A 53242-nucleotide genomic window follows, 5' to 3' on the forward strand; every position below is an offset into this window, starting at 1 on the left:
TTCTATTGACTTCAATGAAACGATGAAGCCAATGGTTTCTGAATGCACCCCCCTATAAATGTTTGATTTGTGAGTTAGTGTTATTTCTTTGTTCTCAGTGTTTGTTCTTTTTTTTTCTTATAAATGTCTGATTTGTGACTTAGTGTTGCTTAAATTAACATGTATTTTCCTTTAAATAAAGTAATAACAATTTTTATTCAATCTAAGTAGAATACTTTATTATGCAATATTAAAACTTATAAATATAAACATGGAATAAAAATTTGCCAAGCTCAGGCCTTCGGCCTTTCGTCCAGTTATTTCATTCATAGTTTTGAGTTTGTCCCGGATTATGCCCAAGAAATTATGGTAAGTCTAGCTATAAGGAGAAATTTTTAACTTAGGGAGGAATATATCGTGTTGAAAGGAATTGGGAAGAAATGCAAATCAAATGTAAATTTATCCAAATAATCTATTAAGTAAATATTCTATTAAGTCATAGCCCAACTGAAAGTGGTAGCCCACTGAAACTTCTGCAGATCTGTTTTTAGTATTTTTTTTGTAAATTATTGTGGGGAGAAAGTGACAATAGTTGTGCCTTTCAAAGGAGGAATACGGCATTAATGTTGAGAACCACTGTAACTACAAATTGGTCAATAAAGTTCAGGAGCACGCATCTCATTGATGCACGGTATAATCTGTTTTGAAATATTTTCTGCTGTTTTTTTTTGGTTTTTAATCCTATTTTGCAGTTTTTTCTTGCATAAACAATTAATGGGCCACAAGAATTTTTGTGTAACGAAAATGGGCCACGAAAGAAAAAAAGGTTGAGAACCACTGCTCTAGAGACTCTAGAAGTCTCTAGAACTATGAGATTCTAGAAGTCTAGATTGTATCTGTGGTTTTTCTGTTGATTGAATTTTTGTTTACCACTCTGTTACCCTTCAAGATTGTAACAATGGTTCGTCGAAGAGAAAAACTGAAATGGGTGAATGGATGGGTTTCATCAATATTAAGAATGCTATAGAAGAGGTGAAAAGCAAGAAGTTGTCTTTGAGAGAAGCGGCTAAACAGTACCAAATCAGGCAAAAATGAAATGTCCCGCTTTGCCCCACGGCTGGGGCAAAGCGGGACATTCAAAAAAAAAATATTTTTTTATTTGTAGCCTACTGTAACAGAAGAAAGATTCCGCTTGATCTTCCAACCAAACATGCTGACCAACTAACCCTTTCGATTAAAAAAAAATTAACTTAATCCAACCATCACTGTTGCTGAAATCACGTTTTTACGAAAAGTGTCCCGTTTTGCCCCGTCTTCCCTAAGACTAGACCATTTTGTCAAAAATTGACTTTGATTTTTGTTTCAGAAACACCAATCTAAGGGAGTCAATATAGTCTTGTAAGTTGTTACTTTGATTTTACAAAGTAGGCTATAATGCACTATAGCCTGCATATCCATGGTCGTCTGTTACAAAATAATTTCAAATTCAAGCTATAGCCTGCGTCCCTACCTATAGTGAATTTAGGGGGGCACGTGGGCTAGCCTATTATATTTGGCTAAATTTTTCCGGTGGCTTAATCCTATCTTATTAAACCCAACAGGTGGCATTGGAAATGATGGTTTTAGCAGTGAAGAACGTTCAACAAAATATTGAAAAAAATATTCAGTAGGCTACGTAACTTTAGTCCGCCGCCTAATGTTACTCGGCAGCAGATTTCTTCACTTTAGTCCGCCGCGTTAGCTCAATGGTTGCGCGCCATACAAGATCAAGCTGCGTTGGTTCCGCTCTTGGTGTATACGCTTGAGCAACAGGACTGCTCTCCATTTGGCGGGCTCTCCACGGAATAATTCCACGCCAACAACACTGCGATAGCTATTGAGAACTTCGTTCTATCAATCTCAGTGACCGGACCTGCGTCAGTGGTTCAAAGCCTCTACAAGTAGGCTATGCGAAATTGACATGATTAAGCTTTCAAACAAACTTTAAGCTACTGGTCTGAGGATGGAGTTCAAATCAATCAATTTCAAACCAAAACTTGTTACTCAAACTTTTAGAATCCAGTTTGGATTTGATGAATTTAGCCAATCATTACTACAAGATGTGGGTCTGGTTAAAAAAGATATTATTGCTGAGCCGAAAATGCATAAAAAGCCATCAAAACGAAGTTAAAGTTTTCTTACCGTATTACAATAGTTGCTATTTCGGACCTAAACTTTCCATTGTTTATGTTATTAGAGTTCTGCGTGATTCGGTCTATGACGTAGGCTATTATGGTTTGCATCGTCATGACGTGAGCTGTTTTGTTAGCACTCATTTATCATCTTCGCTCCACAGCGGTTGACAACAGCAGTAGCCGTCTACTGGTCAGAGGTGGGCACCCGCTACTTTTAAAGTAGCTCGCTACCCGCTACCGCTATTTGGTAGCGGGTAGCGTGATGGTTAAAAGCAAGACTCCTTTATACGCCTTAAACTCTTCCTGGAGAATGTCTAAAGCCTGGCAAATAGGCTTCATCACACGGAGATATTCGCCGAAGAAGTTGACGTCAGCTAAAAAAGACCGAAACTTTGCAACGAAACTGATTATATAGCTACTTGACCACGCCAGTATTGCCAAAAAAACAAGCATTTTTTTCAATTTAAATTAAAAAGTAGTGGGTAGCGGGAGTGCGACTGAAAAAAAGTAGCGCCTTTCCCACTACCGCTACTTTGGAAAAAAAATAGCGCCGTTATTGCAGCCGCTATTCCAACTAAAAAGTAGCGCAGCTGTAGCAATCCATTATTTCGTCATATAGGCTAAGTTTCCCTTTTTTTTACTTTAACCTAAATTTATTTCCTATGTTTCTGTAATTTTCCATGTAAACTGCTCCCGAAGTAAATAGAAAAAAAGGGAACAAAAAATAAAATGAATTGTTCGCATTTGGCGAGAAGACAGTTAGACCAGCTCAGCTTAGCTGAGAAAACATTAAATTGATTGTTTAGTTAAAATGTAATAATTCGTGATAATGTTTCACTGTCCTGTAGTTTCACTATTGTGTAATGTTTAATTTCAATGTTTAATTTAAACCTACAATATTATATGAACACCTTCTGATAACTAAAAATTATAATTTGAATAAGTTACCGGTAATAATTGTGTGGAAAAAGGTAATGGAGTCAGGTAGAATTTTCATTAGGTAGGCTACTGTAATCAGACCTGGTCAGACAGCCTTAATATCAATTCAAATATAAACAAACATAAGACCTTAAATAAATTAAATAAATGTTACCACACCGCTACTTTTACCAAAAAAGTAGCCCGCTACTGCCCACCTCTGCTACTGGTGCAGAGTAGGCTACTTAAATCAGTGGTTCACAACTGGGGGGGGGGGGGGGGAATTCCCCACAAGAAGGAAATTTTGCGAGGGGAAATTTGGTTTTAGGATTGTAAAGCTTTTTCAGCCTAGTAAGTTGGCCTAGACTAGAGCATGCTCAAATCATTTTTGAATTAGCATGTTTTTACACACAGAAAATAACTATTTTCCATTTGATGTTTTCGTCCTGAAAATAGGAGCATGGCAAGTGGGTTACTTTTTGCCGTTCATAACCAGTGAAGGTTAATCCTGTTTTTGCTGATTGAGGTTGTAATTGTTTGAACCGACCTTAATGCTTATGACACGTTGTTGTTTATCGGTACCCGAAACAATGTTTAAAAATCGTAGTTCACAATGTCTAGTCATTGTGGCAGAAAAACATAATTTTTAAATGGAAACTTCGTAAAAATATTTTCTAGAAGGGTAACGCCTAGATAAGGTCGCTTCTAAAAGATTTTATAGTAGGTTACAATTAAAAAGTTGTGTGGCCCGATAACTCATGTGTAATTGACAAAGTGGCCCGCGACCGCAAAAAGGTTTGTCACCCCTGGCCTAGAACATCACGCAACTAAGGAGAAAGAGCCATTGAGTCCTGTCTTTGTCATGAGTTAATAAGGGGGTGGGGGGGGACTTATATACCAGTCCCAGGTAGCCTATACAAGTTCTCTCATTTTCGCAAACTATCATTTTTCCCGATTAGTTTTCTTTTTTCAATTTCTCTTTCGCCTGAGTTGTGTAATGGTCTAGGTTTTTCCTTCTAGAACTGTAGAAGGGCCAAGCGGAAGTCAAGCAGTGTTGCCAATTGGTGCTCTGGAGTACCAAAAAGTAAAACAAATTGATACCATTTTGGTTGCATTGGTAGGCTACCTTAAAAATGATTTGATACTTTGCGTAAACTTTGGTCTATTTGCTACCATTTTTAATTTTTGGTTTTTATCATTTGTATTGTACTATTATTCAATATCGGAAAAGTTTGACAACCTGACAATGAACAAAGCGCTGGGTTGACATTTGGTCTTTTTTGTCTTTGGTCTTTATTTTTTGTTTGGTATTGGGATTTTGGTAATGGTATTTGGTCGACCACCGTCATTCTGGCAGAATAATTTTGCGCGATCCGCCTAAAAAAATGATCCGTAAAAATTTGCGCGATAAACAATGCGATGAAAGTAGCAACACTCGGAAGCTGATAAAATCACTTCTCCTTATCACATCAAAGCAAATGTTATATTTTTTCCATAGCCAAATGAATAGTGAACACAGAAATTTCAATAAAAAGTTCGACTTGTCAAAGATAAAGCAACTATGTGATATGGCAAGAAAAGTAAGCATCACAAAAACGACTATAAAAATACTTTCCGGAAATATTTTTCGGAATTTTATTTTTGAATCGTGTTTAGAATTAAATTTCCTTTCCAGGGGTGTCAATTTCGTGGTGGGGCAGACGAAGAAAACGCGAGCAGAATGGTTTAAAAATGGGGTAAATGTCTTACGTATTACGTAATGTCTTATTACGTAATGTCGTATTACGTAATGTCTTACGTATTGAATTGTATCGTCTATAAACGTATTACGTATTGATATTGTATCGTCTATAAACGTTAAAATCTTTATTTATTTTTAAATACGTAAGACATTTACCCCATTTTTAAACCATTTTGCTCGCGTTTTCTTCGTCTGCCCCACCACGAAATTGACACCCCTGGAAAGGAAATTGAATTCTGAACACGATTCAAAAATAAAATTCCGAAAAATATTTCGGAAAAATATTTTTATAGACGCTTAATTGAAGGCGTCTAAAACATTAAAATCTCTATTTATTTTTAAATAAGTAAGACATTTACCCCATTTTTAAACCATTCTGCTCGCGTTTCCTTCGTCTGCCCTACCACGAAATTGACACCCCTGGAAAGGAAATTTAATTCTGAACACGATTCAAAAATAAAATTCCGAAAAATATTTCCGGGAAGTATTTTTATAGACGCTTAATTGAAGGCGTGTATAAACGTTAAAATCTCTATTTAGTTTTGAATACGTAAGACATTTCCCCATTTATAAACCATTCTGCTTGCGTTTCCTTCGTCTTCCCCACCACAAGCTTGCCACCCCTGGAAAAGAAATTTAATTCTAAACACGATTCAAAAATAAAATTCCGAAAAATATTTCCGGAAAGTATTTTTATAGTCGTTTTTGTGATGCTTACTTTTCTTGCCATATCACCAGAGATGGGCAAGATCACCAGTATTGGTGATCTTGAAGATCAAGATCACCAAGAATAGGTGATCTTGAAGATCAAGATCACCAAACTAAGTGATCTTGAAGATCAAGATCAAGATCACTTTCAAGATCACTTTTGTGTACTTGAAAAAAAAATGAAGTTTTTGATCAATGATGTTGCAAAAATTAGTTACTACTGTATAAGCAACCTGGGTAAAGATGTATAGTTGGTATTGCTAACTTTTACTTTTAACTACTCGATCGCTGGCCTAAGAATTGTAGGCTAATGAGTTAGTGACTGTTGCAATTAGGCCTATCAATTGTTGACGTAGTTTGCGTAGAATTGCAACGTCACACCCAAGGCCGAGGTTAATTTCATATTTATAATAAATAAATAATAATAAAGTTTGAACTGCATCATTTTTTTACCAAGTTTTTGTCTGGTTTATGTGGGAGTTTTTATTCGTGTTACTAAGTTGTTTTAACTTTCACTGTATTATGTCAATGTTTATTGCAACATTTACCCATCTGGCAACGTTGATACTGTTGTCTGCTATCAAAAAAGTTCCAGAGGTTTGCGGTCAAACAAACCGCTCCATACTCAGCCCTAAACAAGTCTTGGTTTGGTTGATTTGCTGCAATAAACCACTTTACATGACCAAAGTCGGCTAGAGTCCAGATTTTTTAACACCGCCATTTTAGACTTTTGAAACATCTAAAATTGGGTCAAAGAAAGCAAACATTTCTTTAAAATTTACACATGGAAATTGTGAACAAAGTTAAATCATTTTTTATTATACGTCAACCAGCGCTTCCACTTTTGTGGTAATTACCACAATTGTGGAATTTTCATCATGCTTGTGGTAAAAATGTGGTAATGAAAAATTTGTGGTAAAAATGTGGTAGGCTAATATGGAAATTTTGTGTGGAAATGATCCCAAAATGTGGAAATTATAAATATTGAAAATTTGACATAAAGTACTATCAATAAATAAGAGCATTTAAACTGTTGTCCTCCAAAACCGAACAGATATGCAAAAAACTATTTATAACAGCATGTGACTAGCATGTTCCGCTGTTTTTGGTTTGATTTTGGAATGCGTCCTGACTTTTGACTTTGACGGTAGGGTGACCATGTGATCATATTCATAGTCAAGATGTCTTTCAGATTCTAGCTGCGGTGTCAAGTACAGTACTTTGCAGTGGCGTAGCCAGGGGGCGGGGTACAAACCCCTTTGGCATGCGTGTGACGTTACGATATTGAGAATGATGCTTTCAGTCTCTATGTCTCTAAAACAAAGTTTGCCTAATTTTAAACGAAACTGCATTAAAAGAGCGAGTTTTGCGAATACTAAACATTCAAATATCTCAGCCAGGAATTAGCAACAAGAAAACATAGACTTAGCTTTATTACCGAAAAATGCCCAAGAAAACATGATCTTATTCTTTTGCTATGCCACCAGACAGCACCATTTTACAGGACTATTTATACCCACATTTTTGTTGAAAATGCTCTCAGAATGCACCAAATTTAAAGTAATTTTTCAAAATTTTCTGGGGAGGCCCCCCAGACCCCCTGCCGCTGGGTGTCGCCTTTGGAGAAGAGGCCGGCGGGCGAAGCCCGGCGGCCGTCAAAACCCCCCTCTTTCAAAATTCCTGGCTAAGCTACTGGTACTTTGCTTTCTTATTTCGGACGTTCTGTTAATAAACTGAGTAGTTGTTTTAGGCCTTATTTTACACTATATAGTGTAAATATAACCAAATAATAGCGTTGCCGGATAAGGAATTCTGTCGTAATTTGAGAAAAGTTTAAAGCTGTTGAAAACAAAAACTTGCATTTTTGAAAAAATTTTAGTTCTGGGTAAAGATCAAAACCCTAACCTTATTCCTAAGTCTTACCTTAACTCTTACTAACTTTAATCCTAACTCTGACAACACCTGATAGTAACTATGGCAAGAAGTGGGTAAAAATAGCCACAGTGTTAATGTTAAAGTAAGTCGAAACACGGTTAAGATCGGGTAAAAAATGTGGTAATCTGAGGACAAATGTGGTAATACAAGTGGTAATCTAGCTTTGTAAAAGTGGAAGCACTGACGTCAACATAAAGTACAAGGAAGTTGGCTTCTTTATACGAGCTTCCTACGAGTTGGCTTCCAACGAGATATAACACAATGAGTTGAAACTCACTCTTCTCTTAGTGTTTCTCTTTTATCTCTCTCGTTTCTCTACGTAGTTCGTTTCATGGTTCACTGCTTGCACATGGAAGCTTGTTTTCGTTTGTAAATTAACTTGTTGGAATACTCAAATCAACATCAAACATGAACAATAAACATAGAAAAATTTATATCAACAACAAAACATTCTTTTAAACTCATCCGGTTCAGTGTTCCCTCTGAGGCGAGAGAAATGCAAAATTGCTTGGGCATTTTCACACTGCTCAATATAAAGTGAGAAGCCATACAATGCTGGGCATGTTTAGGTTAAAAATTTAGGGCATTTGCTCAGCCACCATTTTATAGAGGGGATCCTGATGCGGTTTGTTTGTTTGTTTGTTTATCTTTATCCTGCATTGCGGGAAAGCGGACTTGAGCGCTATGCATCGGTGTACGCCTTCCGACATACACCTGACCCACGCTGCAGCCGACGGCAATGTCTGTTTCCGGTTGTCTAGTCTACTTATGACTTAAATTTGGTACTACCCATTACTCGAAATCGATCACTAGGTAGAGGCAATTATCGTTAAGTTTCTTGCCCAGAGAAACAACAGCAAGTGCGGGTGGCTGGAGTCGAACATGCAGGCTCTCGACTGCGAGCCCAACGCGCTAACCACTCGGCCACGGCTGCCGACTTTGCCACGGCTGCCTAACCACTCTGCCACGGCTGCCTAACCGTTCTAGTTTAAAAATACCTTAGTGCCAGTCTGGTTGTTTTTGGGACAGCTTTTTTGCCTGTGGTAAATGCTTCAGCAGACTTTGTGGTAATGTGCGTGAATATGTTATCATTGGGCTGAGCATTTTGACATCGAATGCATACCTTGTATGCTTCTATTGCACTTAATAACTGAGAAATAGTACAGTTTCTGGCACTTAGTGCAGAAGTGGCAGTGAGGGGGACAGCCCACCCAAAAAATGTAACACCTATTTTCAAATTTTCATTTACAGTAACGGTGTACTTCGTTTGGTCACAGGGTGCTTCCTTGTAAGTAAAAATAATGTATTTCTCATCATCATCGGCGACAAACTGCCATGGTTGCCGCAAGTGTTGGTTTGCTTGTTTCATTAAGTCTTTCAAATTTGTTGCATAAGTTCTTTCTAAGAGAGGCCGTTTCTTAGGTGAAGGTCTGACTTTGGCTACAGCTTTAGGAATTGACTTCTGTGGCAGCTTTAAAGTTGGCAGGGCACCAATCACTAGCTCTTTACGACTTCCCTCTGAAAGAACATAACATAGAGTGAATGCATTCACTTACAAGTTCTAATGTAAAATGTAGAGACTGGTCTTTACCGACCGACAATTGAATATTTGACCAACATTTCAAAAACTTATATTTGAAACAAGAGCAGTCAAGTTCACAAAATTTCTGCTTAGTTTGTTACATTAATCTGAGCGGGATATAAATGCTATCATTATTATTATTATTATAATTTCACGATTCAACTAGCAACAGTGCAAGACTATAACCTAAGGTTTTAAAAACATTGTAAGACTTACGACGCTAGTCTAGACGGCTTATTAGAAATTCAGGTCCTTCAAAATTGATTAAGTTGCTGACAGGCTAACAGTAGCCTGGCTGGGTTAACTTTAGGGCTGCACTAGAGTTTAATTTTAGGCTTCTGACAATAACATAATGTTAAATAATAGGTTGAAAATAGCCTAACATGTGGATAGCACGTTACCCATGGTACAAAACTATATTACTAATTAGCCAAGCACCTTAGGAGGTGAGATAGCTCAGTGGTAGAGCTCAACGCACATAAAATCGAAGGAACATCCCATCTAAAACTCTTGTGATGTCCGTTTAATCTACTGCGCAAGTGTCTGTAGTGAAGCGTGACGGCCGACACGTAAAACGGAGCAAAAAGAGGAGTTTCAACTCATTGTGTTATATCTCGTTGTTATGACCAACACAGAAAACTTTTTCAATTTTGAAATGGCAACACTGACCAGATTAGATGGAGATTTTAAATCGTCTTTTGTTTGACACATACCATATTAACAGTGGCTTAATGTAGTCGCCACTAACTACAGTATTTTGTACAGTACGAGTTTCAAAAAATGCCTTCATCTAGGAAGGAAACTTTAATTTTAAAATGATCTTATTGTTCTTCAAGATCACACAAAAAAAGTGATCTTAGATCAAGATCAAGATCACCAAAAAAGAAGTGATCTTCAAGATCAAGATCACGCCCATCTCTGCATATCACATATAGTAGTCTTAATAGATACGATTTTATGTCTAACTTTTCGCAATTGCCGTTGCTTTATCCTTGACAAGTCGAGTTTCTTATTTAAATGTCTGTGTTCACTGCTCATTTGGTTACAGAAAAAACATAACATTTGCTTTGATGTGGTAAGGAGAAGTGATTTTATCAGCTTCCGAATGTTGCTGCTTTCATCGCATTGTTTACCGCGCAATTTTTTACGGATTATTTTTTTAGGCGGATCGCGCAAAATTATTCTGCAGACCAGGTCATCTTGTGCCTCAGCGTCACCACCGTCATTCTGGCAGAATAATTCTGCGCGATCCGCCTAAAAAAATGATCCGGAAAAATTTGCGCGATAAACAATGCGATGAAAGTAGCAACACTCGGAAGCTGATAAAATCACTTCTCCTTATGACATCAAAGCAAATGTTATATTTTTTCCATAGCCAAATGAATAGTGAACACAGAAATTTCAATAAAAAGTTCGACTTGTCAAAGATAAAGCAACTATGTGATATGGCAAGAAAAGTAAGCATCACAAAAACGACTATAAAAATACTTTCCGGAAATATTTTTCGGAATTTTATTTTTGAATCGTGTTCAGAATTAAATTTCCTTTCCAGGGGTGTCAATTTCGTGGTGGGGCAGACGAAGGAAACGCGAGCAGAATGGTTTAAAAATGGGGTAAATGTCTTACGTATTTTAAAATAAATAGAGATTTTAACGTTTGTAGACGCCTTCAATTAAGCGTCTATAAAAATATTTTCCCGAAATATTTTTCGAAAATTTTATTTTTAAATCGTGTTCAGAATTAAATTTCCTTTCCAGGGGTGGCAATTTCGTGGTGGGGCAGACGAAGAAAACGCGAGCAGAATGGTTTAAAAATGGGGTACCCTAAATGTCTTTCGTATTCAAAAATAAATAGAGATTTTAACGTTTATAGACACCTTCAATTATGCGTCTATAAAAATATTTTTCCAAAATATTTTTCGGAATTTTATTTTTGAATCGTGTTCAGAATTAAATTTCCTTTCCAGGGGTGTCAATTTCGTGGTGGGGCAGACGAAGGAAACGCGAGCAGAATGGTTTAAAAATGGGGTAAATGTCTTACGTATTACGTAATGTCTTATTACGTAATGTCTTATTACGTATAATGTCTTATTACGTAATGTCGTATTACGTAATGTCTTACGTATTGAAGGCGTCTATAAACGTTAAATTTTCTATTTATTTTCAAATACGTAAGACATTTCATCAATTTTTAAACCATTCTGCTCGCGTTTCCTTCGTCTGCCCCAGCACGAGCTTGCCACCCTTGGAAAGGAAATTTAATTCTGAACACGATTCAAAAATAAAATTCCAAAAAATATTTCGGGAAAATGTTTTTATAGGCGCCTAATTGAAAGCGTCTATAAACGTTAAAATCTCTATTTATTTTTAAATACGTAAGACATTTTCCCCATTTTTAAACCATTCTGCTCGCGTTTCCTTCGTCTGCCCCACCACGAGCTTGCCACCCTTGGAAAGAAAATTTAATTCTGAACACGATTCAAAAATAAAATTCCGAAAAATATTTTGGGAAAATATTTTTATAGACGCCTAATTGAAGGCGTCTATAAACGTTAAAATCTCTAATTATTTTTAAATAAGTAAGACATTTACCCCATTTTTAAACCATTCTGCTCGCGTTTCCTTCGTCTGCCCCACCACGAGCTTGCCACCCTTGGAAAGGAAATTTAATTCTGAACACGATTCAAAAATAAAATTCCGAAAAATATTTCGGAAAAATATTTTTATAGACGCTTAATTGAAGGCGTCTATAAACGTTAAAATCTCTATTTATTTTTAAATACGTAAGACATTTCCCCAATTTTTAAACCATTCTGCTTGCGTTTCCTTCGTCTGCCCCACCACGAGCTTGCCATCCCTTGGAAAGGAAATTTAATTCTGAACACGATTCAAAAATAAAATTCCGAAAAATATTTCCGGAAAATATTTTTATAGACGCCTAATTGAAGGCGTCTATAAACGTTAAAATCTCTAATTATTTTTAAATACGTAAGACATTTTCCCCATTTTTAAACCATTCTGCTCGCGTTTCTTTCGTCTGCCCCACCACGAGCTTGCCATCCCTGGAAAGGAAATTTAATTTTGAACACGATTCAAAAATAAAATTCCGAAAAATATTTCGGGAAAGTATTTTTATGGTCGTTTTTGTGATGCTTACTTTTCTTGCCATATCACATATAACAGTCTTAATAGATACGCCTAATTTCCCCAATTTTTAAACCATTCTGCTCGCGTTTCCTTCGTCTGCCCCACCACGAGCTTGCCATCCCTGGAAAGGAAATTTAATTCTGAACACGATTCAAAAATAAAATTCCGAAAAATATTTCGGAAAAATATTTTTATAGACGCCTAATTGAAGGCGTCTATAAACGTTAAAATCTCTATTTATTTTTAAATTTGTAAAACATTTACCCCATTTTTAAACCATTCTGCTCGCGTTTCCTTCGTCTGCCCCACCACGAAATTGACACCCCTGGAAAGGAAATTTAATTCTGAACACGATTCAAAAATAAAATTCCGAAAAATATTTCGGGAAAATATTTTTATCGTCGTTTTTGTGATGCTTACTTTTCTTGCCATATCACATATAACAGTCTTAATAGATACGCCTAATTTCCCCAATTTTTAAACCATTCTGCTCGCGTTTCCTTCGTCTGCCCTACCACGAAATTGACACCCCTGGAAAGGAAATTTAATTCTGAACACGATTCAAAAATAAAATTCCGAAAAATATTTCGGGAAAATATTTTTATAGTCGTTTTTGTGATGCTTACTTTTCTTGTCATATTACATATCGCAGTCTTAATAGATACGATTTTATGTCTAACTTTTCGCAATTGCAGTTGCTTTATCTTTGACAAGTTGAGTTTTTTATATAAATTTCTGTGTTCACTGTTCATTTGGCTATGAAAAAAATATAACATTTGCTTTGATGTGGTAAGGAGAAGTGATTTTATCAGCTTCCGAATGTTGCTGCTTTCATCGCATTGTTAACCGCGCAATTTTTTACGGATTATTTTTTTAGGCGGATCGCGCAAAATTGGTCTCAGCGACGGACGGACGTCATTTTTTCGTCTCGTAAAAAATTCTTTTTTGGAAAAATGTAGCTGCCAGACGAGGGTTTAAGGGAAGGAATGGGTGCTGATTGGTAGTTGGTACCGTAATTTGACAGTGAAGGTTGCAGGGAAGTACGGATTTGCTGAAGAGAAGTTACATGGTAATATTGAAGTTGGTAAGAGTTGAAGGTTTTTGCTGAGGTGAAAGGGGGACCTATTGACGTGTTGGTATTGGTACCGTACTTGGTAGCCTATTAAAGTAGGTGATTGGATGGGTGCAACCAAATTTGTATCCTGAACAATTTGTAACCTTACTTTGTACCCTGAAAAGATCAAGAGAAAAAATAGCACAAAGCCGAAGTCGCTGATCACAGTTTTCGCAAAAATTTTAAAATCAGTGTTAGGGTTAAGCGGAAACTCGAGTCCGTGTGCTATTTTGGCTTTTTTTAAATTCTTTTTCAAGTTTTTCAGGGTACAAAATGAGAATACGAATGGTTCAGGGTACGAATTAGGTTGCATTCCTCAATTAGGTACGTAGATAACAGAAGTCGGAATTGTGAATTAATTGAAGTTGCTTTTGCAGAGCTTGTTGCTTTAGCTGTTTATCTTTTTCAGATCATTGCTGTGGTTTACCATTTGGGTAGGTTACCGTACCATAGATTTTTTAACAAAAACTCTGTGCTTATTTTGATTTTTTTGTTTGTTTCAGACTTTTTATATTATCTTACCAAATCTTACCATACAGAATGTTTCGTATGTTTGAAGATGATCCATTTTTTCGGTGAGTGTTGCTCTGGAAATGTGCTTCATAATTTTTAACAAGGGATAAAAATGTACACAGAGCTGTTATATGCAGATGCTGTTATATATATATCTATATGGCAGCACCTATGTAACTGCACCTAAATGTCCAGAACCCTAATACAAATCTGACAGGCCTGTCTCTAAGCTCCCAGCAGCCAAAAAAGTCTCCAAAGTTACTTGGCCAGTTGGCCATGCTTAGTCGCTGGTTTCTACAAGCCAATATATTTCCACTCCTTTGTATTTGATTTTTTTTCTCCACTTGCGTTTATGTTACACTTTTTTTCACCCGTGTTTGTACGTTTTTTCACTTCACTTGCAGTCGCAACCATTTTTCGCATACAAGGCAAAGTATCTACGAAGACACTGACGAGAAATATCGCCGATAAAAGTTTTGTAAAAAGTTGAAGTGGTGACCTATAAAAACTGGAAGACCAACTCTACATCTAATAGGAAGCAGTGCATTTGTCCAGACAACAAAATTATCATTTTCACATTGATTTATGATGTACTACATGGAGGCCAAGACAACGTATAATGAGATTGTTAAAACTGAGGTAGATGGTGGAGTGCAACTTATTCCGTCCCATGAACACTTCTTCCCCTGAAAAGATCGAGAAAAAAAACTACAACAGAGCCGAAATCGCTGATCGGAGTTGCCGCAAACATTTCAAAATACAGATGCGCTGAAGTCTCTTATTGGAGTTGTCGAAAGAGACCACACTAAGTATCTTGAAGTGATATATAGATGATAAACCGAACCTCACTTTCGGGTTAGGGTTATCGAATTGGTGTTAGAGTTAAAGATTGCATCCCAGATGGCAACATCATATTCATAATAGGCTGTCATTGTCTTTAATGTAATTGCTCTACAGATGCTTTTATTTTACTGTGTAAAATAAATTTTAAGTTAGAACTTTAAACTTGGTAGGAAAGCAATTTATCGGTATACCGGCACTATATATATTAGTAAGGATGTGCCGATTAATCGGCATCTGAATCGGCAGGTATCGGCAATTTTTGGAGAATTGGCATCGGAAAAAAATTGCCGATTCTTTATCAAAGTTTCCTAATCGAAAGTAGCGCGAGCGCGTGGAAATACCGATCAAAGTACGGCTTCTTCAACAACCGCATCAGCATCAACTGGCATTTGGAGAGCGGTAGTCTAAATTATGACGATTGTCCGCCATTTTGTAAACTCTTGTTTAGTAGGCACGAGATCAAAATACTTTCTTTCTTTGAAATGATGAAAATCGTTCAAAGAGAAAATCAGACCAGATAAAATATAAAAGTTGAATGATTACACAACGGTTGGAAGTTAAAGGAGAAATGGATTATTACGTAAGTTATTAGCTTGCAGTATGCGAGGCGCTAAAAGCAAGAAGAGAAAAACCGAGGGAGTATAAACTGCAAAGAAAATGAGAGCAACTGTCTGAAAGATTCAAAACTCTTTTAGAAAAAAACAAAGGGCGTCAATGGAAAACAACGTGTGAAGTTGCAAGTTATATCTTTTCAGACGCTGAATTGCAGTGAATTAATCTTGTCACTTAGTAAACACGTGAAAAAAGATTACCTCGTTTGCACAATAATCACTCGATTGTTTGTTCAACCCATGAAACGGACTATGTTACAGCCAAATGCTGTCCCAGCTTTAGTCGGCATTCGGCAAAATTAGGGAGTTTTTTTTGATCTGTAGAATATACCTTAATGCAGACATTTTTAGTTGATGTTATTGCATTTTAATTTACGTGCCTTTAATTTTGAATATTAAAAAGCGGAAATGTTCTTTGTAATTATTGTTTAATCGTTGTAAAATTCGTAGTCACTGAAAGTTGCTTAATGTTAATTTACTAAGCAGAGAGAAGTGAACTCCAAGTATAGGCTGATTACGCTTAATGCGTTCAACAAACAATCGTGTGATTGCGCAAACGTAATCAAACCAGCTACCAGGTAATCTTTACGTGTTTGCTAAGCAACAAGATTGTCTGCAACTCTGCGCTCGAAAACAATAGTAGTTTCTTCACAAGATGTTTTTCTTTTTTCGCCTATTCATGCACTTTGAATGCAAGGCTGGTGTGTTACTTTTTTTTAAAGGTTTTTGTATATTCAATACTGCTGCGTTCATTTTCTTTTACACTCTAATCTTTTTCTCTTCTTGTTTCTGGCACCTTCTTGATTCTTGAATTCTGCGAGAAAAATACTGCAAACCGCAGAAGATAATATTTTGCACACTGCATTAAGCTACGTTTATTTTGCACTCTGTGAGCAATGGCAATTTTTCTCTTTTCACTGATTTCCGCGACAAATAAAACGCGTGTCTATCACCACTTTGTAGCGCGCAAGAAGTAAACAACTACCGTAAAAATCACGCTGTTTAGAGCAGGCGACAAAGTGAACGCTTTTAGACACTTCAAAGGCAGCGCCTTGTAACAAAATCGCAACCACTTGTAAAGCGCAGTCTTCGAAATTAGCATATTTTTACTTCGGCAAAAACGTTGCCGAGGCCAAACGGCAAAATTTGAAATTGCCTCGGCAATTGCTGTGAACGTTTATTACGAAAAAATTGTAGGCTACCACAACATGTAAAACGAGAAGCGAAAAATATAATAGAGTAGTCTATCAAGACCGCATTGTTTGATTTGTTGTGATGTAATAATACCAAAAGTAGCGATAAAGCGAGCAACGCGATACCCACGCTGACGCTGTTACAATAATTCATGTTAAATAACTCGCGGGGGGGGTGGGGGTGGGGAAGTATGTTGATTTTGGGTTGATTCAATGTTCTAGTCAGCACAAATCAATTTAATTTTCCCGACCGGTTGTATTGCCTAACAACAATGCCCAATAAGAAATGACGACGACGACGTCATTTCTTAAGACGCTTGAGCTTGAAGACGCAAAACTGCCGTTCATGAACGCGCGATGTCATATGATCGGAAGCATTACTTTTCTTTACTGCCGAAATACCATTTATCCAATTTTGTACTACTTTTTTTAACTGGGCCCCGTAGCTGTTCTAATTCCGATTTGTTTCCGTCATATAATTCTTTACAAATTTTGCAAAATACTACACTAACTTTTCCTTCTGTCCCCTCTGTTTCATAACTTATAGCAGGTAAATTCCACTTTTTAACTGTATCTTCCTTTACCATGATTTATATTGGCAATGACACTGGTAAAGAACAAGCATTCGATGAAAGAATGACTTATTGCGTAACAATTAAGCCAGTATTTATAAGGTTGCAAACTTTTTTTATAGTTCACATGAGCATTGTCAGCGCATAAAATTGCACCTGTTGTTGTTACGCAACCAGACATCTATCACAAACCGCAATTAACAAAGCTCACTCTAAAGGTTAACGCGTTAACCTATTACTTACATATATTCGACGTTTGTTGATGTTGTGTGGTTCGTTGTGAAAGCGACACGATGGTTTCTGATACAGCTGGACGAGATAACGGAAGGCGAAGCGCGATAAGGAGTAAATGCTTACAATAATTTGACGTCTACTGGCGTTGAATCAATGCAAATAGGGTGATATTTCTATAAAAGATTCAATTCTCCCAGCTGGGCACGTGTCTAAGCACCGGCGAAGTAGAAAGTAACCCAAATAAAAACATCAAGCCATAGTAAGATTGAATCAACCTCCTAGTCTGGTGTGGTCTAAGAAAATTAGGGTTATTTTTGTAATCTTGTGGTCATTACAAGCGCTCGTGTGGCTTCGGCATTTTTATTGCCGAGGCTAATGTGCCATTCATGCATCTGCCTCAGCAATCACCTCGGCAATTGTCGATTGCCGAGGCTAATTTCGAAGACTGAAAGCGCCAACTAAAATCAGCTTTAATCGTTTAACTAAAGAATCGGTATCGGCAAATATTTAAGAATCGGCATCGGCAAAAATTCTGTAATCGGCACATCCCTATATATTAGCATAAGGATGATGTAGACCGATATTTAAAACAGAAAAAGCCTACTTTAATTTTTTTTACACTTTATAAAATGTTTTTTATTTGCTTTGAAATCCAAGCAATTTTATTTTGTTGTGCGGTCAAAACAAAAGTGAAAGACGTGAGAATCTCAGAATATATAATAATGACCTGCCTACCTAAGTTTGACACAACACATCTTGTGCTTAGGGTCCATGTGCAATTGTGCATATTTGCAACCATCAATTGATGTAATTTGCATCCACTTTACAAATTTGTAGATATTTTGCAATTGAAAATAATTTTACAAAAAAAAGTGTAGGCCTAACAGTTTATTTATCAATATTGTTATCACAACTTGTGTAAGTTTTATCTTTTTAAGCCGACTAGATGTGACTTGTTTTTTTGGTTTTCAACTTATGTGAATTTAGAAAAACTTCGAATTTCAAATTTCGAATTTCTTCTTGCGTCGAATTTCAACTTTCAGTACCGGTAGGCGACCACTCCATAACATATTAATCTTTTAAAGCTGCGAGCTGCCACAGTTAGTGTTTCAGTGTTACAAAACAAGGTTGCCAGATGTTTTCAAAATTTCCAGCCCAATTGCTACCATGCTGAAAAGTAACCCAATTGTCAGAAATGATGAAACAAGCCCTCAAGTAGCCCAAATTATGACAAGTTTCTGTAAAATATAGTGAAAATAAAATGTAATCAAACAAACCAAAAAAAGTTGCAACTGCCAAAATTTTCCCGCAACTGCTAAAAATTTTCCACCATTTCCAAACAAAACTAGCCCTATTCCATAGGAAAACTATGGAACTGGCAACTTTGGTTATAAATATTAACGTTCAATGCCTGTTCAATTAAAGACATTGGTACTATGACGCCACCATCTGCCCCCAGGACTTTTTGTTTTGGCTGTCAGGTGCGATAATGTGACCGCCGGGAAGAAGCTCTGGTAGGCCATGCTGGGTCGCTTGAAAAATACAGTAGCTTACAGGCCTGGTAGTAGACTATCACATGTCATCTCAAAATGTTTTCATAGCACTGTAGTTTAAAGACAAGGTTAACACTAGCATGAATAAAAGATTCCTTCTAGTACAGTATATTACATGCCTTGATTGATTAATGGAATCTTTATTCTTGGACTGATAAAGCTTCTTTGAGAATGAGACCTTAAAACTTGGCAGTTTCTGATGTAGGGGTTCAAACTACTGATACAGGCCTGGTTAGGGACATTGACAGCAAGTGAAGTTTCCACATTTTGAAGAGTTGTGGTCTGTAAATTATTTTCTCTATTATGTGCTGCTAAATGGAGAGCAGTCCTTGCAATAAGTTGCTCAAGCGCATATCGTGAAAGTTAAACAAGTACCCTTTGATGTTGAAGTTTCATCATCATCATCAACCAATTTTGATTATACAGGCCAAAATTGGTAAAGGTTGGTAATTTGGTAAAGTTTAGCGCTTAACCAACTGAGCCAGGGAAGACGGCGACTTTGACCGCAATTAAAACACCTCATATTTGTAATCAATTATTAAGTGCAAAGTGATATTTTTAATATATATATATACAAGCTTTACAATGTTATATGAGTATTGTCAATATGTCATTCTACACACCTTTTATCTTTTTATTTTAGTGACCCCATGGCAGACTTGCATGAAATGATGGGGATAAGAAGGCCTGGAATGCAACAACAAGCACGTCGACATAGACAAATTGAGGTACCGGTATAGTAAATAGAGCTGTATTATATACTATTAAATGTTCCTAAATATAGAAGACAATCTGATTTTCATCATGTTTTGGGACATCCTAGGCCTCTAAGCTCATCATGGCCATGACCACCGAAAAGTCATTAAATGGCCTCTGAAACTACTGCTCCAATGGGCCATGTTTGGTCGCCGGTTTCCACTAGCCAAAATTTTTCGACTCTGTTGATACCGTATTTGAAACTTTTTTCTCTCCACCTGTGTTCATATTTCAAACTTGTTTCTCCACTCGTGCTTGGACAATGGACAGTCAACCTTTTTTCGCTTTACTCGCATTAGCAACCTTTTTTCACAAACAAGGCAAAGTCCCTCATACACCGCTGAGAAATATTGGTGTTAAAAGTTTCACAAAAAGTTTGACTGAAAGCTCTACTCTACACCTACTTGAGAAGCAGTGTATTTTAAATACAGCCGCTAATATGTTTCAGAGCCTTGAATGTGTTGTTCTTACCTAAGTGATCACCAAAACACGATGTTAATTAGCAAAATTTTAAAACTACTAATTTGTAACAGAACTTTTATTTTGGCTGCCGGGCTCAAGTATTTAACAGCTGGAAAAGAGCATTTGTAGATTGTAGGTCATGCTTGGTTGCCTGAGAAATAATGGAGCTTAGAGGCCTGCACCAGTGCACACTGCACCCCATACACAGACTACAGAGCTATCAGAAATTATGACACCACTTGAGGATTTGCTGTAATCAGCTTTCTAAGACATGTTTGGATTTTCAGGATTTTATGAATTCTGTGCTGTATATGTCAATAAATGCTGTGTGATCAGCAAAACCTATAGCTTACATTTCATAGAATTCCATTGTGCTGCTTGTAAACTAGAGGCTTATAAAAGTGACAAGCCCGAACTTTTTTTCTTCTAATAAACGCTACCACTGACCTTAAATATTTGTCTTCCGTATTACCACAGAAAACAAATATTCTTGTTGCATTATAAAACTTTCTCAACCAATAAAGAGCTAAATTACCATAATAAATAACCTTTTCAGGTGGTAAAAATTTGAGCTCTCACATTTCAAATAGCATTTCACAACAAATAAAGCTAACAAACGGAGCATCAGCAGACTCTTCTTAACATGCTGCTTAATACGTAAACAGTAGTCTTGTGGAGTTTGTAAAATACCAAACATAAAAGAGTGTTTGTAAAAGTAATATACCGGTACGTATAAAAAAGGAATCTAAATTGTCCCATAGTTTTTGACAGCATTGTGCCCAGTTCTTTAAATTGATTGTACTGTCTTTTTTAATAAACCTTTTGTATGCGAAATCATTGAAACATCTGTCTTCAGAATGGCCCGTTTCGGCGAGTCCGATTCGGCGAGTCCAATTCGGCTAGTCCGATTCGGCGAGTTCCCTATTTGGCGATTTTTTTAATTTTTTCTTTAAATTATTGGGTACCGTAGTCTAATTATCATTGCCGTTTTAGGGTTAGGGGTTAGAGGTTAGGGTTGGAGTTAGGGGGTTAAGGGTAAGGCCAGGGGTTAAAGGATAGGAGGTTAAGGGTTAGGGAGTTAACCTTGGGTTAGGGGGTTAAGAGTTAGGAGGTTAAGGGTAAAGGGGTTATTTGAACGTTTAGTAACGTTAAAACGATGTAAAAGCGGCAATGATAATTAGGCTACGGTACCCGATAATTTAAAAAAAAAAATTGAAAAATCGCCGAATAGGGAACTCGCCAAATAGGACACTCGCCGAATCGGCCTCGCCGACTGGTAGCAGACCCTCTGTCTCAAGCTAAATTTGGTTCTATGTGTAAAATTCTTAGGTTGATTAGGGGTAATGATTTGTTGAATATCTATTAACTGCATAGTGAAAAGCAAAATTGGTGCTGCTTTAGCTCTCAGTATGTTTGCTTTAGCAATATACTTAAAAGACTAACAGCATTTAGTAGATGAAATAATTCATAGACAACAACACTTCAACAAGTGTAAACTTAGCTATACCAATCTTAGTAAAGATTCCACAATCAATCAAATACACTTTTACATTGATATTTTACACAATATGTCGAGGTCTTAGAATATGACACTGGAATTTCTCTAATTTTATAGGTACCGTTCATTAAAATCTTAAGATTTGTGATATATGAAGGGTGAAGACGTTTGTCTGGTCATCAGCTGCAATGATTCTTCACTTATTGATGTTCTTAATTTAGCTATCCCTTGTTATAACCTGACTCTACCATTTTGATTGGGGTGTGGTGTACACTGTACAGTTCACTGTAAGTCGGCACTTTAAAAGAATTATTGACTTCTCTTAATTACAGTAGCTTAGCTTCTTTGCTAGGAAGTTTTTTTTTTCTGTTTTAGCCTCATGGCATGGCTATGTCTCCCTTCAACATGATGGGAAGTATGTTTGGAGGTGGAATGATCGGTGGTGGAATGCTAGGTGGCGGAATGTTTGGTGGATTGAGACCCATGATGAGAAATATAGATCAATCCATGGGAATGCTTCAAAGTAACCAAAGCGTAAGTGATTAGTAGTTAGGGATGGGCGTGTGATGGATATTCTCATGATTTTCTGAAGCACTTGTTTAGAAAGTTGTATCAGGCATTCATAGAATTACAGGATGATCAACGAGGCTACAGTATCTGAATCTGACACGTTGGAAAGACGTCATGTAGTTAAGACTAAATGTAATTTGAATCGTTAATTTGGCTCTATTTGAATAAAGTTTCCTTGAAACGAAAGACTTGCCAGTGTAATGGCAAAATGGCACTCTCGCCGGCTCTGCTACTATTCGGCGAGTCCGATTCGGAGAGTTCCCTATTCGGAGATTTTTTGAAATTTTTTTAAAAAATTATTATTAGGCATACGAAGCCGAGCAACGTGATCCAGTTTAACATCTTTAAGTTTATTACATTTACATAAACATAAAACTACGCAACAAATTAAGTATCGAACGTTTTCGACATCACAAGATGTCCTCTTCAGGAATAAAAGGTGAGTCCCATACTTGATACAAGCATCGGGGAACGAGAAGATAATGTTCTCATTAGACTAAGCCTTCGGCACTAACGAGAGTAGGGTGGCCAGTTCCTTTCTCTCGGCCGCCTTTCCTTCAGCAACTATGCCCACCCAATTTGTTACACCCTGGGTAGAGGTGAGCGGTGTTTTTCAACAACCAGCTTAAGCCGGGAGTCGAACCAGGATTGCATGACTGGAAAGCGAGCGCCTTATCCGCTGCGCCATCCCACCTTCAGGAATAATATACATACAAATTAACTACATCAATACAAAATTCTCTAAATAAACAGAAGAATCGGACATACGTCTCTCTGTTATCATTTTTAATGTAAAAATTCCTTTTCGTGGTCCCTTTGTCTGGAACAAATAAAAACTGTGCTGTTGAAATTTCCGATTGTAGTTTTGGTCTAAATCTTATCATCATGATTCAGAGTAAGATGTTTGTTAGGTGATTCACAAGGCTAATTGTTCTGTGGAGTGAGCATTCTGTTGCTCCGATTTTCTTTGGTAAAGTTGTGAATATGGAACGTACCATATCACTAGGGTCTTTCCGGTGTCATAAATATGACTTAAGATCTCAGTGGTTAGGTCTAAACCCCACTCATCTAAAGCTTCGAGAATTTCAACTATAAAAGAAACGATTTTGTGGAATAAAATACAAAATTCTCTACAGTAAATAAACAGAAGGCGTCGTTGGATTTAGAATTTTGTAATAGTTGAGGATTCTAATATATTCTAAGTTTGCATGCAGAAGGCGACGCAGGATACATGTCAATTTTATCTAAGCAAACATTAATAGTTCAAAAATAAATTTGATTCGCTTTTTAGTTTTAAGATCTCCATGGTTAGGTCTAAACCCCACTCATCTAAAGCTTCGATAATTTCAACTATAAAAGAAATGATATTGTGGAATATCCTGGTATGCGTATCCTAATCAGCTAAAGCTCTTTTTTCTACACGACTTCAACGTTTAGCGACGTTAAAACGATGTAGAAACGGCAACTTCTGCTGGTCGGGATAACTAGGCTACGGTATTTCAACGTTTAGCGACGTTAAAACGATAGGCCACACATTTGGTTATCTGTTACTACAATGTAAAAATGAACTGTTAGGCTAACTGGGTTCTTGGAACAAATTTTTACTGGTCGGGATAACTAGGCTACAGTACCCGATAATTTCCTTTCAATCCAAGCTGTAGGCCACACATTTGTTGATCCAAACTACCGGTAATCATTTTAACTACTCAAAAGTACTAACTTATAGACATGATTTTTTTTTTTTTTGTAACATTTTCTTTTTTTTTATTTTCCCTTCATATCTTAAATTTTTCTGAAGGTGTTGCGGCCGTGCCAAATCTCTTTCAACTCAATCACTTACTTCGGTCACAAGCACGTTTTAACGTTCGCGTTTTGTCACTTCTACCTTTTTCTCGACCTTTGCTATATCGACGTGTATTGTTTTTGATATGATGGTCACAAATAAAACAACTCAACTGAACTAACATGACGAATTTTCATTTAATTGTTCAAACATTTTATTTCTATTTTCTCTGCATGATTTCAACGTTTGCGACGTTGAAGCGATGTAAAAACGGCAATGATAAATAGGCTACGATACCCGATAATTTTCTATTTTTTTCTGCACGATTTCAACGTTTAGCGACGTTAAAATGATGTAAAAACGGCAATGATAATTAGGCTACGGCACCTGATAATTTTCAAAAAAAAATTCAAAAAATCTCCGAATAGGGCACTCTTCGAATCGGACTCGCCGAAACGGGCCATTCCGCTCTCACCAGTAGGCCATGAAGATGATCCACTAGGTGAAAGAGCTTAGTCTCATTTTGAATGTTCTGGGGCGATTTATAGTATGGGCATGAGCAAAATCCGTCATTTTTACAACGTTGCAAACGCATGACTATGAATGCGTAGTTTTAGTGACTGAGGAAAACTGATAATAAGTTGTAAAAATACTGTGGAAGAAAACCACTCCAATAAGAAACGTCATAAAACGAGAAGTAAAAAGCTGTATGAAAACACATTGAATGGTAAATCAGTGGGATTTTTGAATGCACCGGATTTGCATTACTGAGTTGATTCTTGACTGACGCATTTAACTGAGCTTTCTGTTAGTATACGCTTACAATATGTCAGGTAGTGTAAACCTGTGACACTGTGTGACAGGACGATATTAGTTCGGTTTTGATATTTCTGTTCTAGCCGAAATGTTCATGTGTCTTTATCAAGACACTACAGATTTTGGAGCATTTAAATTTGATTTTGTAATGTTTTTCGTTTAGATGCCTGGCACAAGCTTTCAATCTTCGTTCACGTCTATTTCTTATGGAAATGGTGAAGGCCAGCCAAAAGTATACAAATCTTCATCATCTACGAAAGTTGGCCCTAATGGGGTGAGGTGGCTTTGCTGCAAAATTTTATTTTGGAAAATCCTCTGCATCGTTTTCTTATTTGCGTCAAGGCTACTACTCAAAAATGTAATCATTTAAACACTAAATAGCTTGTCTATTCTCGTGAATGTTATAATTATGGTTTTGTTATAACATTCACGAGAATAGAGAACATTCACTTCACAATAGAGAACATTCACATTCACGAGAATATAATTATGGTTTTGTTACTTTCATTCTGAAATATTTGATTCATGTTTGAAGTTGATTTTATGTTTTTGACTTGTTTTAATATTATACATTTGACGCCAAGAAAATTGTGTTTTAACACTTTCACATATCAGGCAAAAGAAACTCAGAAAACTGAAGAAAATTCTGAAACCGGTCTAAGAAAAATTGCAATTGGTCATCATATTGGTAAGTTGATTATATTTTTGATGTGCTTCAGTTAACTTGAAAGCTGCATAAAGCGTTGATATCATAAGCAAGAACATGTTAAAAGTTAAGTTGAACCTACAAACAGAAACTGCTTGCTGATAACTTCTGTTTAAACTTTCTGAGAAAGCTCTCAAAGTTGTGCAGTGAACTTTAATAGCTATTGCCGAAATGTGATACAGAAATCGAACTTTCAAGTGTAAGTTGTTCGACTACGCCATTCTAGAACTTTTACTAATTTTGTTTTGCAAAATGCATTATCTTGTATGCTTTTCAAAAGTGGTTTCTAACCTGGAAGCAATCGCATTAACCTTTTAAATCATTTGATGTGAGTAGATTATTTTGCACCCATTTATTTTGAAATGTAATGAATAGTTTCACAGAATTATCAAACTCATCCGCAGCACATTGTTTTTCGAGGTTTAATCGACCGCTTCCAGAGTTATCCCTGATGGCAAAGATTTTTGACCAGAGTAGATAGAAAGGCAATATGTCCCATTGTCGGGTCCACCTTTTGAAGACATCGTTCAAACGTCTTGACTACACAATCTACGTCTGAGGCTACACTGCGACATTGAAGTTGCACTGCTATCTTTTCAGCCTTGATGTAATAGCGCAGTGGACTGTTCTTTCAGATTTGAGACAACTCCGTAGCTGGTCTGTTGATTGTTCAGATGCACGAGTTGACTGCTTTTGTCAAGGCAAACGGCTTAACTAGATCGGTAGTACAGTAGTAAAGAAAAGGATCAGACTTGTCCGTGTAGACTATTTCCAAATGTTAGCGGTGTGAAAACAATCTACGTTTATTCTACTGCGTTCCAGCTCTAGTTTTTGCTACCGTACTGAAGTATACATCGTTTGTATTGTCCCACAGGCGATCGATCACATGTGATTGAGAAGTCTCAAAACACAAAGACTGGAGACAACGAGCAGAGCCAGGAGTTTGTAAACCTGGAAGAAGGTGAGATTGCACTTGTTGCTATGTATGGTGACAACTCGTATTTCAAATTAAGTTGCAACCTTCATTGACCAATGACCATCTATGCACTATGCAATAATATACCAATAACAAGATGTCCGATATGATTTAGTCATAAGTGAATTTACTTCCGTCTTCATGCATTCATATTTTCGCCATTAATATATCCGAAATTAAAAGCAAGTAAGAACGCCAAAATGTCACGTTACGTGTGTGTCTTCATTAAACTATATTTTAAAATCAGCCATTCTGCACTTCACTAAATATTTTTCTGCCCTTTTATCTTAGATGAAGCTCAAAGTTTTGACCACGAATTCAAGCAGCGAATAAACAGCCACGCTCCAACCCACTCTCGGCGAGCCATCTCTGACCGATCTCACAGTCGTCACTCCCCCTACTCCACCAACCATAGACCAGCCTCCATCGAGTACCATCGTCCACGAACCCAGCCAAGTCATGAAACCCACTACCATCCTCAGAGTTTACATAGAAGAAACGTAAATTGATGCTAATGAACCGCGCAGTACTTTTACCTAACCCAGTGTTAGTTGAACCTGGTTTTCTATGTTGATATTGTACGCTGGGGTTTGATGTTAAACTGCGGTCTGAAATTGTCACAGCTTATTTGTAAAAACGATATGTATTTACTTTTGCTTCCATGTAAATTGATCAATCTTGGCTTTTCAATTCATATCGTCTGCCAGGGATGTTTATAGCTTATCCTGAAGCACATAATCTTGATTTGTTTTACCATTATCATTGAGTGGTTTTTAATGTTATAAAAGCCAATTTATTGGGGGAAATAGTAGTGCGGCGTGTCTATATTTTCTGCCTTGAGATGTGTTCGAAATCACCGTAAAAACAGACGTTTTGCGTTGTAGACTAAATTTGATTTTTCTTAATGTTGTACTGAGGTCAAGCGACATTCGAAATCTCTTTCAAACTGTGGTGTTCGGAAGACCCTGCCATGTATCCCAGAAAGAAATTGATGGCTTGACAATGTACTTCCTGATATTGCTTGCACTCATCTCCAAGGGAACATATTGTTGTATTTTGCCGGGATTGTAACTTCGTGGTGAACAGTAAAGTTTTTACCTGGTTTTTGGACGACTCAAACTTTGGATTGGTGAATGGGACGCTAATACGTTTTATATTTCTTCATTTTCGTGGACAATAAGAACCAAAGGACGAAGATCATGTAAACAGGAAAATGACTGCAGTTCTTTTTTTTTTTAGCAAATGAAAGCAGTTGTGGTTCTTCGTCACCACTGTAGCTGGTGGAAGGTCTGTTGAGACAATAATGTCTGCTAGCACTAAAATCAAAAAAAATGATGTTACTTCCGTTATTTTATGTTGTATTTATGTACTGATCTATCGGAATCGCTTGGCATGGTGACGTCAAAAACGATTTCGTCATATTCGTTGCAAAATTTCTGCTTCCATTTTGTTTCTGCATTTATCGTTGATTTTCAACTGTACTTCAACTCTCAAATTTTCAAGTGAATTATTTTAGCATACATGTTTTAACTGTGCTCTTGCCTATAATCATCACCCTTGAAAGTTAAAGGACCACAAATACCCAAGGCGTTTATTTTAAAGGAGTCGTGAATGCATTGATTCTATAAAAATTGGAATATTTAAGAGTAAAAATTTCTTATCATTGTCACTTTTAGAACTTTTAAGTGGACACTGTACGTAGAATAAATACGTTTTCGAGGGATCTTTTGTTTGATGCCTGGATAGTCGGGTATCCTGTTTTCTTACTAATTTTTCTGATCTTCCCCAAATGGCTGATCATTCAAAGTCAGTCTCCTCATTACAAAGTAATTTTCTCTACCCACTGCCTGGGTTGCCGTGACAGTAGAATTTGCCTATAAGGGAAGCGTACTATGTATATCGGATGAAAATTTTAGTTTGAACAGTTTTCTAATATCCTTAATGCAAGGCAACTCGCTTAAGAGCAATAAATATAGGCTACAATTCTTTTGAAAACAAAGGCAATGCAATACACCTCGCATGTAACTGATCTATCCTTCATCGCAAAGAAATTGATTGTTGACAGCATTATTATCATTGTCACAACGGAAGCTTCCATTGATCTGTAAATCTGTTCCTATATTTATTGGAAAAAATACCGTAGGCTGGTAGGTAGGTAGGTAAATATGTTGTTTTAACTTTGAATTGCGAGATATAACATGTAGCGACCCAAGCAGCGTGCTGTGTGACGATGGTCATTTTCTTGCATATCGGATATCGTGTATATCCGATGAAAATCCCTACGAATCCGTCGAGTTCTGCTTCAATTGTTATTGCATGGTGCGATGTTGGTTAGTTGTTTGCAAATTGTTGTTGAGAGCATATGGGGTGACACGTTTCTAACTAAATGTGCATTAAAATTATCTTCATGGTATTGGCAACGTTCTCGAAGTGTAATGTATCAGCTCGGCAGTTAGCAAGCACATGTTTGACTGAAGTGAAAACATATCTTGCTTTTCATTATCCGATGCATCATATTGCAATGAACAGTTGTCTGCCTCAGAGTACACTGCCTCAGAGTACACTGCCTCAGAGATTGTGAGAAACAAATTTTTCAGCAACAGGTGCACACATTGACAAACTTAATACCGTAGTTAAAAATATGCAACACCAACCATCTCACTGAAATTGATTTAAATAAATCCATAAAAGATTGCAATAAATTCAACCGGTGGAAGTGCGAAAACGTAGATTATTATTCTCATTATTTTTTCTCCTTTTATCTAGCTAAGCTTGATAGAAAATGGAAATAACAATCTGAGGAAATGTAATAAAAGCCGTGATGACATCGCAACAAAAAAAACGTTTTTCGTTTCGGAAGTTAACGTTGGAACAGCAAAACTAAACAACTGGATGTCGGCATGAATCAAATTTGGTTAAATTTTGTATTAAATATGCTTTTGTTGAATACTTTTATTGGGGGGGCGCGAGACTACATTGATAGCTCTGAGGGGGTTGCGGTGGAAAAAAGGTTGCAAATCCCTGGTTTAGAGTGTCATTAGGTAAAGTATTACCATAGGTACCTACTATCCATTTCTTTCTAAAATCTTTTCTATCTGCTCCAAATTTAGCAATAAAAATTGTGTTTGTTTCCAAAACCAATTATGCGCCATCATTAGCCATTTTTCTGTTATGTTTATGTTATTTTGCAGTAAATAATTTCAATTTTTCATGTAGGCTATGTATTTTTATTACTTTTTGTGGCTTGGTTTGAAAAAATAGGCTCTTCTCAAGTAGCCTAAACAGTCTTAGGCCTACAGTAACCTACCCTTAATCCGGCCATGCTTGCGCTTGTTTTACTTACCGTAGTTTCTGTCTCCCGTGCAGCTTTTCAACTAACTTAGGTCGGAAATAATTTTAAATCTGCACAAAAGAGAACGGACAAGAAAGGTCACTTGTTGGCAAGTGATTTAATTAAATCTTTACCTTGGTTCTGCATTTGAAAGAAAATATAGCCTATAATCTTGTTTTAAAAAATGGTTTATTTAAAGTTCAAGACAAAGATTTAATTTAATCAAAATACTCGGTCAGGAAAGGATCCAAAATGGAGTTACTAATGCATTGTTTAACTTACAAAATAGTCTTTTCCGCTTTTGTCTTTAGGTTGGTTTGGCGCGCTGGTCTTCTTTTTGACGTCACAAAGTCAAGCAGTCAAGCGTAATCGGAAAAAGAATGAAAATAAACTAGTTTTGCCAAAACAATACGGTAACCGAAAATAATTTGATTTCCTTTGCGTAAGGCTTTAAAATAATTTGAAGCGAAAAGAGTGTAAATTTAGAGATTAGAAACAAGTTTAGATGCTAATTACCTGCTTGTTGTCGGTATATAAGAGTGTGTACTGTGTAGTCTACACATTATTTCGAACACGTTATGCTGATGCAGTGCGCAGGGGTAGGCTAAAACCGCCGCGCTCCCTAACCTTTTTCTCCAGCGGACCGGTTTTAAATTGAAAATAGCCTCGCAGACCGACGATGGAAAAAAAAGTTTGATATCTAAGCTATAATGCCGCTCTAATTTTTTATACCGGTTTGAACGCATTTTAAGCAAGATTCGTAAAATAAAATAGACAATGTAACAGTTGAGGGCGGAAAAGGAAACTAGTTTAGCAAGGTGTCTGAGAGGAATGCTCCAAAGATACTTTTGACTAGGCTATAGCTTCTTGTCCACTTTTAAGCCAAGTATAGGCTATAATGATTCTTTCATCAAGGCACTCGCTCGTGTTTGATCAATATCATCAAATTAAAATTAGATTTCTTTAAAAGTTTGAGTGACAAGTTTTGATTTCAAATTAAAGTTACTTTTAATATTTTTTTTTACGACTACAGAAGGATTTCAATAATTCATTAGTTGAAGGTTTGTATAGCATTGTTTGGACTAGTAAAATGTTTTAAATCCATCTTAGGTGCCCCCACTTTTTATATAAACCCATATCTTATAGAAAGGCAGATTTCAACCCATACCTAAAATAGGTCAATTGAATTATTGGGTAGTTAGTGAACAAGGGGTTTATTTTTGAACATTTCATTATTATTTTGGTTTGTAAGGAGTCCTTAGAACTTTACCGGTGCTATTTTTTAAGTTTACTGCTGAACCATAGGCTAAGTAGGCCTACCCAATACCACCCGTCAGGTTAATGATATGGGGTTGAGCCTGCGAGAAAGTGTTGCAATAATGTAGAAAATTCACGTGTTTTTTCGGCTTTGACCTTTCTTAAATCCGCTTCTGCGTTAATGGATACACAACAGGCATGATGTAATATTCATTTGTACATTTGTACTTTCAAACAACTCGCACTCTTGACGGCCATGTTGGACGTGCGTTCTCGCGCAAGTAGCTGGGGACTCCTTGGCTAAATAAGTCAACTGATACTTCATAAGATTCTATAATAATAGCAGCAGATTTGAAGTAACCTTGTTGATTCTTACGACATTTGTTTACCAAACTTAGTGAAAGTGACAAAGCGCCTGCTTATAAAACATTAAGTACTTTAATAAGTTTAAGGGTGTCAAACTCCGGCCAGCGGGTTAATTACGCTCATGATAGACTTTTGTATGACCAGCACTTGTTATTGCGAATATGCTATTTTTTGGCGCGCAGACACAGGTAAGTCATAACAATAATTCAACTTGCAATTTGTTTTAAAACTAACGATGGCAGCACTTTTAAAACATACAGCAGCCCTGGTACGCTATCTCTTGCCAGCGAATGCAAGAACCACCTGCGGGATTTTGCGTAATTCGAAACAACGTGTTACTTCTCCCTTCTCCTTTCAACGTAGACCCTGATGTGGTTTAAGCTCACTTGCAGCAAGATTATTTTTGTCTTATCCAGGCTTATGCTCGGTAGTAAATTGAGTGAATGGGAAGGCAAAGAAGCCACTCTTTGTGTCCACCTTCAGGCATGCCTTTAAGTGTTTTGCAAAGACATAGCCACATGCTCTTGAGCAATGTTGAACCAACACTCTTTTAAACATTAAACCAGGCTTTCACCAGTCACCACTCAGCTATGCAGCACGAGATAGTTAAGATTCACTGCGACGTCGAGTGTCTCAATCGACGGCAACATCTTCTTCTCGTGCCTCTTTATCTGTTCAGTTCGGTTTGTTTTTATTTCTGGTCATTGCTGACCATTTTATTTTCTGAACTAAAAATAATGTAGGCTACTCTAAACATATCAGAGGTTTAGAAAAGGGGTCAGACAAGGATAAAAACAAATTTGCAAAAAATGCGAACGTTTGCAATGAAAAGTTGTGCATTTTCAGCTCAACATATTTGTGTGAGCAGACGTTCCCGACTATAAACTTAAACAAGAACCGCTTGAGATCAAAACTCAGAGATTCCGGCCTATACATGATGTTTTGTGATTATCCACCGCTGCTTTCGAAGCCAGACCTGACCTGGATATTGACATCAAGACGTCAGTTTCATTCTTCACACTAACACAGCTGTGGCTTATGAAGTACAGTATCGGGATGTTTCAATTTGTACTTAAATGGCAGATAACTTGTAGGCTGTACCTTGTGATGCGTATATCACAAAATGCTTCAATTTGCTGCATGGGCTATATTGTTTCTTGCATAAAACGACAACATTAATAAGCTTGTGCTTGTGTATCTTTGATGCAATATAAGATGGTCAAGGATTGTGGCCTCTCGGACACATTTGCATTATCAAACTTCGTATTTTCGAAAAAAGCTTATTATGAGGATTAACCTCTACTACTGCAATATGTACAGCCACTAAATTAGATTTGTTCGATTTGATGGTTAGAAATCAAGCATCAGTAGTTCACGTCTCTGCCAGGATTGCAGAACGCTCAAGGACAGCACTGCGTTTAGCGGCACTTATTAGTGAATAAAATATCACTGAAGTTTATGGACAGCAATTCTGCAAGGATTGCTATAGGCCAATAAAGCTTGATGATCATGCTTCCACTCCTAGTTTGGAAAAAAAGTCTTACAGTTAGGTTAAACCTACAAAACATGGCAAAAAGGGTTCTTTTTTGTCCGAGGATAAATACTCATAATAATTCTTCTTTTCAGATACGGTAACTTTGTTTGCATTTTCATCAAGGCAAGGTAGGCTACTACTGATTTCTGATCATTTATTGTGCAAAGCTATAAGCGTGCTGAATAAGATACAAACGAAGACTTGAGAAGTTTTGTATTATCGTTCCTCGAGAAAAAAGCCTTACAAGGAAGATGGGTCTTGATACTTCAAAGAAAAACAATTTGATGCAGGTAAAAGGAATAATGCACTTCCTTTCAAATATAATGTAGCCTTTCGGTGATTTTTCATGTGAAATTCAATTGGTGAAAAATCAATGGGCAAGCTATACACTACAGCCAGCTATTTAAATCGCATTTATTTTTTACGATTGTAGAAAAACAACAACAAAAAACGTTGAATTGGAAGCGTAGTGTTTAAGTAAATCTTTTGGTTGTCTCACTTTTCTAACAATTTGTGAAAAGTAAAAGTTGTGGTTTGAAAACAACTGATCGGTCATGGGCAAACCTTTTCAAAAATTTACTTTGACAAAATCTAAAGAACATTGGACAAAGGGTTGAACTAGTCCAATCATTTCACTTGGACAATCAAGCGGGTAAAGTTTTCTGATTCTCAACTAAACGTTGGAAACTGTAAATAAACGTAAAACGCAACAATAAAACTTGTTATTATTTTACCACTTCTTATTGTTAACTTTACGCTTGTTTTATTATGATTAGGCCAAAGAGCCTTTCAACCAAAAGAATACTCCAGTCCTCTATTTCCATTTCTCAGACAACATTCATTGCAATCATGTAACGGATGATACCAAAGGTGTGTACTGTAGGCGTGTGATGTCTTTATCGACCTTAGGCATACATAGGCTAACTAATAACATAATTAAATTTATTACTATAAGTATTCATATTCAGTAAAAGTAATAAGTGGCATTCGAATTATCATCTGACATCCTTTTCTTAACTTTTCCTTTATCAAGACGACTAATAAGCTGATGATTTTTATCATGCTATGCAATACGAGATTTTGACCCTTCTCAAGAGTAAACATGTAACTTAATATTTAAACAGATTTTAAGGTCGGCTGTAACTTACAAAATAACGCACTTTATAAAAAGTTAAATGTCAGAAAAACACTAATAGTTAAATCTGAAATAGGGGATCAGTCTAGAAGTCATAGCATAAACTACTTTTTATTTAATTTCTACTTTTAGTTCGCCAATTAGCCTAACTCAGAACACACTAACTAAACCCAGCTTCCGTGTCTTCAGTGCAAACTAAAGCGGATTATCAGAATTTTGAATCGGAAAAGCAATTATTCTCTGCAACTTTGGCGCCAATCAAACGGAATCACCACCACAGACGGGCCATTAAGCAAGTCACAAACAAACCACAGCCAAAATCAAATCATATTGAGATCAAAAAAGATCTTAAAGAAATGATTAGATGGAAAAGTAAAAGCAAAAATGCAAACAGAGGTAAACCGAATTAAAAAGTCAATTATTTGTCCGTTTAATTCAGCTTCAAAATTCAATAAAACTTGTATCAACTTAGACCTTTGTAGAGGCTACACAAAGCCAAATGTAGGAAGGTTGTTTCTCAACGCAGTTTAAGTAGGTCACACCGGAAGGAGTTAATGTTTCTGAAAGTTTAAACTTATGATATGAAGTTACTTATGGCAATATTGTAATAGTTAGCCCACTGTATTACATTTATTCAGCTACAATTTGAGTAGGTAAGTTTAGTTCATAATATTATTCATAAACTTAGTCTATAATGAAAAAAACAATAATATTTTCTTTGTTTCAAATCCAACAGATTAATCTATTTAAAACTTTTTGAAGGTTTTAAACAAACCTAACAATTTGTTTCCCTTGCGTAAAAGTTCTAGATCCAACTTTAAACCAAAAAGAAACGTCTTCTTATCAATCCTCTGTGGACAAAACATCATCCAACCAACTTCATCTTCATGACTATGAGAGATTCGGACAACAAAACGATCACGAAATAACAAAATCTACATCAACATCTGCGCCACACACAGGTTTAGTGCCAAGTTGCAGCAACAACTCTCTTCTATCACTTGCTACTTCTCCTGTGGCCGCTCTCGCTGAGAAACCAACTCGTCTTGGACTGTACGGTTTACCGGACCCAACTTCACAAGCGGCTGTTGAGGCACTGGCGTCAACTATTGGTGCTGATTCATCACCGAGCAAAAACCGCAAAGAAAACAAACTTTCTATAACCTTGGAAGAGTTGAAGTCTAAACAAGCAGTTCATTCAGAAAGACAAAACAGCCATGTCTTTATTAAATCGTTTAATGCAAACGCTAAAGTGACAACATTTTTCTCAGCACCGAAATTGGCACTGACAAGTGCAGGACAGATTATTGCAACAGATCACAAGGTTCGTAAAATAGGCTTAAAGCTGATATAGACTAACGCTTATTTGCAAGAAAAACTAAAACTTCAAAGTTAAAATAGCCTACATCCTATAGCCTAACATACAATAAGATCGCCAGCGATGACTCATACACCAATTTATTTTTATAGGCCCAGCGTGTTTATACATTTTCTAATAGTGGAATATGTATTGATTTCATCAAAACAAAGCTTAGCAACGGAAAGGCGCTTCATCCGGTCAGCGTTGGGGCGATGAAAAAGAACAAAATTCTTGTGACCTGTCAACAAGGAGTCTATGAGTTTCGCTACAAAAAGAAAATGGCAAAGTTAGTCAAAACAAATCGAAAAGTGTGCAGACTGAGGACTGTCAAGCGCTGTGTTTGCTTCATAAAATAAACATTATAAGCTACCGATGAATAAATTTATGTGTTAATAGTAGCCTAACTGACAATATTCGTAGCCTACTTTGTACAACTTGCTTGCGATAGTGTTTTATTTTAGGAATTTCTTTCATCAGTAGGCCGCTATCCATTTCTGCAATTAGCTATGGGCTATAAACGGATTCTTATGAGTGGACAATTAAAGACAGGTTTTATATAAAATCTGCATTTCAGAAAATTTGGATCTCAACGCTTTCCAAAAAGCTGCGGAATTGCGATCGATGCCAATAATGATAGAGTAATTGTGACCAACATCGCTCAGAGGTTAGTTCCACTACTTATGTAGGAAAAAAGGTTTATAGGATGTGACCTTTATAATACGACATAGGCTAGGCCTAATAGACAAACATAGGATAGGCCTAATATCACAAGCTCCTTTTGTAGTCTACAGCACGTAGCCTGCAGAACGAGCTTGAAATTTCGCTAAAACAATCTAATTTTCAACTCAGTGTTTAATTTATACTTGTTCAAAAACTATATTTCAGAAGTGTTTGTATGCATTCAAGCGACGGCGCTCTGCAACTCATGTTTAGAGGCACCAAAGAAAGCTGCAGTAGACTTGATGCTCACCCGAGAGCGGATCTTCGCTTGCAAACGCCTTACTTTGTTGCAGTAGACCCGAACAGTGGTAATATTCTAGTATCAGACTGGGCAAGCAACTGTGTAAAGGTTGGTTGTAATTTTTTTAACAAGGCCCTTTATCAACTAGCCTACTTTTTATTCAACTTGTTGATGCAAGCTCATAAGATCAGGTTTGAAGAAAGGAAATACTGATCATGACTTTAAACTGATTTTGTAACAGCAGGCTAGATAGTTTTTGGTGATTCTATTCCATCCTACAGTATGTGTATTTTAAAATTATTTATTCAAACACAATCATCCCTTGTAAAATTGATCATAGCTTTTGCAACAGCCTACAGTGGGCTATCTGTAACATTTTTCCTTTTCGAAATTTTAACGTTGAGTTTTGACCAAGATCTTTTGAGCTCGTATGGTAAACTATAAATGAATATGCATTGACAAAAATATCTTTTTGAAATGGCTTTGAGTAGGCTACCGTACTGCTTTTGTAGCTAACATCATCATGAAAGGACATGTTATGAAAATAAAATTGACAAAAAGTTAGATTAAACTTGTCAAGCCAATGCAATGAATGACTGACCATTGACCAACACAACAGGCTGCTTTTTAACTTGACAGTAGTTTAAAATGATCAGCAAAATTGTTTAGATCTTCAATCAACATGGAGTATGTTTGACTTTCATGAGTTGCTGTTCATCCGCACAAGATCAATTCAACAATCCGGCAGGTGTCGCGTATCAGTGGCGGCTCGTGGCCTTTGGTGATGGGGGTGCTGCAAATTGTGATGTTAAGTATGACGTCATAACGTAACACAAAGAGACGAGCGCCGAAGGCGCGAGCTTCCTAGGGGGGTCTGGGGGCATGCCCCCCCAGAAAATTTTGCACTTTTATATGCTCTAAAATGCCATTCCTGGTGTTTTCAGGACAAAAAATATAAATTTTGAGCAGTTGAAAATGTGGACTTTTAGAATGAAATAAAAAAATTGCTTTTTCTTAAAGGTTGGTGCAAAATAGGAAATCTGAAGTAATAGATGGGAACATTTTGCTCATAATATGAATATAATTTATTTTATTTTTCGTCATTAACGCGTCCGAGACCAAAACGACACTACTAACTACAATAGTCGATATAGGCCTACCAGCACGTTAATGAATGGGAAAAGGTGGCAAAACCTTGAAAGGTTTAAAACGTGCCTGAATAGAAAATCATGTAGTAGGCTATGTCTAGTTAGCACGGCCACAAAACCCAAAAAACAAAAAGTAAAAAATAAAACATAAACAAGCACAAATGTAGTAATGAATGACATCGTAATGAAAAGTGTTGAGGATTGAATTTGTCAGTTCCAATATTGATGTGGATGAGCACTAAGCAGTAATCATAATAATAATAAGATGGAGAAAGAAAACCGGACATAAAAGAAACCCATCCTCAGGCAAAAGCTCGTTTCGATGTGGCCCAGGAGAGCAGGTGTTGAGCTCTTTATATGGTCAGACTGCACACCACACAGTAGCCTAAGACGATTGAAGTTTGAGATCCAGTTTAAGTTATTGTTTCTTGTCCTGGGAATGGATGAGCTGGTAAATGATGATGTCCTGATGACGTTGATGAAGCTCTCATCTCCTGTGGTGTCGTGTCAGTTATGGAGTGTTGCGTTTGCTGTTAATATCTACAAACATAAAAGTACAGCACAAGCAGTCAACATTATTGTTAGGTAGGCCTAATCTTTTGTAAATTATTTTGGACTTCCACTAAAATCTTCACAAAAATGCAAGAAAGCCTTTCTACGTTGTCTTTCCATTGCGTGTCCATTTTGTTTGCTTAAATGTTGCTTTAGTTTGTGGACAAAAAGTGACTTTGTATCACTCTTTCTAATTGAAGAAGGAAATTCGTTCCATGTTTTTGCACCTGTGAATTCTATTGAATGCTGAGTTACAAGCGTTTTTGAGAAGTATGGAATGTTTAGAGAATCATTATCATGGTTCTTGTACAGTGTACACAGGTTGTGAACCTCTTTGACATATTTAAAACGGTTAGAGAAGCAATCTGGTAGTAAATTGTTGTAAAATTTAAACACGAAAACACCAATTTCCAGTTTGAACACAATTGCTCAATTGATATCGGGATCTTGCTACAACTATCATTGTTGGGACAAAAAATACGATGAATTCAAAGCAGACTTTTTCTCCTAATTTACAAGTAACAAGGAAGTGTCCAACAAGAGAGTGACAATCTAGCCTATACAATATACATTGGTTAAAATTATTTGCAGTATCATATATATAATATACATATAAGCACTGTTTTGTAAATAGTTACCAGTTTTAACAAATTAAATAGGCTATTAATAGGCGTAACCCGAAACATCAAAAGATTAATTAATCAGTATATACTTAACTTTAGAGGATGTCTTCTGAAGATTTGATGTGTGTCTGTGAATAAAAAAATACAAAACTGTTGCCATTGATTGTCCAGACATTTCTTTTCCCAAATTGGTGTTTTGCATCATTGACAAGTTGAACTCTCTGCTAAGTAGTGAGTTACTCAGTCAAGGCCATGGATGATCCAGCAAAGTTTTTCTTTTGCTGAAATACAATTTTATTATGATGGGTTATTTCATTACTATGAATAACAAATAAACAAAAGACACAAAGTTCCTACAGTGTATGCTGCACATGCACTATGCAGGCTATAACTAGGGTGGATACAACTTAGGTAAACAGTGGGATAAACTACAAAACATAAGTTACTTACAAATAAACTGCTCCATATCAACTGGAACCAAGCTTATTTATAGACAAAATCCATTCTTCTTGTTTTCTTTTGAGCAAAAAGGTAAATGACTTTGTGGTTAATGTCTGGGAGACAAAATTTTTTTTCTCCATTGAAATGACAGCAAGAGCATTTGGTGATTAGAGCCTTTCTTGATTGATGGTACTCCTCAGAAAAGTTTTGATTCTTTTTAACGTTGAAAAGCAGCGTTCAGGCTCTGCTATGGTCATAGGAATGGTCAGGAGGATTTTTACCAGTTTGGAAATTTCACTGAGAGCATCATTTAAATTACTTTTCTGAATAAATGTCAACAATTCAAATAACGCGGAATATTCATGCATGTCCGACCTGCTGAAGAATACTGCAAGTTCAGTTTCAAACTTTTCTTTTTCTATGATGATGGGATATGCTTTAACAGTTACTGCCACTTCATCTATGGGCAGTTTATTCTTAAAGCTATTGAAGCTTCTCTTGTTGAACAATTTTGCAGCTACTAATTGTTTGGTGAAGGAATATCTAGCCATTATGTCAACACATATGCAGTCACACACCTCCTTCGCTTCAGCCATAAGTGTTTTTGAAGAATTTTCACAGTACTTTTGAGTTTCTTATCACAGAAATTGCACTTTTGAAATTGCTTATATATTCATGTACTTTCAACACATCAATATCTCGAGATTGCATTTGGTTGAAAATCACTTCAACATGAGGCATTATTTGATGAAACAGCTGCAACCAACAGACCAATTTTTCGTTGGTAAGTTAATGCAAAATACCTGTTGCTTCTGAAATGGTATGATCAGTAGTTGATGTAGACTGTATTTCATCAAGGCAGAATTTTAAGGGTTCCAAATGTTCATGAACTTTATTAACTGTTCGTATATGAAAGTTCACATTGACAGCACCACGTTGCAGCCTCCCATGTCATAATCTATCCTTCTACCAGTCTACAGCTTGCTGCACAAGTAGACTAGCACTTATCAATCATCAACACACAGCCTGAAAATAACAATGCGATGTGGAATTAATGTAAATATGGCAGAGCCTGCTCAGCAAAATGCTGATAAAAAATCTAGCCAATTAAGAAGTTGCGTTATTCTTACAGTTACACCCCTAGATGTTTGAACTTACCACAAATCATGGTCTTCCAGTCAATTTTATCTTTGTCTTTTCATGCAGAGGCAACCGATTAAAGTTTATGCTTAGTAGATGCTTAACTGAATTATCCATTGATACTTACAGTCCAAAACTCTGTATCAAATTTTTTAAAAGGTTAAGTGCTGCTTTCTAAGGTACCCTTAGGGAAGCATTAAAAACATTATGCCTATCAAGAAGTTTTCAAATATCCAAAGCTCACAAATCTCAGTAACTACATCACCTCCTAATTAACATACAAGTCAAATACACTCTACCAGTAAGTTACCATATAACTATACCCTACTACCAAAACCATCTAGTTTTTCTTTTTCTAACGCTCAGCAAGACATGGCTAGCCTACCTGTTTTTCATTAGCCTAAAAGTAAACCGGAAAAATGACACATTCGAATTCAGCCGAGTCACTTTCAGAGTCCGCCACAACCTAGAACCAGCAAAGGTGTGAAACAGCAAAATGGTCTGCCAGCCCAGTGACTCAGCAAGTTTTAACAGAAAGCAAGTAAAGTAGCTGGGGATTTCCCATATGTCGTCATAAAAAAAGTAACATTCAGAGTTGGGCTGCAGCCCTTCAGAGTGTTTCCAATAAAAATTCAATAATAAAATAAGAAAATCAGTCAAGAAAGGAAAACGGAGCCAAAAAAACAAGAAAAAAGTAGGGATGGCATGGTTAATATGACACAGTAGCTAAAATTTAAATGTTTTTAAAGTTAGGACAAGTTTTTTCAGTTAAAATTTTAGGATTTGGATATAAAAAAAAGTTGAAAAAAAAACTTTTTCTTTCACAACTCAGGGGGGGCTGCAGCCCCGCAGCCCCTCCGCACGAGCCGCCACTGTCGCGTATGATAAGGAAAGCAACATTTTTGTGGCAGATCACGGAAAACATCGTGTGGCCAAGTTCAACAGCAACTGGGAATTTGAAAGGTTATTTAACTAACTGGACTAACCCTCTGCATCTACACCTTTCCAATAATAAAGTTACACAACTTACTGTGCATGTCAACATGTATAAAAGCAGAGGCTAACGCTGACCTATAGTAGTCTATGGCAAATTTTCGAAAGTAGTTCAATTGCACTAGGCTTGGGGTCTTCAAATAGTGGGTCGCAATACAGTTTAAACTTATTATAAACATACCTTGTTGGCAAAAATAAATACAATGTATCCTACTCTTTGATGTGCCAAGTAAGTAAGCAGGAACATAAAATTGATATTAAATTGTAAAGTATTCTGAGCAAAATTATATGTTTCGAAACGTTTGGATCGCGAAGATTTAGAATGATTTTTTTTGGGTCGTACGAACAAGTATTTGCGGACCCCTGCACTAGGCTACTGTTTTTGATGACAATTCTTTTAGAAACCTGACTTTTTGTGCTATAGGTTTGTCGCCACTGAAGAAGACGGAATGCAAAATCCGTGGTCGGTGGTAGCAAATGCGGGCAACCAGCTATTTGTGTCTGAATACTGGAGTAGAACAATCAAAGTTTTCATATACTGAAGAAAATAATTGCTAGCTTCGCATGGAAGGGCCGAATGATCATGACTGTAACAATATTTCCTCTTCTCAACAGTCTACTAAGCTATAAAGTTCAGGCGGAACTACTGTAGCCTACTTCGCGAGCGTACACAAAAGCGGTGATCAGTACTTCAATGACCAAAACTATTTTGCGTGATAACATGTGATCTCATAAATGTGTGATGTGATTGACTGCTCTACCAAAAATTAAGCCCATCGTTTAGCGCAGTTATTATTTATTATATTCGACGTTTTGGGTCAGCGCTGCATTGTGCTGTCCAATTTATTGGTTGGTGTGTGACTGTGTGGTTCAATTGCTGACTCAAAAAAAGAAAAGATGGACATCTGGAGGGTCATCGTATTATGACAAAAACTAGTGCAACTACAGCTTGAGGTTTACCGCCATATGTCGCATACCAGTTACAGCGTAATTGACCGGTCCACAAGTGTACTAAGTGTGTATTGCCAAAATAAATGTATGGAAATACGTGATATCATGTTTATTTAGCACTTATTCAGGTCAATAGTCATGATAAGGCAGCGGTAGACTTCACGCCACAGCGGTAACAGTAGGTAGCCTCGCAGTTTTTTCCTCGCTCCACATTTCAAGCAAAATATAGTATTTCATTTGATGAGAATGAATTTACGTAAAAGAAAAGTTTTCGCAGTTCTGTCAATTTTTGAAATTTGCAGTGATCCTCCAGCTGTCCATACAGAGGGAAAAAATCAGTTAACTAAGTCGTCCCTAGGTTCACACAAGAATCAATAGTCGGAACTCGGAAGCATGACACTTTGTATACTTGTCACAATGAGAACGAAATGCAAAGACTTTAAAACTATGAATGTTGAAAGAGCTGGTATTCATTCAGATTATTTTATTTTTTGTCATAAACGCGTCAAGAACGAAAGATAGCCTACTAACTAGGCCTACTAGCTACAATAGTCGATATACCAACACGTCAATGAGCAGAAAAAGATGGCAAAGCCTTCAAATTGTTCAACAAATAGTTTGAAAGCGATAAAACTACAATCAACTGACGCAGGACACAATTCGACCGGTGTTTCGAACACCCTTGCACTTTTCTATTGTTGCCACCGCGCCTTGGTGGCAGCGCTTCCATGGAGACACGTGCTTCAGCCTTGTGTACGTTAATCATTTGATGTCGCCACTTTTTTACGATCAACTGCAAAGAAATATAAGTTATAACCATTACCGATGGTTCACGCTCTCGCGATCGTGTCACTATTTTACGCAGGAACACAATCGGTAGGTTATCATTTCAAATTCTTTGGTAAGAAATCAATCGCAATCGAACCAAGCACCCAAGGCGAATCAGAAGTTGAGGCGACAATGGTCAAATTTTGCGTCATAGGAAAAGTGTGTAGTACTTTAACAACTTCTTACGACATATATTCAATTATTTATACATTAAAGTTGATTGCATTGATTAATAGTAGTGATTTTGATGCTTTCGTTGTCATTTACCAGATGACTGTCGTTGTGAATTTTTTTACAATTCTTCGCAAGACTACTGGCCTCTTAGATACCAGAATAGGGATTATACGTGAACATAAATCCATTGGTCTGATGAAAATACAGAATAAACAATAGACCTCTCCAATCCCCGGACTTTCTTTTGTTGTTTTTCTATATTGTGATATTTCTGCAAAAATCTCCTTTAAAACCCCTTTACTTTTTACCTAGTATGCTGATATCTAAATTATCTGAAAGCACTTCTTCAGCTGAAAAAGTAAAAAAAAAAATTATTAAAATTGAACAATCGGTACCAGAGTTATGACCGTTTAAGTACAGATTGTCCAATTTTTATAATTTTTTTGTTTACTGTTTCAGCTGAAGAAGTGCTTTCAGATAATCTCGATATCAGCATACTAGGTAAAAAGTAAAGGAGTTTTAAAGAATATTTTTGTAATTTTTATGAAAAGTTGTTGCTAAGCAACGGCAAATAACTTTCAAGATGTTGATCGAAAAAATGTTTTATGCATATGTTGAAATCAGCATTGAAGGGGTACTAAAAGAAAAACCTGACTTGGCGATTTTCCACGTTCTTTGTGTTTAACATGCTACCATAAAACGATTTTCAATAAAATTTTGCCCAATTGCGGTCTGACCATCATTGCGCGCGTGCTTTTGTCAGAGCTTTCAAAACCAAAATGGGCCTGAGCAGTGAAGCGTGCGACTGTACAGTCTACGTAACAAAAGACGAGCAATCAGCTGGTCACGCAACACTCGCAACAGTTGTTATTGCCGGCGATTTAACTGTAGGCTATGTATGTATGTACATCAAAACATCAGATTTCAACGTCAAAACATCAGACAGTTTGCTCAAAACCTCAGATGTTGTAAAGTGGCTTTTGTTATTGCTGTCTTTTGTGACGTATTCTCGAGCTGTGTTTGCACTTTTTGGTCATTTTGAAAATAAATGAAACATTGGACTTTGGGCCTTGCCAGCGCCATTAAAAACATTTTTTTTTCGGTAATTGTTTTTGAAATGTATTCTTGAATGTTCAGTTTACGCATTTCAATGCTTAATTCCCGTTTGAAAATTTCATTTAATATGCCTTTAAAAACCCACGCAGAAAAGTCACAATATAGAAGAAAACAAAACAAAGTCCGGGGATTGGGGAGGTCTAATAAAAATTGCAGTAGGCTACATACCAGTAGCGGTAATAGGACTTCCGTTGTTTGAATAAACATCGTCAGTCGATCGAGGTCTCCAAATGGAAATTCCGAAACAGACCAGTGCTGAAAAACCGAATGGCTGTGAAACACAAGTCTTAGCTACAATCAATCATAGCGTGGTTAATTACACCAAACTGTCAAAGGAAAATCCACGACATAGGTTGTGCTGCCTGAGCAACGCATTTCAAAGACAGATATCTATTTAGCTGCACCCAGTACATAGAAAAAAAATCAGACAATAACGTTTCAACAACGAAAATTTCACACCGATTAAGCTTTCAAAGAGATTTGTTTTGTAAAAAGGATAAAAATTCTTAAAATCATTTAACCATTGCATTGAATGAAATTGTTGTGTGCCACTAACGCAGCCTATTTAGGCAGCTTTTTCGTAGCTGTTTAAATTTAAACCTAAATAAAAAGTTGACGTTACAGTAGGCTATTATGCTTACGGATTAGATCCGGAAGCATATAAATATCCGGATTACATCAAAGTTTTGACATTATTTTCGTCGCCAGACTTTTAAAAAAAAAATTACTTTTAGCTGAATACTAACAACAGCTCCTTTTAAAACATATCAACTGGGTGATTAAAAATTAAAGCAGGGCTTTGGATCCGGCATAAAAATAAAAGTTAAAACTACTCCAGCACCGGAGCTCTCTTCTATCAGAGGATAGCTCCAGCTCCGGAGCTCTCTTCTATCAGAGGATAGCTCCAGCTCCGGAGCTCTTTCATACCACTGCTCCAGCTCCATTACCGTATTTTCTCGAACAATATACGACTTCACTAATAGTCGCCCACGATCAGTAATCAGCCCAAGTTTAAAGTCTTACGAAATAAAAGAAGCACAACAATTATCCAACAATTAAAAATACCAGACAAGAATTCTTAATTTTTTAATGGGTTGCTGTTAAATTATGTGAAATCAGCCAATAGCATCTTATGAAATTAAATGGAGCTGTCTATCAAACAACTGGCTCTAGGTCCACCTGAATTTTAAATACAGCTAGAGCTCCTTTTGAAAATGCAAAGCTCCGGGGATGGTTTAATGTATTGACAGCAAAGAGCAAACCAATAGAAATTTAGCTAGGTTTACAGAAAAAAGTTTAGAGTTTGGTCTACTCTAGACAGCGATAAAACATCTGGCTAAGTATCACTGAAGAAATTGCAAACCTTTGAGCTTATTTGCATGATTAGCAGTAAGAAATTGATCTTAGCGCTTAGCAAGCTACGATAATTTATAGTAGAACTCAGCCAGATCTACGGCCATACATCAAATGTGCAAAAAAAAAAAATAGCAAACCGATGTTGCTAGCGGTTCAACAACAAAAAAAGTCGCTTACATGCAACAAAGCTTATTCCAGGTAACCTTCTGATAGTGCCATTGTGTGTCAAGTTGGCAATGTATAGCGCACCGGCAATTACGCCGATCGTCCCAGTGACTCTGCATTCAAAGCAATCTTCTGGCGGAGGTGAAGGCCCTTTCTTTTGTGGTTGTGATGACAGAGAAAAGATATCAGACAACTTTGTCATAACTTTTAAGTTTCGTGCAACTATTGCACTGCTGATGAGAAAAATGTTGTTCTATCAAAGATACATCAGTAAAACACAAACGGACCTTCCACTTCAATCAAAAAAGTACACGGTTTTTGCGACAAAAACCTCTTTCACCAAAGTGGTCATGTCAAAATGTTTTCGCAACAATGGAAAAGTAGTTGTAATACCAGACTACTTTGAAGTTTTTGAGCATACAGAACTCACATACAGTTGGTCAAAACGTTATGGTAACTGTAGATGTCCCAATGAATGCTATAACTTTTTTTATTTACAGTTACGCAATGGAACATAAGAACTGCTTGTCATGCAGATATGTACAACAGTTTTTGCAACCAATCAAATTCCCGCACATTCAACCAATATGCTGACATATACGGAATATAAACTACCTACTCAGTGAACAAGTACATCTGTTATTTAAGCAAAACTGATGATACACCAGCTTAACTATATTAAAACTGGCTAAGTACAATGGGAAAAACTTCAACGAACATGGTGCATTCTTCCCATAAGCGACATATCATACCTAAACGTTCTTTTTAGTAACATCAGTTTTAGACCAATTCTTAGGTAAAACGCAAACTTATGTACTTTCTGCGTGTTTAACCTTTTCAATTGGGTATGAACAAAAGCCGCTGTAACCATAAACAGAATTATGTTGAAATGTGACAAATCTTTTTCACAATAAAAACACGATTAGCCAGATAATTAGACTTATTTATGTAAAGTAGTAACAGTTCTACAACGCGTGCAGATAAACTGAAAATTCCATGATCAAAGCTACTTGGATAGTCAATTCAGTTCATCATCCGTTCAGTCGGTTTCGACTCTTGGTCAGTTGGTCACTCTATGGATCACAGATGCATAAATAAAAGTAAAAGTTGTCAATTGGCATGCCCATGGACTTCTAAATAGTAGAATCTGGACTGGACACGCAGTGGACAACATGAGGCCAAACAGTTGGTACAACAGTGGGCCAACAGGGTTAGTTACTTGGCTGTTGGCCAACTGTTGTACCAACTATTTGGCCTAATGTTGTCCACTGCGTGTCCAGTCCAGATATTACTATTTAGAAGTCCATGGCATGCCACACCCACAATGTTTGCCAAGAACAGCTGCTCCATGAAACAAATTTAAATAGATTTCCATATATATACATCACTTATGGGTGAGAGAAATTACAATCAGCAAAACAATGTGAAAAACACACGTTGTTAACACACAATCGCAAAACATGTACATGGCGTAGTGAAAAAGTGAACCGATGACCGTCAATCATTATTACTGATATGTGTTTTTGTTTTTTTGCTTCTGGGATAAAATAATGTATAGGTGTACTTAGGTGTGATGCACTACTGGATCATATCAAGACTTTACAAACTGATGATGATGTACTCAGTTTCCATAGACTTCCCACGCAATACAATGTTGAGAAAAGACGGAAATATATGACAACAAAAATATTTAAAATCCTTACAACTCAAAGTAGTGGACAAGTCAAAGCAGATACTAAAACAAGATATAAATTAATGAAATGATTTTCTACTAGACTGAACGAAACGAGTGGGTAGAAGGCTTTTAAAACTCATGTTGTGTTATATAAATTAGCAAAAACTATATAGTTAGCAATGCGTAGGACAACATTCCAAAAATGGTACGGGCTAAGTTATGAACAGCCCTGCAAACCATTACAGTAAATGAGTTCACATGTTTAAATAAGAATAACAGAGCGGTAATTATTGAAATTGATTAAATAATTTAATAATAAATAAACTAATAAAACCCAACAACCACACAGCATTTAACATTATAATAACATGAAAATAAACTAAAAATTACAAACGTTTTCGTCCACTCATGTTAGCCCTTTTCAAGTAACCAACTGACTGATGTTCTACATAAATTGAAATTACGAAACTGATCTACATACACAGAAATCGAAAAAAGAAACTAATAAGAAGGAAACAGAACTTTTCTATTTCTGTGGATTACATAGGCGTCGAAATAGGGTGGGTCGGGTGAGCAGCGCCCACCCTGCCGTGAAACGAGGGTGGGCAAAATATGTTTCGCCCACCCTGTTTTCATGACACTTATGAAGTGTTCGTTACAATTATTTCCGTTTTTGTTAAACGTTGAATTATCCAAGCAACTGCAGCGCAACTTCTTGTTTTACGTTTTGTCTCTCGCTAGGTATCCGACAGAACAAGGCAATTCCGCAACAACGCTGCGTTGAAAAAAGCATTGTTGTTGCTACAGCAACTGCCACACGCTGGCAATTCCTGGTGAGAGAAAGCCACGTTTGATCTTTTCTCCAAACGGTCTCACTCTGATTACGTCACAATCAAACTTCAGTTCCGGGTCAGCGTAAGGAAATGTAACATCATAATGAACATGACAATAAAATAACCGATACAAACTAAAGACGTACTGAAACAATCGCTTTTTACAAATCTTTTCTCACAAACTTGTTGCTGGGTATAAATTGGGGCACCGCGCGATGTTGCCATTTCATTATTAAAAAATTAAACATGAAGCAAAGTCAAACATCTATTCGCGCATTCTTAAAACCAGCTTCCAAAAGGCGTCGAAATGATAACGCTGAAGAAGCCACGTCCAGTATGAATGAACGTAGAGATGACATTGATGAAGAAAGCAGTGCTTCAAGGATGGACAGTGGTGAAGTCAATGTCTCAGGCAATGCACCGGTAGTTGTAGAAGACAGCATGAGCTATGACAATCTACCTGCTCCATTTGACGTTAGCATGCTGCCGGATCAGCTTCCGGCTCGGGAAGGTTCCGTCAGCACAGTCAGCAGTCACCAGTCCGAACATTTTAAGGCAAATCCGAAGGTGCCACTTTAAACAGGTCACGAGTCATGCGCTTTTTAGGTTGCAAGGGAAAACATAAAATAAGTTTGTTTAGCAGCGCTCATAAGATCGCAAGGCGCAAGAAAGCAAACATCAAACCTATTAAAGCTTAATTGCTGCAGCGACGCTAAACGCAGTTTTCGTGAGAAAGACTAACCATTGCGAATTTGCGAACATACACATTCAATGAAATCTGTTTGAAAACTCTCGCCCACCCAGAATTCCTCTCTTCTAAGAAAAAACCGACGCCCATGTGTATGTAGATCAGTTTTGTAATTTCAATTTATGCACAACACCAGTGAATTGGTTACTTGAAAAGAGCTAACAATAACATGAGTGTTTAGTATAGCCGAAAACGTTTGTAATTTTTAGTTCATTTTCATGTTATTATATTATGTTCATGCTGTGTGGTTGTTAGGTTTTATTTGTCTATGGTTCAAGAAAATCATCTCTTTACCAAAATTGTAGGCTACTAATGATAAATGGAAACCTAAACTTTGGAATATGTCACTTATGTGATAAACTAAAACAACGTATCATTCTTGTTTCTAAGTAAAATAATTTCAAAGCCTACGGTATGCATTATGTCTTGCACAACAGAAATGATATCAGGTAATTACACTGGTTGTTTTCTCAATAAGCAATCATAGACAATTTGAAACATCCTCCACAGACCACAATCTCATAGTGCAGGCTACAACGAGCTAGAATGATTAAAGCCAATTGCATGAATCTTGGCTTTTTAAGCATAATTGAAAAATAATGCTGGCATCACTCGTCGCTATCTTTTCCAGCAGCAAGCTTTGCCTGCTCTCTTTTTTCTTTATCTAAAATAAAAAAGCAAAAGTCAAGTTTCCTCTCACAGATACAGAAGGTAAAAATATTGATCTAAGCAATGAACAAGCAAAAAAATGTTATGACATAAGACCAATATATGAATTACAAACCACTTTTCATTCTCATCAATACTTGAGTAACTTGTCCATCAGGTGGGAATGTAAGCAACAATGCTATTCCAGCACAACCAAGAGCTGCAGAATATAACCACAAAAAGTGAATTTCAGAAAAAAAATGTTTTAAAGATGAGGTCTGCCTGAAACAGCACGCCACAGGCGTGGTCTTTATAATTTTGAGGAAAAAAGCAATCTGTGACCAGCAAGAAAATTGTACACAAAAAAATTATTGACACCTTCAAGTTAAATTAAGTTATATTGAATGACCGTATGTGTATACCTACAACTTAAACTTACTAATTGTATACATAAGTCCAGGATAAGGCATGATTCTACCACAGCGTGTCAAATGAAAAGTATATCCTGCACCAGAAAACACAGCAGCTGCTCCTAATATTTCACATTCACGACACACAGGCTTTCGAGGTTTGCATGATTTGACATCATCCATTTCAAAAGTTCTTACTAATCCATCTAGAATTTCCTTGATAGTCATGATGATCGGCTACAAAGTGCAAAATAGAATGACACAATCAGGAAAAATACAAATTCTGAAAAAGTTACAAAACAACATTATCATTATTTATTTGCATCAGACAACACTGTCCACATCCAAAACAATGAAATAATACAGAAAGTGCAATGCACAAAGAACCGCTTCAAAAATAAAAATATATGCCATGAGGAAACTTTATTTCCTTGTAATGTTGCCTGACAGATTAAAAAAAAACAGCTACCACTCATCTTGCTCAAAAATCTTGGAATGGTAGATTGCTTATGTTTCACAATATATAACCTGCATAAAAGACAAGTTTCTCATCACACCAAGTTATTGCACTAACCAGAGTAGAGCAATTTGCCTTCAACTATGCACATCCAATTTAGTAAACTGTGTGCAATTCACATGTCCACAATCCACAAGAATGGATGGGAGTACTTATTTCTACACTAATCAGCGCAATTTAGTTCACATCTTACGTCACAATGTCTGGCTTTGATCTCCGAGTAATATTGATAAGGCAAGGTTGGTTACAAAATTAGATTATACGAGTAGGCTAAATTTTGGTATTACAGAAAGAAAGAAAAGGCCCAGGAAAAATTCTATAAGTGAGAATAAATATTGTGAACCTACTTGCTCTTCATCACTTTCGCTCACATGACACGCAAAAACAAACCTAAGGAAAAAAGCCTAGTGAAACGTTTGACTCTCCAAGCGCTCGTTGTTGGTATGATAAAAGCCTTTCAGAGTGACTTCGTTGAAAATTTAAAAGTCTTCTAAACCAAAGATAATTAAGCATGACGATCGACGTTAAAATTGGTGTGTCCGCCGTGAGATTCAATTTGTCCGCCGTGATAGCTGCTCAGACCAGACACGTTTGTCTGCTGTCAACAAAATCGAATTTCGAGGCCTGTCACCTATTTTGTCTCCTGAAAAAACCAAGAAAAACTTTGAAATGTTAGCGGCAAATCCGAATCAGCAACTTTGGCTCTGTTGTATTTTTTTCTCGATTTTTTCAGGGTACGAAGTGTTTAGGGGACAAAATAGGTTGCAACCGTCAAAAATAGCAGATAAAATTATTCACAAAATTACCAAATTTTATATATACTGTATATACAGTGTACATATATTATATGTATCCTATACATGACATGAAGTGGGCTATTTTTTGCTACTTTTTTGGAGTACAGTAATACTAATCCAAGATCAGTAGGCTACCATATGTTTAAACCCAACATATTAAGCCATAACATATGGTACTTGTTACAAACAATCGTTCTTCAAATCAAGCGTCACATAACTTACGCTGAATGGAATATTTTAAAAAATGTGCAGAGATTGCAACATATTTCATAAGACCTGTAAAACATTGCACCTGTAGCATAACATTGCACAAACCGTTTCAACACCTGTGAAATTACATAACAATGCATATGGACTATTACATCACAGAAGCTGGTTACGTGCGTTTGAAATATCTCAAGTCAGTTTCGTCATTTAGAATTGTCGTTTTGAAAAGTTGGTCGAATATTTAACTGTTTGCTTGGTGCTTACCAACTAGACGAAATTTCCGTCTTTATCTCAGTAGCCTAATTTGTATTGTGATGACAAGTTTTCTACTGCGTAGTGCATAAGCGTTGCACTAAATTTCGACAGCCGGTGGCTATTTTTTGCTGAAATACAATTCTTGAAAAAGACGTTTCAGAAGAGTATTCTTTTTTGGGGTCATTGCATACAGACGAACGGATTTGGGAATTTTATGTTACAACTTTCCCACGAAGATATTATGGTTTACTGCTGTGACCAATACTATCTAATAAATATTTGCTTATATACGCAAAGATTTAACATATGTTTTGGCATGTACCTTTACTGCAGTTACAGTCACTCATTATGCTTTATCTCTCTTGACAACCAACACAAGCTTATGAAAAAAATCAGTGAGGCAATGAGCGAATGATGCTGTTGACAAAACCAGCCAAAAATACAATAGCACTATGGAAAACATTATTCAAACCGAAAATAGCCTACTAAACGTACAAACAAACGCCAAACTTATCCAATTTGGTATCGCAATTACTAATATGACATTATAACAACCCTTCCAATTGGTGACCTCTTCCCCAGTTCCCAGTGTTGTCAGGTTATGTTGCAAAAACAAGCAAAAAAATTTGAAAAACAAGCCCAAAACAAGCAAATTAACACAAAAACAAGCCCAAAAACAAGCAACAAAAAACAGTCAAAATAGCAGTTAAAAAGTTGCAATATGGCAAATTTTTATAATACAAACATTCTATAGAAAAATAAAACATAGTAACTTTAGCGGGTATAGCATTAGCATACTTTATTTCAGGCAAAATATAACATAATTAAAATAAAATAAACTCAAACGTTTTTGACACGTACGTGTGTCCTCATCAGGAATTAAATCTGAAATACGGTACATAAAATGAAAAATTGTAAGATAAATTTCACTTTGCACTGTAACTAAAATGTGATAAGGAGTAAATAAGGATTTACTAGGCTACCGTATAATGACACTACCAGGCAGAAGCACACACTAGTTACCCCTGTTGACTACCTGGCTATGGCTACTGACTTGTGACATTGTGAACTTGAACTACTGACTTATGACTAAACTTGTGACTTGAGTTGTTGACTGGTCACTGTTGTGTGTGTTGGAATTCTTGGAAAGTGTCTGGTGGAAAAAGAAACCGCTGTCCAGTGTGGCCAGATACAAAATTCGTTTAAACAGAAAATTAAAACAGCAAAAGTTCCATAATATTTAAAAATGTCATAATAATTTAAAATATCTAACAATTATGTATATGTTATTTTGGCAGCCGATTGTAGCATCGAATAGACAGCGATAGACACGTGTTT

At 36.6% G+C, this 53242-nt stretch overlaps 2 protein-coding genes and 1 long non-coding RNA gene across 4 annotated transcripts; 1 reads left to right on the forward strand and 2 right to left on the reverse strand.

Moving 5' to 3' along the window:
• Window positions 1–13158: 13158 nt before the first annotated feature.
• On the forward strand, window positions 13159–28790 carry LOC145764695 (myeloid leukemia factor-like). The gene is made up of 8 exons (XM_082576348.1): window positions 13159–13252; window positions 13801–13872; window positions 19460–19544; window positions 21908–22066; window positions 24865–24975; window positions 25317–25389; window positions 26282–26368; window positions 26675–28790. The coding sequence occupies exons 2-8, from the start codon at window positions 13838–13840 to the stop codon at window positions 26890–26892; spliced, it is 768 nt and encodes a 255-aa protein (XP_082432474.1). The 5' UTR covers window positions 13159–13252; window positions 13801–13837; the 3' UTR covers window positions 26893–28790.
• An 8316-nt stretch (window positions 28791–37106) lies between these two features.
• On the reverse strand, window positions 37107–40371 carry LOC145764960 (uncharacterized). Its single transcript, XR_014288535.1, has 3 exons — window positions 40250–40371; window positions 39101–40117; window positions 37107–38931 (listed from the first exon to the last, which is right to left on the reverse strand). It is a non-coding gene; the product is annotated as an uncharacterized LOC145764960 (long non-coding RNA).
• Window positions 40372–42677: 2306 nt separating this feature from the next.
• Window positions 42678–50320, reverse strand: LOC145764760 (uncharacterized). 2 transcript variants are annotated; one of them, XM_082576426.1, is made up of 5 exons: window positions 50158–50320; window positions 49855–49938; window positions 45827–49734; window positions 44462–44548; window positions 42678–42968 (listed from the first exon to the last, which is right to left on the reverse strand). In XM_082576426.1, exons 1-3 carry the CDS (start codon window positions 50309–50311, stop codon window positions 49679–49681), a joined length of 294 nt encoding a protein of 97 aa, XP_082432552.1. In that variant the 5' UTR covers window positions 50312–50320; the 3' UTR covers window positions 42678–42968; window positions 44462–44548; window positions 45827–49678. The 2 variants fall into 2 exon arrangements, with proteins under 2 accessions (XP_082432552.1, XP_082432551.1); XM_082576425.1 differs by lacking the exons at window positions 49855–49938; window positions 50158–50320 and having other exon boundaries at window positions 45827–49679.
• Window positions 50321–53242: the final 2922 nt, after the last annotated feature.

This window comes from Aplidium turbinatum, chromosome 2 (genome assembly GCF_918807975.1).
Source record: "Aplidium turbinatum chromosome 2, kaAplTurb1.1, whole genome shotgun sequence".
In the NCBI taxonomy this organism is placed as follows: Eukaryota; Metazoa; Chordata; class Ascidiacea; order Aplousobranchia; family Polyclinidae; genus Aplidium; species Aplidium turbinatum.

What these genes read in the sequence shown, in the direction of transcription:
- LOC145764695 (XM_082576348.1), top strand. Translation starts at nt 13,838, where the DNA reads ATGTTTCGTATGTTTGAAGATGATCCATTTTTTCG. An exon ending in TGCTTCAAAGTAACCAAAGC is followed by an intron (nt 22,067 to 24,864) that starts GTAAGTGATTAG and finishes TTTTTCGTTTAG; the next exon opens with ATGCCTGGCACAAGCTTTCA. An exon ending in CGAAAGTTGGCCCTAATGGG is followed by an intron (nt 24,976 to 25,316) that starts GTGAGGTGGCTT and finishes TTCACATATCAG; the next exon opens with GCAAAAGAAACTCAGAAAAC.
- LOC145764760 (XM_082576425.1), bottom strand. Translation starts at nt 46,016, where the DNA reads ATGACAAAGTTGTCTGATATCTTTTCTCTGTCATCACAACCACAAAAG. An exon ending in TGGAATAAGCTTTGTTGCAT is followed by an intron (nt 44,549 to 45,826) that starts GTAAGCGACTTT and finishes TCGGTTTTTCAG; the next exon opens with CACTGGTCTGTTTCGGAATT. An exon ending in AAGTCCTATTACCGCTACTG is followed by an intron (nt 42,969 to 44,461) that starts GTATGTAGCCTA and finishes ATTTCTTTGCAG; the next exon opens with TTGATCGTAAAAAAGTGGCG.